Source organism: Podarcis erhardii (assembly GCF_964252035.2).
Source record: "Podarcis erhardii genome assembly, chromosome: 17".
NCBI lineage: Eukaryota > Metazoa > Chordata > Lepidosauria > Squamata > Lacertidae > Podarcis > Podarcis erhardii.
Genome location: NC_138515.1, coordinates 3,024,871 through 3,084,472, shown reverse-complemented (window position 1 = coordinate 3,084,472; position 59,602 = coordinate 3,024,871). Strand labels below are relative to the sequence as shown.

General features: G+C 47.4%; 1 protein-coding gene and 1 long non-coding RNA gene across 3 annotated transcripts; one reads left to right on the top strand and one right to left on the bottom strand.

Moving 5' to 3' along the window:
- Positions 1–18,331: 18,331 nt before the first annotated feature.
- On the top strand, positions 18,332–23,433 carry LOC309331974. The gene is made up of 2 exons (XR_014152022.1): positions 18,332–23,295; positions 23,356–23,433. It is a non-coding gene; the product is annotated as an uncharacterized lncRNA (long non-coding RNA).
- On the bottom strand, positions 21,313–58,226 carry SLC6A8 (solute carrier family 6 member 8). Of its 2 annotated transcripts, none has more exons than XM_081844537.1 (13): positions 57,878–58,226; positions 50,536–50,667; positions 49,296–49,548; positions 49,014–49,146; positions 44,620–44,754; positions 43,906–44,009; positions 40,678–40,802; positions 36,872–36,984; positions 36,566–36,703; positions 33,982–34,084; positions 30,889–30,989; positions 28,449–28,619; positions 21,313–27,139 (listed from the first exon to the last, which is right to left on the bottom strand). In XM_081844537.1, the coding sequence occupies exons 1-13, from the start codon at positions 58,152–58,154 to the stop codon at positions 26,996–26,998; spliced, it is 1,929 nt and encodes a 642-aa protein (XP_081700663.1). In that variant the 5' UTR covers positions 58,155–58,226; the 3' UTR covers positions 21,313–26,995. The 2 variants fall into 2 exon arrangements, with proteins under 2 accessions (XP_081700663.1, XP_081700662.1); XM_081844536.1 differs by having other exon boundaries at positions 50,536–50,587; positions 57,878–58,006.
- Between the last annotated feature and the right edge of the window lie 1,376 nt (positions 58,227–59,602).

The following is a 59,602-nucleotide window of genomic DNA, read 5'->3' as shown; positions in this document are numbered from 1 at the left end:
CTGAAAGAACTTAACATGAAGCAAACGTAACATGAGGTATAACTATACTGTGCTCTAATTTACCAGGAACATTCAGGGGACTAGCCTAGTCTCCATAGTCCACTGACTGCATGCCACTGCTTCCCCTCAAAACACACACACACACACACACACACACACACACACACACACACACACACACACACTTTGTTTCTAGAAGCTGGTGCTGAACAAAGTTTCTGTGTGTCTCCCTTTGATCACTGCTGTCAGGCATTTTGGGTGTATTCATTGCTCCTGTTCTTGCCCTGTTTATCTCATAACTATCATCCAAAAAACTGCCCTGTCACATCCTCCTGAAAAACCAGTGTGGCCACCATGTTAAACTTCATTTTTGCACGAGGGAAGCAGCCCAAAGGCCATGTGGATGGCGCTACAGGTCGCTGCCCAGTCTTCCAAAGCACACAGCCAAAGTGGAAAGTTTTTGCTCTCTTTCTCTCCCTCCCCCTCCCTGCCCCTAGTCTTGAGTTGGTGTTTGTGCACTGGTAGATCTGTTTTCCCAGGCCCTGCCAGGTGATTTATCATGGCGAAAGCCGGATCCTAGCCAGGAGTAACCTTTAAAACGCTCCTTGGGCAGCCTTCCTGGCAGGGCAGTTGAGAGGAGCTCTCAATCGAGGGCCTGTTCTTTCTCTCCCTGTTGAGGGTGATTCTGGCCAGGAGCCTTGGCAGGAGGGAGGGGTCCCCCTGCTTTTTTTAACGGCAGGATGTGTTTTTCCTCCCTCTCTCTGACAAAATGTGTGTTTTTAAAGAACACATTTATTGTGGACAGTGGGGAGTGGGGTTTTTTTAAACACTCTTCCCTCCACTCCCACCCCAAAAACGTTGGTTCTGAGCGCTGGCTTCCAGCCTCCCCAAACCCAACTTGTCTCTGATGATTTCTCACATTCAGACCCTGAACTCCTCTGTTTTGGAGCTGCCTCAACAGCTTCCCCAAATTCTTTGATGGCTGCCCCTGACAAGGAGGCTCAATGTGGTTTGCTGCCCAGCACATGATGACAATCCCAGGGAGGAAGCGAGCCTTGAGCCCTTCTCTTTCAGCTGGCTGTTCCTTCTCCTCCCCTATCCCTTTTCCTAGAAATGGGAGTGTAGTTGAATGACAACACACACAGCTCCCAGAAGCTGAACCTCCAGGCTACATTTTAAATTCCCCTACTTGAATCTTGCCTCATTGTGCTGGTTGAGAGAAGGATCATTTGCCCTCTTGCAACAGCTTGTTCTTGGGGGTGTGGGTGGGTCTAGGGAGCCAAAACACACCAAGGGGGCAGGTTTCTATCCCATCTCATGTTCGCTGCATCACACTTCTCAGTGCTGGCAGCTCCCTTAGACTTCAGTTGCCCAGTTTGAGCAGGCTCAAGGCCTGGGTGCAAGCGGTCCCTTATTGACATCCGCCCCTGGTGTGCATGTATGCGCCACCTCAATTTTGTGTGGTGTGTTGCTCATGATGCGCAAATGTTTGCCCTAGCTCTTATTGCCCACCTCAGTTAGGCCTGCTCTACATGCAAGCTGTTGTCTGTGTGTCTCCTGATAGTCCTGACTGAACTGGGAATGAAGGCCAATATAGTAGATGCAAGATTCAGCTTCCTGAACGTCTTTGCCCCCTCCCCACTTCTCTACGCCAAGGGTGGCCAACAAAGGTGTCCTCTAGATGTTGGACTACAACTCCTGTCATATCTGGACAATGGCTGTACTGGTTAGGGCTGAAAGGAGATGGAGTGGAAGAACATACAGTGGTACCTCGGGTTAAGTACTTAATTCGTTCCGGAGGTCCGTACTTAACCTGAAACTGTTCTTAACCTGAAGCACCACTTTAGCTAATGGGGCCTCTTGCTGCTGCCGCACCGCTGGAGCACAATTTCTGTTCTCATCCTGAAGCAAAATTCTTAACCTGAAGCACTATTTCTGGGTTAGCGGAGTCTGTAACCTGAAGCGTATGTAACCTGAAGTGTATGTAACCCGAGGTACCACGGTACATGTTTCTCCCTCCCTCCTCTTATCCTCACAGCAATCCTGTGAAGTAAGCCAGGCTGAGAGACTCCCCACAGTGAGGGGGAGGACATGCATGGCTGAGGGGACATTTAAAACCTCTCTCTCTCTCAGGTCTTAGTCTGACTGTCTAACTGGTACACTGCACTGCCTTAAGGATGAAAAACATACTTGGAGTGGTGTGGCAATTTAACACTGTCCAGCTTCTGAGCTGATATTAAATGCCAAATGGCATCCCCCCCCCCCGCCCCCGGTTATCCCTGCAGTAATGGGCTTCTGTGGAAAAAATGGGGAAATCTGGGGCTTTATTGTATTTAACAATGGGACAGTAGAGATGGGAGTTCACAGTTTTTCAGTGGGCCTCTTCTGCAGGGGAAAATGTTTTTATATATATATTTATTTAAACATTTAAAAGCACAGTGCAGTTGCATGTCATTCAGTGGACCACATGTGCCAGCATGCAATTGAGTACTACAACTAAGATTTCACGGTGGCATTTTAAGCAGAGCTGACCTTTGTTTCAAACTGAGGGCTTTGGACTGGAAATCCCACCAACCTTGGCCTCAGCTCTAGCCTGAAGTACTACAAGTGGACTGTTGCGAGGTTCTTTCAGCAGCAGCCCATGGGGAAAATTACGGCGGTTTTAGCAAGGCAGTTTTTCAAATGGGTACGAAACAAACTGCATTCTTGAGGTGAAACAGAACCTGAGTCAGAGCATGAATTCCTCTCTTTGCTGCTACCTCTTGTTTATGAGCGGCTGCACTGCTGCCTAATCACAGCTGTGCTACAATCCTGGATTCTTTTACTTCATATGATTATTATGGTGTTTTATACCTTGGAGACAGAGGAGATGGTGGCGGGAAGGTAGTCTCAGGGCCTGGTTTGACAGCATGTGATTCTAAGCAGGCCTGGGCCTGGCCAGTGTCTGCATTGGGCGACCTGCTGGGAACCACATGGAGGCCACTTGTGAGTTCCATGATGGAGGAAAGATGGGATATAAATGTATTGAAATAAAATACAGTGGTGCCTCGCAAGACGAAAAGAATCCGTTCCGCGATTCTCTTCGTCTAGCGGTTTTTTCGTCTTGCGAAGCAAGCCCATTGATGGCTTATCGGATTAGCGCTATTAGCGGCTTAGCGGCTTTTAGCGGCTTAGCGGTTCAGCTGATAAGCGGCTTAGCGGCTTAGGAAAGGGGGGGGGAAGGGGAAAAAACCCGCAGGAACTCGCAAGACATTTTCGTCTTGCAAAGCAAGCCCATAGGGAAATTCGTTTTGCGAAGCGCCTCCAAAACGGAAAACCCTTTCGTCTAGCGGGTTTTCCGTCTTGCGAGGCGTTCGTCTTGCGGGGCACCACTGTAGTGGGTTGTCACTCCAGTACGTCTTGTCTTTATGTGGAAACCCTGTTTCCCCAGAAACTATTGGAGAAGCTGGAGAAAGGAGGGGCAGAAAACGGCTTATGGTAGCCGTTTGGAATAATGGGATTAGGAAAAAGGCGTGTGCATTTAAAGTTTTGAAAAGCTGGTGGCGGCAGCCATAGCCATTGGTTCCCTCATGTCTAGTCTGGCTGTCAGAGGGCTTATCTATACCTACTGTATTTTTCGCTCTATTGGGCGCAGTTTTTCCCCTCCAAAAATTGAGGGGAAATGTGTGTGCGTCCTATGGAGCGAATGCAGGCTTCTGCCATAGCCGCGCGCAACCCCTCCGGCAGGGAGAGGCTGCACGGGGCTATGGATTCTTTAGCCCCACGCAGCCTCTCCCGGGAGGGAGAGGCTGCACGGGGCTAAAGGGGAAGGCAAAGCAGCGAGCAGGATCCATCCCGCTCGCTGTCTTGCCTTCTTCCATAGCTGCGCGCAACCCCTCTGGCAGGGAGAGGTTGTGTGCAGCCTGTACACTGCTCTTTGGGGCCGGGGGGGGGATATTTTTTTTCTTGATTCCCCCCCCTAAAAACTGGGTGCGCCCTATGGTCCGGTGCGCCCTATGGTACGAAAAATATGGTAATTTTCCTCCACGCTTTCCAGGCACTTTCCTCTCATAGCCATTTGCGCCCCCCCCCTTCCAGGCTCAGGTCTGAGCTTTAAAGCTGCGTGTCTGAGCATCCTTTTTTTGCTCTGCACTTTGCCCCATGAAAACCCTCCCTTTACTGCAGAAATAGACACGAAGCTTTGAAGCGTGAACCTGTGCCTGGAAAGAGCGGGGCAAAAAGTGTGAATAAGTCCAGAGTGAGGGCAAAGGCAGAGGTGTGCTGATGTGGAATTTCTACAATATTTATTTTTTGAAGGGCAAGCAGTTCTTATTCTCCCCACCCCACCTCCCAAAACAACCAGAAATGTCCAGTTCACATTATGAACTTCTCAGGCTGTGAAAATTCCAAGAAGCGAAGGACGCTTGCAATGATCCCTACCAGGATTCCTTTGGCACAGTCTTTCCTCAGCAAATGTTAAAGTAAGATGATCAGAATTGCAGGGCTGGCTAAGACAAGAGTCCCACTGAGACCAGTGTTAAGGATCCTCCATTTAACTACCCTCCCTACTAAATAGCCTTTGACACACCTATCCTTTATGAATTTGCCCCAAACCATTTATTTTCCTTTTAAGAAATCTGGGCTTGTGCCTATTGCCACATTGTGAGGTTTCATATGTCGGAATGGATAAATATTGCCTTTGTTGGTCCTAGGCCTGATGCCATAAACTTCACAGGGTCTTTCTGAGTTCTGGTAGTGTGAGGAGGTGGAGAAGGAACATTTCCATCACATGTTTGTTCTCTCCAAATTTTTTATCAGCCCCTGTAACATTCTCCTTCCTGATTTCTGCATACTGATAACTTAATTTCTTCAACAAAAAGCTGAAGAGTTTAGAGAAAAAATGGTCGTGGCAGTGCCCATGCCATACCTTTAAAACACATTTCAAAGACTTTTGCAAACTGTACTTTGTTGCTGGGAATTGTAACTCTGTGAGGGGAAAACTACAATGCCCACATTTATTTGAGGGAAAGGATGTGCTCGAATGTGCTTTAAAGGTATAATGTGTACGGCAGGCTGTGTTTCTAAAGGTTAGATGAATAGTCCCGATAGTGAGGGCAAATTAAGTTAAGTTGCAGGAAAGCTAGAGAAGAATAAAAACAATGTCAAGGGCAAGTGGCAGTTTCTGATAATAGTGTCAGGTGTCAGTTTTGAAGCAAATGTTGAATTCTTGGTTGCAATGGAATTTTTGCCACGCAAGGCTGATCTTACCATGAGGAAGAGTGAAGCCCAGGTAGATGTTTGAATGCTACAAAAGAAGAGTAAATGTTTCTCAGTCTGGTGCTTGTGGAGTTTTCTGACTTGGATACCAAAATATCATAGGTGCTGTCTGCTCAGAGTTGGGTGACATTTACTTTTCTACCTCAGGGAACGAAATACCTTGGCTGGCCTGATTTGCTGTAACCTCCCATTGTCCGAAGATAATGATCAAAACTAATAGAGTACAGGATGTACAGTTCCCACCTGAATGCCTGAATCATTAAGTTACACCTCAGCACAATGACAGAAATCATCCCATTGGAGCTCTGCACTGGGAAGAGAAGTTTTAAACCTCTCCTCTTAACACTGTGATGTGGAGGAAAATGGGGTTTGCCAGCCTGATCTGCACTGCTGGTTTGCTATCCTGCCTTAAAGCAACAATATAGCTTGGTTTCAGAATATCCAACAAAGGTGTGAATGAATAAATGTTTGGTAGAGGAGCTAGGGATTCCAACATCTAGGTTTGCTTGGCTTCCACTTTGCTCAAATGAGTGAATGTATCATAGTCATAGAGTTGGAAGGGATCCTGAGGGTCATCCAGTCCAACCCTATGCAATGCAGGACTCTCTCTTTTTTCTTCAAATATTTTTTATTAACAGGCCAATCAAATCACACTAATTCCAAATCACATTAATTCCAAATTACACAGCCAAATTTTTACATTTTTCTTGGGGGTACCCATGCTTCGAGTTCAGAAAGGGATCCAAACATCTCTCTTGCTGCTGCTTTAATCTTCACAGTTCTGTCCAAATAATATTCACAGTTCTATTCAATCTTCTCTTTATTATTTTCCTCATCTTCTTGTTGTTGTCATATATTCCTTTCTTTGTAACCTCTGGTAGTCTCCACAAGCGGGTTGAAAACAAATGTTGTTACTGTGTGGATTTTGCATTCTCCAAGAGCCATATCAAAACAAACAGACGCCATTTCCATACTTCCGTACAAGACATTCTTAAAGTCTGTTCCTTAATCCTTGCAGGCCTGTCAGTCCTCAATTGTTAGGGGGTTCTGCCAGGTCAAACTCACAATCCGATAATAACAAACCATGGTCCTCCTCCCCCTCGATCATCCTGAAGCCAGGCCTGCCGTAATAAATCTCTTTTTATAACTGCTTCACAAAGACCTTTCGTTCCTTTCCAAAACTTCCCACAAGCCATGTCTTTGCTTAGTAATTTATTTCCATACAGTTCTTAATCATCCTGCTTGTAATCAGTAATTGCAACGATTCTTCTTGGGGGCAGGGTTGTTAGGTACTCACATAAGATAAAAAAAAAGAAAAGTCCCCCCCCCCTTTTCAGTCCCGTTCCGACATACCGACCCTTTGAAGTATCTTCTTCTTGATTTATTGTTGAATCCAGCCCGTCGCTCCACTTCACAGAGATCACTTAAATTAGCAGTCTTCACTCCTGATCTTCACTCGAAATATGTGCATTTGCTTCTCTCTAATTGTTTATTTTGAGCTCCTGCAACCAGGCCGCGCGATCAGAGACAGCTTCAGGGAGAGCCATCTTATACGAGGGCTGTGTGCCTAGTGCCCTCACCCCCTTCTTTCGAATCCGGGGGTGATTTATGTCAACTGCAGGCAAGGCAGTGTTCCCCATTCCCTTGGGGCAACCAGAGAGGCTGCATACTCCCATATCAGCCTCTTAATTATCTTGTGTGAGGCGGAGAGATGGTATTGTCAGCCATCTTCCAATGCGCCCCTAGCAGCCCCGCAATGCAGGACTCTCAACTAAAGCATCCATGACAGATGGCCAACCAACTTCTGCTTAAAAACCTCCAAGCAAGGAGAGTCCACCACCTTCAAACAGAGACCATTCCACTGTCAAACAGCTCTTACTGTCAGGAAGTTCTTCCTGGTGTTTAGTCAGAATCTCCTTTCTTGTAATTTGAAACCACTGGTTCGAGTTCTACCCACCAGAGCAGGAGAAAACAAGTTTGTTCCATCTTTCATGTGACAGGCCTTGAGATATTTGAAGATGACCATCATATCTCCTCTCAGTCTACTCTTTTCCAGGCTAAAAATACCCCCTCAACCATTCCTCATAAGGCTTGGTCACCCTCATCTGTGCATGTTCCACCGTGTCAATATCCTTCTTTAATATCCTTAAATTGAAGCACCCAGAATTGGACACAGTATTCCAGGTGTGGTCTGACCAAGGCAGAATAGAGTGATACTATTACGGTACTTCCCTTGATCTGGACACCTAACTTCTGTTGATGCAGCCTAGAACTTCATTAGCTTTTTTTTTTTTCTGCTGCATTACACTGATTCATGTTTGGCTTGTGGTCGCCAAGACCCCTAGATCCTTTTCACATGTACTGCTAGTAAGCTAGGTGTCTCCCATCTTATATTTGTACATCTGGTTCTTCTTGCCTAGGTGCAGAACTTTGCATTTATTGCTTTTGAAATTCATTTTGTCACTTTTGTGTTTTTTTTAAAAAATATATTTATTAAGGTTTTACAGAACAAAAAAGGTTAGTAAAGAAAAATAACAAGATAAAAGAAATACAAAGATACACAGGAAAAATTTCAAAATACAAAATACAAAGGAAAAAAGAAAAAACACTTAAAAATAAATCCATCTTTTCTTCGTCTTATACTTCCTTTACTTATTTCCCTGACTCCCTCACACCTCTCTTTTCTGTATTCCAATTCACATTATTTAGTTCAGCAAATCCTTTCCCTCTTTGTTTTTAATCTTAATCCAATACCTTAACACCTTATAACTTTATATTTTCATCTGTTATCAATCTATTTTTACAAATTCATTTTAACCTTGTTACTAAAACCGCTTCGTTTCAGTCCAACATCATTTTAACTTTCAATAATTTTACAATATTTCTGCAGATAATCTTTAAATTTCTTCCAGTCTTCTTCCACCGACTCTTCTCCCTGGTCCCGGATTCTGCCAGTCATTTCTGCCAACTCCATATAGTCTATTACTTTCATCTGCCATTCTTCCAGAGTGGGTAGATCTTGTGTCTTCCAATACTTTGCGATAAGTATTCTTGCTGCTGTTGTGGCGTACATAAAGAAAGTTCTATCCTTTTTTGACACCAATTGGCCGACCATGCCCAGGAGAAAGGCCTCTGGTTTCTTCAGAAAGGTATACTTAAATATCTTTTTCATTTCATTATATATCATTTCCCAGAAAGCCTTAATCCTTGGGCACGTCCACCAAAGGTGAAAAAATGTACCTTCATTTTCTTTACATTTCCAACACTTATTATCGGACACATGATATATTTTTGCAAGCTTGACTAGTGTCATGTACCACCTGTGTATCATTTTCATAATATTCTCTCTTAAGGCACTACATGCCATAAACTTCATACCTCTGGTCCATAACTGTTCCCAGTCAGCAAACATAATGTTATGTCCAACATTTTGTGCCCATTTAATCATAGCAGATTTAACCGTTTCATCCTGAGTATTCCATTTCAACAGCAAGTTATACATTCTTCATAATATCTTAGTTTTGGGTTCTAACAGTTTCCAATTTTGATTTTTCCACCTGGAAGCCAATTTTCTTGTCCAAGTTATAAGCCTCCCTTATTTGAAAATAATGAAGCCAATCTCGCACTTTATCTTTTAGAATCATAGAATCATAGAATCATAGAGTTGGAAGAGACCACAAGGGCCATCGAGTCCAACCCCCTGCCAAGCAGGAAACACCATCAGAGCACTCCTGACATATGGTTGTCAAGCCTCTGCTTAAAGACCTCCAAAGAAGGAGACTCCACCACACTCCTTGGCAGCAAATTCCACTGTCGAACAGCTCTTACTGTCAGGAAGTTCTTCCTAATGTTTAGGTGGAATCTTCTTTCTTGTAGTTTGGAACCATTGCTCCGTGTCCGCTTCTCTGGAGCAGCAGAAAACAACCTTTCTCCCTCCTCTATGTGACATCCTTTTATATATTTGAACATGGCTATCATATCACCCCTTAACCTCCTCTTCTCCAGACTAAACATGCCCAGCTCCCTTAGCCGTTCCTCATAAGGCATCGTTTCCAGGCCTTTGACCATTTTGGTTGCCCTCCTCTGGACACGTTCCAGTTTGTCAGTGTCCTTCTTGAACTGTGGTGCCCAGAACTGGACACAGTACTCCAGGTGAGGTCTGACCAGAGCAGAATACAGTGGCACTATTACTTCCCTTGATCTAGATGCTATACTCCTATTGATGCAGCCCAGAATTGCATTGGCAAAACTCTCAAAACTCTGCAATTTCAATTTATCACCCTCCTGTTCCAAAATCTCCCAATATTTCGGCCATTTAGCCTCCATATTGAGCTTTTTCAGAGCCTTCGCTTCCATTGGTGATAACCACCTTGGGGTTTTAGTTTCAAGTAAGTCTTTATACCTTATCCAGACGTTAAACAATGCTCTTCTAACAATATGGTTTTTAAATGCTTTGTGTGCTTTGACCTTGTCGTACCACAAATATGCATGCCACCCAAATACATTATTGAACCCTTCTAAATCCAAAATGTCTGTATTTTCAAGAAGTAGCCATTCCTTCAGCCAGCAAAATGCAGCTGATTCATAATAAAGTTTAAGGTCTGGCAGGGCAAATCCACCTCTTTCTTTTGCATCAGTTAGTATTTTGAATTTTATTCTGGGCTTCTTGCCATGCCAGACAAATCTAGAAATACAGTGGTGCCCCGCAAGACGAATGCCTCGCAAGACGGAAAACCCGCTAGACGAAAGGGTTTTCCGTTTTGGAGGTGCTTCGCAAAACGAATTTCCTATGGGCGGGCTTCACAAGACGAAAATGTCTTGCGAGTACCTGCGGGTTTTTTTTCCCTCCCCCCCTTTTCTAAGCCGCTAAGCCGCTTATCAGCTGATCCACTAAGCCGCTTAACAGCTGATCTGCTAAGCCACTTAACAGCTGATCCGCTAAGCCGCTTATCAGCTGATCCGCTAAGCCGCTTAACAGCTGATCCGCTAAGCCGCTTATCAGCTGATCCGCTAAGCCGCTTATCAGCTGATCCGCTAAGCCGCTTATCAGCTGATCCGCTAAGTCGCTTATCAGCTGATCCGCTAAGCCGCTAATAGCGCTAAGCCGCTAAGCTGCTAATGGGCTTGCTTCGCAAGACGAAAAAACCGCAAGACGAAGAGACTTGCGGAACTGATTCTTTTCGTCTTGCGAGGCACCACTGTATCTCTTTGCCACTTCTTGAAACAGTCCATCTTATCCAAAATTTGCAATGATTGAAACAAAAATAACATTCTTGGCAACACATTCATCTTTATAACAGCAATTCGTCCCAACAAGGAAAGCTTCAAGTTTGACCATATTTCCAAATCCTTTTTCACTTCTGACCAGCATTTCTCATAATTATCTTTAAATAGATTTAAGTTCTTAGCGGTCATGTTAACCCCCAGGTATTTTACTTTCTTTTCCAATGTTAAACCTGTCTCCTTCTGAAACCTCTCTTTCTCAATCAATGTTAAGTTTTTCTCAAGAACCTTAGTTTTTAACTTGTTCAATTTAAATCCTGCCAGTTGACCAAATTCTTGAATCAGTTCCAGTACTCTTTTGGTGCTAGATTCTGGCTCCTGTAATGTCAATACTAAATCATCTGCAAAAGCTTTCAATTTGTACTGTTTGGCTCCGACCTGTACCCCTTTAATCAAATGGTCCCTTCTAATCATGTTTAGCAAAACCTCCAGGACTGAAATAAAAAGCAGTGGGGAAATTGGGCAGCCTTGTCGTGTCCCTTTCTCTATCTTAAATTCTTCTGTCACCACATTATTAACTATTAGTTTAGCCTTTTGTTCTGAATAAATTACATCTATACCATTTTCAAAACCCTGACCAACCCCCATCCCCTGAAGATTTTTCATCATAAAATTCCAAGAAATATTATCAAAGGCTTTCTCCGCATCTACAAAGATTAAAACTGCTTTGGTATTAATGTTCACTTGCAGCTTCTCCAGAATATTAATTATATTCCTCGTATTGTCAGACAAGTGTCTACCCGGGAGAAAGCCAGCTTGATCTTTATGTATCTTCTCGACTAAAACTTTTTAAAATCTTTTTGCCAAAATATCTGCAAAAATTTTATAATCCACGTTAAGCAAGGATATGGGGCGGTAGTTCTTAAGTTGGGTCTTTTCTGACTCAGTTTTCGGTATAAGTGTAATAAATGCTTTCTTCCACGACTCTGGCGCTTTTTCCCCCTCCAAAATTTCATTGCAAACCTCCTTTAGTGGTTGAATTATCCAATCTTTCAAAGATCTATAATATTTTGAGGTTAACCCATCCGGCCCTGGAGATTTGCCCAACTGCATGTTCTGGATGGCACCTTCTATCTCCTGTTCTGTTATTTTATAGTTCAGCATTAACTTGTTTTCTTGAGAGATTTTTTGTAATCCATTTGTTTTTAAAAATCGGTCTATATCAGTCTCTTTCTGTGGCCCTTGTGTATATAACTGTTTAAAATATCTCTGGAAACATTTCCTAATTTCCACTGGGTTCTGTACAATCTTTCCTTCCACTTCCAAATTAGTAATGGTATTGAGTTTTTGTCTTTTTTTCATTTGCCAGGCTAACAATTTCCCACATTTATTAGCGGATTCAAATGTCCTTTGTCTCATCTGTTTTATTTTCCATTCTATTTCCTGGTTCATCATTTTCATATATTGAACTTGATGTAACTTTATTTCTCTCAAAATCTCTTGTGACTTTGGTTTCACTCTGTTTCTTCTCACCTTCTCTTATTTTCTCCAATTTTTTTTCTTTTTTCTCATTTTGAAGTCTCTTCTTTATTGCATTCTGTTGGATTAGAAACCCCCTCATGACCGCTTTACTTGCATCCCAGATTACTCTTTTTTCAGTAGTAGTGTTCATATTTATCTCAAAATAGTCTCTCAAGGTTTTTTGGGCCTTCTTGGTAACCTCTGCATCTCTAAACAAGGCGTCATTCATCCTCCATCTGAAGGAGCCAATTGGTGTTAATTTCATCTCCATTCTCATGGCATTATGGTCGGAGCAGGTTTTAGGGCATATTTCCACTTTTCAAATTTTAGGAGCCGGTCCTCTAGTTATCCAAATTTGGTCAATTCTTGTCCATGTCATTTTGGCTTCAGAAAAGAAGGTTCCCTCTCTACCCAAGGGATTCTTTGTTCTCCAAGTGTCTATCAAGTCCATATTGTCAGTCACCTCGAAAAAAGTTTTTGGTAGTCTGCCATCCTTAGTGACTACCTGTCGTTGTGACTTGTCCATATGTGTAGATACCACTCCATTCATATCTCCCATCATAACGATGTTATAGTCCATGTAGTCCAACAATGTCTCATGCAACATCTTAAAAAAATCAGATTTCCCCTCATTTGGCGCATAAACTCCTACTATCAGAAATTTCTTTCCTTGTGATTGAATTTCAATTGCCACAAATCTTCCTTGGTCATCTTTAAAAATAAATTTCGGTGATAGGCTCTCTTTTGCATAAATCACGACTCCTCTTTTTTTAACCTTGTCCGATGAAATAAACTCTTGACCCAATCTTTTATTGATTAATACTTTCCTTTGTAGCCTTATCACATGTGTTTCTTGTAAGCAAATCAAGTCCAATTGGTCCTTTTTCAATAAATGAAAAACTTTTTTCCTTTTCTCTGGGGAATTAAGACCATGAATATTCCAACTTAGTAGTTGCAGAGACATGGTGTAATTACAGTGGTGCCTCGCAAGACGAAATTAATCCGTTCCGTGAGGCTCTTCGTATAGCGGTTTTTTCGTCTTGCGAAGCAAGCCCATTGACAGTTTAGCGGATTAGCGCTATTAGCGGTTTAGCGGCTTTTAGCGGATCAGCTGATAAGCGGCTTATCAGCAGATCAGCTGATAAGCGGTTTAGCGGCTTAGGAAAAGGGGGGAAAGGGGGGGGAAACCCACAGGAACCTGGAAGAACAAAAACCACTATTCATCTATTCTTAACACCAGTTGGGAGCCTATACCATTTTGTCAGATCAGATGGTAGTAAAAACATGACTTTGGCTAGGGCCCTGGTGTCATAAGAACATAAGAAGAGACCTGCTAGGTCAACAGCCCATCTACTGCAGCATCCTGTTCTCCCAGGGGCCAACCAGAGGCCTCTGGGAAACTCTAGCAGGATCCAAGTACAAGAACGCTCCCCCTTCCTGTGGTTTCCAGCAACTGGTATTCAGAATCATTAAAGCTGTGCTGGGCCCGGGGGTAACCCGAGTAACACGGTCCAGGTCCGGTCCCGAATCCAAGGGTTCCATGAGGAGACAGTCTGACAGGACCAAGGCAGGACATCTGACAGGGCCAAGGCAGGACACGAGGCAGGAAACCAGGCAAGGTCAGGCACAAGATCACAGGCAGGTTCTGGCAAACAGCAATGTTGCTCCCGCAACCTAGGGCGGGTTCCAGCAGCCTTTTATCTCTGTCGGGGTAACGGCCGGTCCTGATTCCCTGGTGACTCACCTCCCTGTCTTGCCCGAAGGCGAGCACTCCTCCTGCGAGTACTCAGGTCTCTCCTTCTCAGACCTGAGTCCCTGCAGCTCAGGAGACGTCGGTGGGTTACTAGACCCAGAGGCTGCCTCAGCCTCTCCTGACCCAACTAGTAGTGGAACAGCTGTGAGTGATTGCCCAGCTGGAGGCAACAAGGTAATCCCCACATCTTGAGCCAGGGCAGGTTCAGGCCCCTGACTCAGCCCAGCTGGTGCTTGTTGCAGGGGAACCTGTGCAGACTGGGGCTCTTCAGAATCAGGCCCCAGCCTAGGTTCAGCTGCCACCTGAGGCAAAGGATCTGGTGTGGACTGAGACTCTTCTGGCTCCGAGTCCGAGCCTGAGTCCCAGGCCATCACAAAGGCCTCTCAATCTTGAATCTTATTCTTCTCAGCTTATTAGTCTCCTTGGAGCAAAAGTAGTTCAACAGGAGGCTTCAGCTGGCCACAGATTCTTACTGTATTCTTAATTGTCTCTTTCTTTCTTTGACAATCACTCGTAGCTGAGTAACATTGTCTTCCATAAACACGGTTTTAACAATTAGTCTGTAGGTGACTGTGGAGGCCAATTCTGGATCCACACGTCCTTCCACTGTGGGGATATTGGTTTCCAGGCGGGAGTTGATCACGGTGTGGATTTGCCAAGCATGCCTTTCTCTTAGCACGTTTCCCCCTTGCGTCCTGAGTTCGAGTGTTTTCAAAGCCCATGACACCTTTGGTAAAGGCTGTTCTCCAACTGGAGCGCTCGCAGGCCAGTGTTTCCCAGTTGTCAGTTTTTCTACTACATTTTTTTTTAGATTTGCCTTGAGACAGTCTTTAAACCTCTTTTGTTGACCACCAGCATTATGCTTTCCATTTTTAAGTTTGGAATAGAGTAGTTGCTTTGGAAGACGATCATCAGGCATCCACACAACATGACCAGTCCAACGAAGTTGATGTTGAAGAATCATTGCTTCAACACCGGGGATCTTTGCTTCTTCCAGTACACTGATCTTCCCAAGTGATGTGTAAAATTTTTCGGAGACACCATTGATGAAATCTTTTGAGGAATTGGAGATGGCATTTATAAGTGTTCGGTGTTTCACAAACATATAGTGAGGTTGGTAGTACAATAGCTTTGTAAACAAGCATTTTGGTTTCCCTGCAAATGTCCCAGTCCTCAAACACTCTGCACTTCAATTGGGAGAAAGCCACACTCGCAGAGCTCAGGTGATGCTGGATTTCTGCATCAATGTTGGCCCCTGTAGAAAGATAACTGCCTAGTTAGGAGAAGTGATTGACATTTTCCAACGTTACACCATTGAGTTGGATTGGATTTGTGGTGCTGCAGAGGGGTTATTTTGTACTTGTTGGTGCAGCACTTTGGTTTTTTGGATGTTGAGTGATAGGCCAAGCTTTTCGTAAGCTTCTGCAAGGATATTTAGGGTGGTTTCTTAATTGTATTTGCATTTACACTTAGCAAGACAAACACCCACAGATGGGCATGCTATGATTAACACATGCTGTTTAAAGCTTTTCTGCCTGGGAAGTAGTAGGCCTAAGGATCTCTGTCTTAAAACTAGTATGTAGCCTGTGCTACCTAGAGTGTGTCCTGAAATTTTAAAATGTGGGATATTTACAGTTTTAAGACATTTTGTAACCATGAAGGCTAGTAACTTGAGTTTTGGAGCAAGAAACAAAATTCCATGCCCTGCCTTTGTCTAGGGATGCAGGGAGAGGCATGAGGAAGTGCTTATAGTCTGGCAGCTCTTGATTTATATGCCTTGTGCTGGGAGTTGATCAAGTAGAGCAAATGCCAGAGTCCTGGAGGCCTGTAACTATGCAGCTATTTCAGCGTTGAACTCAGCACAAAGTGATAATGCTTCCCTGTTCCCCCCTCTTTTATGTAGAGTAAGCAAACTAGATTGGGAGGCAGGGCTGGAGAACCTGTGGTACCCTTGAGATGTCATTGGATTTCAGATTCCATCAGCCCCTATTCCCAGTGCAGGCAATAGTCAAGGATGATGGGGCTTGTAGCCCATCAATGACTGGAGATGGCAGTTTCCCCAATCCACAAGTAGGGATGAGGAAGTGAGAGAGGTCCATAAAAGTGTCTGAGTGGCCCATAAAGCATCATTTAGTTGGTGCCCACTGTTTCTCCCCTGCCCCCTCACCAGTTAAGGATCTCTACCTGTGGGTCTTGCCCATGCCAAGAGCCTTGCAATCCCTCACTCTTTTAAATTAAAGTTTACATCTTAATAAAACAGGATAAAAATTGAGCCACTGGTACAGAGTAGGGAAAGTATACATAAAGAGCACACAGATAATAGGGGATCCATCAGAGAGCTGTTAAAGGGGTGGAAGCGAGAGAACAGCATACAAAAACCTCAAAATAACAGGATGAGCACCTAGGTCAAGAAAATATTTCCAAGTGAACTCAGGGCTAGGAGAGAGAAAGTTCTTTTCCTGATGATTATTCAAATAAGTGATAAAAGCCAGCTGCAGAATCTTCAGCTCTGCACCCCTCGAAGCACTTTCAGGTGATAGCAAGTGAGATTTGTGACAGAGCTCTGCATACAGCTTTCTTAAACCAAATTGTCAATGGTGGTGCACCAAGTGCTTGCTTCTAAATCCTTTATCCAGCTCTGTCTTGACTCCAGAGTCAAGGGATGCCTCCAGCCTGTCACTATTTTGTGTGAGCCATTTAAACACATACTGGAAATTAAGGTTTGTGAAATTAAGGTGAATAACGCACTCTTGGTGCCAAAGGCACAACAATTATTCTTTAAAACGACAACAGGCCTTTTGCAGTCAGAAATGTGCTGGGGACATGCAGTGAAAAGTGTGTGGTAAATGAATGTTTAATGGGAAGACATATAAATACCCCACAAACAAATTGGGATGAATGCTCATTGTTATAAAACAGCCCTGCATATGAATCAGAATAAATGTTCAATACAGAGCACACATTGTCTAATCTCTGCATAAGCTTTGTGCAAGTGAATCAGGATGAATGCTTGATAGACCTGTCACCTGGAAGAGCTCCAAGGATACTTTTGGAATACATCCCTAATTATAAAAGTATACTTCAGGAAATGCACATATTTTGCTTCTGCAGAAGCTTGAAAGGTTTGGAGTAATAAGAGTTTTTGGTCTTTCGTGGCTACAGAAACCTCCATCGCATCCAGACATGTTCCTTGCCCATAGGAAGCCACCACCCTCTGCATGTTTGGGTTGAATCTCAAGGTACGCAGAATAACAAAACATTAAGAACAACAACCTGAATGGGGCAAACAAAAACCCCCACAAAACAATAATTTGTAAGAAATCCAGGACTGAGCATGCTCCACTGCCTGTACCAGTTACACAGTGTTAACTGTCAGCAGGAAAAGGAAAAGGGGCTGAGAAGAGACGTTGGTGGCCTCCAGTCCTTTGTGGCTTGGAAGGGCATTGCTGGCTGCCTGGAACCCTGAACATCAGCCTTCCGGTTGGCAGACGGTGTGGATCCATGGCAGCACTTTGTTTCAGGTCACACTTGTACTGACGCGTTGAAATCCAGCCTGGAAACCACTTTTGTGCCAGTCTATATGCTAATCTTATTTTACTTCCTTATGCTGCTTTCCCACCCCCATATTCTCCTGATCTTTGGAGGAGTGCCATTCCTCATAGTTCTCCCCCCCCCCCCAAAACAATCCCAGCACAGAATGCAACAGGTATGGGCAGGTTTACCTCTTGAACTCCTGTTTGGCATGGGGATTTTAAAGCCAAGGAATCCTTGCCAAAAAGATGGGCCAGTGGCTGTGATATAGGCCTCAGTGAGAATTGGGGGGCAGGCCTGAGCAGTTGGCCTTTTGGCTGCTCTTTCTGAGCCAGCCTTTCCCTTGGCCTGCCTCTCTTCATCCTGCTGCCGCGGCGTCTGTTTCATCTGCCAATCTTGGCCGTGGGGAAGCTGAGGCAGAGTGGAGACAGAGCTTTGGCTGCCGGAGCAGGATGTCTTCCTGAGCGCCAAGCTACTCTCTTTTCTCTCTCGCACTCCCTGGCTTCATGGAGAAACAGAATAAGCATCCCCAATCTGTTTATGGTTTCAAGAATTCCAGCCCTGGAGGTGGTGGGGACAAAGGGTGGGGTGTCAGTTTGAGAGCCAAAGAGGCCTTAGCTACGAAACTTGGTATCTGTGTCTTTAAAAGAAGAATAAATAAATTAGTAGAACTTGCTCAGTGCAGCCCAAGAGGCTGATGGTTCTTTGCCATTGACAACATCCCTGCACAATAATCAATAGGCTCTGCCCTTGCTAAACTCCACACTGCCTTGGCCAAGTATTTTGACTCGTGTGTAGGGCCCAGTTGATCTTGCCAGACATAGGAGCCAGCTCCCAGGGGCCGAGGTCCCATCACAGAATTGTAGGGTTGCAAGGGTCATCTAGTCCAACCCCCTGCAATGCAAGAATCTCAACTAAAGCATTCATGACAGGAGGCCACCCAACCTCTGCTTGAAAACCTCCAAGGAAAGAGGCCCCACCAATCAAATATTTGAGGAAGCCGTCCCATCCCCCCTGTTGATGGGCATTGCCATTCAAATGGTGGGTGTGCGCTGCGTCATGTGATCAGTTATGTGGGACAGGGCTTACCTGGGCCCCTCCAATATTTTATTCAAGTCGGCACCCCGTTGCCAGGCTTTGCTCCCTGAGGACTTACTGTTCTGTGTAAGAAGAAAGGGACCCATTTTTAATCACACACAAATTTCCATGGCAATAATTTCCCCTCTTTCTTTCCCTGAGCTCTATTCCTTCCATGTAGGGGTACAATCCACTAGGAAACTTCCTTTGAACTTACCCTCCCCATAGTCTGCTTTTAATGGTGCTGGAGTTTTTTCAGTAATTTCTCATGGATTTGTAGTTTGGCAGTTTAAATCACCTGCTCTGAAAGCTCTTGCATGTGTGAAATATGGAAGGTGCTAGTCCTCATGATTTATGCAAATATATTCAAACAGGTGCCAGATGTCATGGGCTGTTTGGATGCAGAGGAATGGTGGGAGGCACCAGCTTGGGAACCCCCAGGGGTCATCATCATGATTTATTACGGTCAAAGACCAGCTCGAAAAGCACAACTGGGACAGCTTCCACAAGAATAAAATATACATTTTAAGCAGTGTACAATAACAGCTTAAAGATTAAAATCTAAGGTAAGCGCATAAACACATAAGACCTAAAGATTTGGGCTACCATACAAATTGGCCCTGACACCCTGGAGGCCGAGGATGAGTGGACAGAGGGAGAAGATTGGGAGGAGGAGGTGGCAGAAGCTGAAGAGGCAACAGGGCTTAGTGAGAAGGGAGAGATTGTGGCAGAGAGAAGCCCAGGTGCAGAAGCAGAAGCTGGAGCAGGAGGGGGGGGGACAAGAGAGATCAAGAGGCAAAGATGAGTTAGGCTGGTGCAGAAGCATGGGTGCGTCCCCCTCCCAATGGTGTGCAGTGAAACTTTTTCACAGAGGAACAATGAGGCCCAGTGGCACCAACTTGAGGGGGTGATGTCGCATGTGTGATGTCCCGTGTGTATGCATTGCACCTCCCTCTCTAAGTTGAGCAGAAGCTTCCAGGGCTTTGGGAAGGAGGCACCCGGCCTCTGACAGGATGCTGCAGCCCTCCTGCCAGGTGGGCTTTGGGAAGGTTGTGGAAGAGCTCTTGGATCCCGTTGGAGCATTGCACCTCCCTCTCTAAACCGGGCAGAAGATTCCCAGACTTTGTGAAGGAGGCACCAGGCTTTAATACTGTAATACTCTAATTTACTGGGAACATTTTGGGGGCAAGCCTAGACCCCTCGTCCACTGCTCCCTCCTACTGCAACACGCTCCCCTCCCCACTGGTCTCCCAGGGCTAGGGAAGGGCATGAAGCGGGAGGAGCAAAGTCAGGCGTCTCAAAATGTGGGAGGGGAGGAGACTTAGGCATCTGTGGAAAAGCAGGCAACCTTCCAAAGAAGAGTGGTTGTGCTCATTAGCCTGGCACTCCTGAGCAGATCCTGTTTCTTCTGATAAAGAGTTAACTTCACTTGCTCTGTGTGATTTATTGCTGGCTCACTTCTGACACCAGCAGCCCTTGTCCTTTTCTAAAGTGAAAAGTTCCAGATCTAAGCCTACCTGGCAGCAACTGGCCCAAATCCTGTATGTGAGAGAGAGCTGGGCTAGTCAATAAAAGTACAGGTAATGGTGTTCTGGTCCTGCTGAGACCTTGGGTTGACTCCAGTTGTGTAGTACTTCTGGGCCTTTCTTTGTAGGATTTCCAGGGCTTCTGGGGCTCATGGCCTACTTCAAAAAATAAAGCACACACACACTTTAATGTGTCTCCTAACTGATCTTCCTTGTAGGATTCGTCTTCCAAAACAACTACTCTATTCCGAACTTAAAAATGGAAAGCATAATGCTGGTGGTCAACAAAAGAGATTTGAAGACTGTCTCAAGGCAAATCTTAAAATATGTAGTATAAACACTGACAACTGGGAAACACTGGCCTGTGAACGCTCCAGTTGGAGAACAGCCTTTACCAAAGGCGTCCTGGGCTTTGAAGACACTCAAACTCGGGACGCAAGGGAGAAACGTGCTAAGAGGAAGGCATGCTTGGCAAATCCACACCATGATCAACTCCTGCCCAGAAACCAATGTCCCCACCATGGAAGGACATGTGGATCCAGAATTGGCCTCCACAGTCACTTATGTACTCATTGTTAAAACCGTGTTTATGGAAGACAATCTTACTCGGCTATGAGTGATCACCAAAGAAGAAGAGACTACTTCTACCTACATTGGCGATGGCTTCTGACTCACTCTCTATCAGAGAGAGAGACTGCAACAGGTAGGGAAAGTTGGGTTGTTTCAAACTTTCCAAAGAAGAGAAGGCCAGGGATGGGCCCTGAGGCAAACAGCCAAGCTTTCCCTTTGCTTCCAACACCCTGGAGACCTTGACATACAATGTGGCATAATGGTTATAGAGTGCCGGACTGGAACCTGGAGTACCAGGGTTCAAATCCACACTGAGCCATGAAGGTGACTGGGTGACATTGAGCCAGTCACTCTCTCTTGGTCTAACCTACCCCTCGTGGCTATTGTGAGAACTAAAAAACAAAACAAAGAGCTGATGGGGGAAAGAGCTATGTACTGTATATGCCTCAAACTCCTTGGAGAAAAGGTGGTGCAAATATCTGGGGTCCAAGGTTCAGAGCCAGAGTCCTCATAGTCCTGCTTCTTGACCACTCCTTTATGCTTCCCAAGTGATCTTCCCTGGCGTGGCCATCACCTGCTCTCCCTTCCTCACACCTTCCCTGTTACTACAAATCTCTCTCTCCAAAGCTTTGTCTTGAAGTGGTGAAAACTGTATCTCATGTTATAGATATCTATAGCCTCCATTTTGAGCAGCCTTTTGAGTTCCCTGCATGCAGAATTTTGATTGGCTGGGTGCTGTGTGTGTGTGAAAAATTCTGTTCATAACTCAACAAGGGAACTGGTGGGTTTATGAGCAGAATTCCTCCCTCTTTCCCCCAACCCGAGCTCCCCACAATAAACAAAGACACATTCAGCTGGAAGATCAGGGTGGTTCCTTTTATTGCTATGTTCCATGATAAAGTTAGCACAAAAAAATCACAGACAGTATATAACCTGCACTGGGCAGGACTTGAGGGGTAGGAAGCGAAGGAGAAGGTCTGAGACAACACTGGCATTGAGACAACACTGGTGGACTTAAAGCTGAAACCCTGGAAGACTGTGTTTGGGTTCTCCCACGGCTCTGGCAATGCAGGCGTGAGTGTGCATGCAAGAAGATGGAACAGTTGCTCTCCCAGTGAAACCTGGCCCTGAGCAGATGAGACTTCTGATAGCCACTCGCCCCTCAATTTGCAGGAGGATGCTGGGCAGACACTTGGCACGTTCACAGATCTGGAACATCTTAATGATGGCAGCAGCAGCAGGAAGAGGTGGTGGTGTTTGGAAAATCCCTAATTTTGGGCCCAGTTGCAAGGGAAATAACTCTCACAGTTATTATGGAAACTGGAACTGGTGGAACTGGTTGGCATTCTCAGGCTTAAAGAGCACAGCAGTTATTTCATCCTCAGAACTAACCATTGTTAGCAAAACAACTTCTCACCTCCTAAACCATGTTGACATTCCCCATCCCCAGCCATTCAAGAGTTGAAAACACTGGGTTCTTGGGCCCTATTGCCTTTGCTCTGGCTTGCAAATTTGTAAGGGAAACACAAAGGAGTGTAAAAATACTGTGCAATAGCTCAGAATGTCAGAAAAAGTGGTCTGTAGTCTTGCGATCAAAAGCAAAAAGAGACTATTTAGATCATTAGCATAGGCCAGCAAATTCCTCTCCAATCATTACATGAGTAAGGCAGTTGCATTTATCATCACTTAGGAAAGGTGGTTTGTTTTGGTCTGGGACAGACAGGAAATCAATGGCCCCACTTTGGCAATCTGTGCCAGAAGCTAATGGCCTTTGAAAAATGAAGAAAAATCTGGCCAGATTTCAGCCCTTCCATCCATCAGGAATCCCAGGACTTCCATCTGCTTTATCAAAGGGTTAGTTGTTACTTGCAGCGTGGGGTGGGGCAGAGGTTGTTTTCAGGAGATGAACAGGAGAGGCTGTGTTACATAGCTAAGCAGTAACAGGGGAGAGATGAAGAACCGACAAGAGCCGTTACAAGGGGGAGGGGTGTTTGGCAAAGGATATGCAGCTCCTAGGTCAGGTGAAAAGCTCAGCCCCAACCAAAAACCAGTACATAGCCCAGAGCTGTACAAACCTACAATTTGGTGCCTCTTCCAGCTGGGAAAAGAAGTTGTCCCTGATCCCCTTACCCAAAGTGCAATGTACATAGGCAGGAGGTAGGGACCAGGAAGGATGGACCATAGCATGGAGCATGACCCAATCTTCAGCTGGCCCAAACTGATTAAGAATGATAACTCCCATCTATTGATTATTTCCCAATGTCCTATGCTAGGAACCTTGGTCATTAGCAGCAGAATATGACTCAGAAAGCACAAGGTGTCTACAGAGTCCCAGCAACTGTTGGGTTAACACCCAGAGCAATCTGTGGCAAGATGTTTTAACACCTGCAGAGAGAGTAGGGCTGGACCAGGGGGCATGCAAGATTCCTCAGAAAGAAATAATCAACAGTCTTGCTGGTAGGACAGTGGGGTGGGCGGAGAGAATCTGAAGTATCTCCTGGAAATGTCCAAACAACTCTCGAGATCCAACCAGTTCTGCACCAGCACCTAGTTCCATTCCAAGGTGGTGTTCACTGCTGAGTGAGCCCCTTTGTTATTTAAATTTGTGTTTCTTAATACAATATTCCCTCTTCTTCCCATACAGAGTGTTTTGAAAGATTTGCATTTTGTAGCCAGTTAGCAATGCATGAAGGCTTCCTCTTCCAATAATTACTGGGGAATGGGGGCAGGGAGAGAAGCTATTGTTTCCATTTGAGGAGTGGTGGTAGAATAATTAAAAAAAACCAAAAACAAATTCTACCCCACTTATACAGTGCTCAGACTAAAGTTTATGTGGTTGTGTGTGCATGCAAAAACATTTAAAATATTGAAAAGATGCTGTTGTAAGAATTCATATAGGCAAGTGTGTGCAAAATGCAGAATGGGAGTCCATGTTAATAAAGGTTGTTGAACCTGAGCAGCCATAAGCATAAGAAATAGGATTGTAAGGTTTAATTTTAGGTGCTGAGGGCAGATTTTGGTTGCTGGGACTGAGAACAAACAGCACATGTCTTTTGAGGCTATTTTGGCTCTGATGCTGTGCCATAATAGGAAATGATAGAGGAAAGCATTAAAATATGAGCTTTCATTAGAACAGGGAGTCACAGATCTTATACTTACAATGCAATACACATCTCAAAAAGGCACCTATATTGAGATTTTGGTAACATGCAAATATATTTAAAACGAATCATTCAAAAGGCATGTGATTAAACAACTGAGAATTCCATAATCAGCAGAAGTTTAAAAGCAAACAACTTGATAGAGGAGGAGGTGGAGAAGGTTTTCCAAAGCGCTTGCCCAAATAAAATTTGCTGGTGTTAAAGAGCATTTTGTTAAGAATTGGCAAATTTGTTATGTTGGCAAATCTCCTGCACATTTCAGGAAAGAAATTGTAAGCAACTTGCATGTAGAATGTCATGTGTAACAACTGGTACTGTATTCTGCTGTGAACCCAGCAAGATGAAACACGTGTAATCAGAGGCGTTCCGAGGCTCCCTTGCACCCTTGGCAAAGAGGTCCACCGAGCCACCCTGAGGAGTCGACATGCCATGGCCGGCTGCCCAGAGTAATGAAGGGGTGGCCCAGGGAGTGGGCAGATGGGCAGGGGGGCTCCTAGGCACTCTGAGGCAGAGTCAACAGGTGTGAATTTTGCCCCCCTGGGCAAGGGCCAATTTAAGTGACCTGTAGGTATGTCTCTGCGTGTGACTTGTCAGATGTGGTCCACAAGAACATTGCATGCTTTTTCTTGCTTGAAAGAAAGCATAACCACTTGAGTTCTGCTGGATTGGACCTCAGGTCCACCTTAGTCCAGCATTCTGTTTTCAACAGATGGCAGGCAGATGCCCTTGAGATGCTCACAGGCTGCTCATGAAGACAACATCCCTCCTCTGTTCCTCAGAGTGTGCAACTTAAAGGTATACAGCATGTGACCATGGAGGCTCTGTTTAGCTTTCTGTGCAGGAATTTTGTCATGCTAGGAGGTGGTACCTATTCTGTGAAGTATCAGTTAACACATTAAGTGCACGTTATACATTAGGAGTGTAGACAAAGCAAGCTACACGCAGCAGAGAATGGAACAAATCACTCAAGTCTTGGCTAGTGCAGCGAACACAGTGTAACCCTCATAATCCTGGCCACATTTCCTCCCCCACTGTTATTTGCTACACTGACATCCCTCCCCCACCCACTCCACACAACCCCCCCCCCCCGCTACAATTTCCAAACACCCCAATCCCCTGTAGCATGAGGTTGGCTTGTTATGCAATTTAATCTCATTATATATATATATATATATTTATATGTATGTATTTATGAAACAAATATAGACATAATATTTATAATTTTGTCACAAAATAAAATTCTGTGATTTCTCTCTCTTTGTCTCTGCTTATTTTTACAACCTGCAGAAATATTAAGAAAATTAGATATTTCTCTTTCTTTTATAAGTGCTTCCATTAAAAATATACACGCGAGAAGCTTTTTGTACTGTTACAGTTATGCTTGTTTGAGATATATGTATAAGTATGTGAGTTTATCACTCTCTCACACACACATATACTATCTCTTACTCTGTCATAGAAAATGTGCAAATTAAAAGCGTAGCAAACATATTTTTTTTGAGGGAGTGTGGGAGGAGAAGCTAAGCATAGAGGGATACCAGCTACTTGTTTCAGAGACAGGAAACTGGTCAGATCCTGTCAGGCAGGGTTAAGGGATTTTGAGTATAATCTTGACTTGGACACACAGGACACCTGGGTTCCTTATCTAAGTTAAGGGAGAATTCCACATGTTGTCCCACCCCACCCCACTCCAGCAATCAGGAAGACAATTCCCACAAATCATTTCACAAGTTGGATTTCAGAGTCTTGACTGCCCCAGCACTCCTTAAGATACACTGGCGCAAGGGGTGGGGCACCTGCACAAATGTTGGCCATCGAGAACCTCTGCCTCCCACGGTCGACATGCTGTTCCCGCCAATCAGCTGTGTGGGCACCAATGAACGTGGGTTTCCACTATTTGAGAGCACATCTGAACCTCAAAAAGGGACCCCCCTAGTTGTCACATGAATGACCCAAACAGTGAACCTGGAGCAGCCAGCAAGTGTACGCAGCCAATCCCAGTGCCTTGACCATTGTACCTAAATGGTACCCAAGTTTGCAAACACCTGTCTGTCAGGTTCAGACTTTACATTTTTAGGTGTATGCCCCAGAAATGTAGCACGTGAGGGAGTCTAGAGGCTGAGGCCTGCTGCACTTTCCCCTTGATCAGTCTGCCATGTCAGAATAATAGAGTGACTTAACAGCAGGGAGCTTTAGGAGGTGTTGGGAACCTGCAGAAGGCCAGAAATTTAGGAAAGGGGTTTGTTCTTTGCAGGGGAAGACAGAGGGGTTGGCAATACCTCAGAGTGAGTTTGAGGAAACTTTCTAATGCTATTAAACACAGTTTCCCACAAAGCGCTCCAAAGATTTATGCCATCCTGTGGCAGAGATTATGCCTGGGTTTGCTTCTGAATCAGATGCTGGTATATCTGAGAGCAGTTCTGTGCACCTGGGCTTAATGCATGGGAGAAGTCAGGGGCATAAAAGAGTTCCTTTGTGCACTGTAAACCTCAGCCCAAGGGCCTGGTTGCAGCTGGCTGCTTTACAAAACGCTTCTGTTGGGGCAGAGGAATGGGCTTCCCGTAACACTGTGACTGGTCAAGGAAGTGGGCTCAAGGAGGGCAGACATTATGCCTTGCCTCCCTGTGGGGACAGCAGGGCTATTCCACACAGGCCATTGGAGGCAGGGAGGGGTACGTTTCCCACCTCAACGCAACAGGGACCCAGCTGCTCACCCCAAGCTGCTGGATATGGCTCCCCCACTTGCCACTGTGGGTCGCACCCAAGTGTCCTGGTCCACAGCACCCCTTTTTAACCCCTTCCTGCTTCTTTTGACTGTCTCCTCTCACAGAGCAGGAGTGGAACCCAGGCGTCCTGCATCTAACCCGTTAAGATCCCAGAGAGCTCTGGGAATAAAATTCCAGGACTTCTGGATCCCTTTGGGTGGGAGGGAATTCTCCCTCCTGTGTGTTTGGCTAAATATAGATAGGTAAGAGATATATAATGCATATATAGAAATTTAAAATATTTTATCTTTAAAAAATAACTTTTCTTTTTTTAAAAAATGTAAATCTAAGGCTCTCTCTCCCCCCCACTTCCCTCCCCCACCCCCCACCCCTATGGCCTTTAGGACCCCCACCCTCCACTCAGAGATCTGAGGGGCTGGCTCTCCCTCTCGCCCAGTCGGGCTTCATTCTGGCCCCTGAGAGGAGGAGGTGGGAAGTGAATAAAGAACCAGCAATACCTTTCCCCCCAACAAGCAGGGAGTGCCGCCCCCCATTCCACACATGGCAGGTGAACTGTATCCCTCCCTCCCCTCCCCTCCAATGGCAGCCAGGGGTTGAGTGGCACAAAGAAAGGGCGTCTCTTGTTGTGGGAGAAGAGTGGGCGAGCATTGGTCACATGACGCTCTCCAGGATGACTGCCTTGCTGCCCCCATCGGAGGCAGGAGTCAAGGTGGTCAGAACGCCAAATTCTGATTCAGGCACCTTGTATTCCAGATGGTGCAACCCCCAGATCGGCTGGGTGAGGTGGTGCCAGCGCTGTTGAGTGGAGAGAAACAGACAGTGAAGACCTGTATAAACTCAACAAATGCATGCTTTTTTGCACATAATACATTCTCTGTGCCCTTTACTACTAGAGACATTGACAGCCTCATAGCCAATGCCCCCAGCAGAACACTAACCTGACATGGCATTCACGTACACTCTGTCATCTCAAAGGATGGCCAAGGCTTCAGCAGTGCTGCTCTCTTCTTTGGCCCTTCCCACCACCAACACCTAACCTTAAACACACTGTGCTTACATTTTCTCTTAACTTTGCAGAAGTTGGAAGTTTTCTGTACTTTCCCTATCATGTCAGCAGAAGAGTGAACAGCTACAGAAGACTCAAAGTAACTTCAACTCAAGCCAGAGCTCTCAGAGCAAATTGTTACAGTGGCAGCAATCCCTGCAGTATCCCTTCTCAGTATTTTTCTTTTTTTGGTTGAGTTTTTTTTTGAGCCATTCAATGTCAAAACTACTACTTTTCTGTTTATATGCTTTAATTTGATATTTGTCTCTCTACAGCCTTAAGACGATTCTCCAGATCTGCCTTTGACAAAATGGACGGGCAGGCAGGCAAGTGGGTGGCAATGGGATGTTTTTCCAAGCTTACACTTCCCTTCTATTTTTGCATCTTACAGCTATTGTGCTAAAAATGGCAGAAGCACCGAAAAATAAAACTAGCCTGGCTAGATCTGGGTGAAAGGGCAATGCACTAAGTGAACTGAGAAGGCTCCATGTGCCTAAGAAGTGCCTCAAATTCTCTAAACGAAACAAGCACCAGCATGTCTGTAGGACTCTCACTGACGGTATCAGATCAGCAAGCAGCCCAGGCAGCACGGCACGTCTAAGCCACGGCTGCTGAGAAGCATCTCAGGAGGGAGGAGCTGGGGGGGGGGGCACCAAAGGAGGAAAGGAGAGGGCTGGCTGCAGGCTGTGGCCATAGTAGCCTCTGCAAACTGATCAGATCACTGACCTAGACAAGTCACTATAGGAGCAGGGGAGCAGCGACCCAAAGAAATCAGGAGCCCTCCACAGTCAGCGCTCAACAGGGTCTGCTGGCAAGGGGCAGGGGCCCTTCTGGCACAACTCATGGCTGCTGCACACTGGGGCAGGTGGGCGTTGAAGCATGCATGGCTTCAGCACATGTCTGCAATCCTCATGGGCTAGAGTGCTTCAGCATGCATTGCCCCCTGGCACACCCCTGGTCATGGTGTGGGATGTTCACCCTCCAGGCTCACCCCCCCCCCCATTTGAACCTGGGAATCCTGGGTCTCTTCCATTCTGGAGATCTGGGAAGGAGCCTCACCTCAGCCAGTGTCCCCTTGGCACGGATGAGCTTGTAGAGAGCAGTAAGAGGGACACACAGCATGGAGGATAGTGCGAAGCACCAGCCGATGGCTTCTCCCCACCAGGGGTAGACGTAGCTGTTGTTGTAGATCAATGGCTTGTAGTAGGCAACATTGAAGAGAAAGACGCCCTGGAAAAGTGGGGGGAAGGGGGGTTTGAGAGGTATCAAGTGGTTGTCTGGTGCAGTCAGGTTTGTAACCCCACCTCCCCTCCAAACCTTTCAGTTTTCCTTTCTTTTCTTGCTTAGAATGAAAATGTTGGTATCCCTCTTTAACATTTTGACCATGTTCTGGTGAATGGATCTATCTCTAGGGAGCATTCAAGTTGTTCTCTAAGGTGTCCACACATGGGGTTTTTGCCATCATGGCTCACACAGCTCTACATACCCAATCAGACACACGGGAGGCACCCAAGATTGCAGCCACTTCCTTTGGGTGACCTTACTTTGTGGACAGTGGCTGCTTGCTGTCACAACTGTTGATATAAGCAGGTTTTCCAGCTGCAAAAAGCTGCTCACAACAGCAGCAGCACCTGAGTATGGAAAGCGATTGGGAGCATTCAATGTGATCCTTTGAGAGTGCACTATATAAGTGTGGATGCCTGAGTGTGCAGACCTATGTTTACCACTTGCAGGAGGCAAAGTGTATTGGGACAGATTTAATATTCCCGTTTCGCAGGCATGAAGGAAGGCCAAGAGCCACAGCTGAGCTGGAATTTGAACCCAGTTCTCTGCTAGGTTCCAGGGCACCTCTACAGATGTTGCTTGTCAGATCTGTCATGATGTCTGCCCAGCCTCTGTGAACAAGAACTCACACCTCGCCTCTCTGTCAATGTTACATTTGTATGGAATCTGTTTGGAATCTGTAGAAGTCTAGCAGCCATTACCTCACCGGTAAGGGTTCTTAGATTTCAGGTGTGAAGCATCAATATTTTGATGAGATGAGAACTTTGGTTCTCCCACCCTCATGTGAGGCTGCAGTCCTGACCCACTGGGCACAGCCAGGCACTGCCTTATGACCCACTAGGTGTCATTACCCACCCTCACCAGGCTGTACCTCATTCCACCAGGCCTCACCTCTTGGCACCACCCTTTAGCTCCTAAGCTCCATAACCTGACAACCCAAATCAGCAGTGGCACCAGGTGGGGGAAACATCTGAAGTGGTGGTGTTGGTGGGGCAGAGAAAGAGAGCAAGAATTGGGCACATGTGGTTCTATGGGGACAGATTCTGAGAGGAGAATGCAGAGCACTCTCCTGCTTGAAAACAGCTGTAGCTCTACATTTAGCTGCCAATGGGACTACGGAGAAGATGCAAATATTTTTTGTCTGGAGTTGGCTTCCCCATGACCTAGGAAGGTGAGGCAACCACCTCCAACAGAAGACTTTGGGTGCAATTAGGGGCAGCAGAGGGGGAGGCAGGCAAAGCAGGCCAAATGCGTCATGCAGTTGTCATTCCATGACATGTGAATGCCAGAGAGAGAAGATCCAAAATGGTGCATTCACCTTCTCCCTCCTTAGCAATCCCTTGGGAAGTTTGAGTGCACCAGTCTCTGTCTGTTGAAAAGGAGTGGCAGAAGATCACAGTAATTCCTGGTAATGTCAGTGAGTTTTCTGCAGGTGAACTTCCCCAGGGGATTTTGCAGCAGCTTAATTAATAGGAAGGAAAATGTGTCATTTTGGGTTTTCTGCTTCAGGCATCAAAATGTTTTTGCCCAGTCTTGCATCCCTGAAGCACCATTTGTGTGTGTCATGCCACACACATCTTTTTTGCCTCCTCAGCTTTGCCCATTTTCCTACCACTTATCGTTATGCCTGGAAAAGTTTGAGCCACTAAACCTCTCTCTGTGTGTGCCTGGCTGCTGCTAAAAATGTGAGCAGGGTTAGCAAAAAAAGGCAGCGACTCTGCTCTGAGCTGCAAAAGTGTCACCTGTTGCATTTCTCCCCTAATGATTCAGTGCTTTTGCTCAGGAACAGGACGGCCACCTGACTTGCAGGCAGACTGTAGTTCAGGGACAGAGCATTTGATTTCCATGCAGAAGATCTCAGGTTCAATCTCCAGCATCTCCTGGTAGGGCTGAGAATGTTCCTTGTCTGAAACCCTGGAAAGCTGCTGCCTGTCAGTGCAGACAAGCTGAGCTACATGGACCAATGGACCTGAGTACGAGGCAGCTCCCGATATGTCCCTTCCTGTGTGTCTTTAGTGGCAGCCAGATTCACACACAGGTGAATCTTTTCCTGCTGGATTTCTGCCTGTCACCCACCAGTTTAAGGCCCAGAAATCCTACTGGGGAACAGTTGAGCTAGGAACATGAAGAGCTTTTATACTGGCGCCCAAGAGATGTCCTTGTATCCACGGCCCACACCACTCTCCCCCCTTAGAATCCCACCCTGGAGTATTACCAGGCAGATGAGAGGAGTCAGGAACATCCAGCACCACTTCATCCACAGGGAGGGCCGGTAGCCAATCATGCAGGCAATGTCATCCATGAAACGATCGGCACCTGGCGGAAGTTGGGAGAGCGCATGAGAGCATAGCAAGAGCCCTGCTGGCTCAGAACAAAGGACTGTCCAGGCCAGCATCTTGCTTCCCACAGCAGCTGGTCAGGGGTCGATGGGAGAGCAGGAGGGAATAGCCCTCTCCTGCTGTAGCTCCTCAGCCAACCTCCTCAACCTCTTGCAGCGGTTCTCAACTTGTGGGTCCCCAGATGTTGTTGGACTACAACTCCCATCATCCCTGAGCTCTGTCCTTGCTAGCTAGGGGTGATGGGAGTTGTAGTTCAACAACATCTGGGGACCCACAGGTTGCGAAAGGCTGTCTTAAGGGAAATGCTGCCTCTTTGAGATGGAGCAAAGGTTTATGATTCTTTGTTCCAACCCCTCCTGGAGCCTCTTGGAAAGCCCTTGGCCCCACGTAGGCAGCCCTGCTCGCCTGCTCCTCCCTCCTCCCTCTCCTAGTTGCTACAGATAAAACAGGAACCTTTCAAGGGCACAGCTCTGCCCAGGAGCCCAGAGAGGAAAGGGAAGTAGAGACACCTATGACTGGGGATGGGGCAGAACAAAACATGCCAGTTTCAACTTTTGCCCACATTTGCTGCACACACAAGGTCACACCTCGTTTTGCTCCCGACCCATTAAGCCAGAACAATGCTAACCCTGACCTTGAACACACAATCACTAAGTGAGCATGTTCATGTGGAATAGTTACCATTCAGCCCCTTTTAACTGCCCCACTGTGCTTCTAACTATGATGGCTGAAGTGTGCAGCTTGGCCCCACGACTGTGGGTGCCCTGCAGCGTGCATGGCCCTGGCACCAAAAATTGTGGGTGCCCAGCCCTTTCATGGGGAATTCTGTGGGTACTTGGGCACCCAGGGCCCCAGAGAGTTGACACCTATGGCATGAGGTATTGTTTATGTGGGGGAAAGGTGCTTAGTGTTTTCCCTTTGCACTGGAGTGTGAAGTGGGCCTTTTGTGAAATCCACTCTTTTGTTGCTTTTCAGCCACTCAGACTGTGAAATATGTAAGGGAGTTTAGGTGTGTGTTAGCCAGAGGTGGAGCTAGCTGCTCCGGCACCTGGATCGGTACACATGCTGTGCACTTGGGGGTGGGGTGGTGATGTTACCCCCCTCAGGGATGACATCTGGGGCAGACCGCACCCCCCACACCCCCTTCCTCTGCCAGTGGTTAAAGCCAGCCCAAATGAGCAGCAGAACATGCGGGGAAACGGTTCCTGGGTTGTTTTAGGCTCCAGATGTGGGTGGGGTTGATGATGAAATGCTCCCTCATATATTTTACAAAGGAGTAAACACACTTGCAAGGAGAAGAATGGTAGTCTGCCCTTTTCTTTGCCAAGCTAGCTATCCGTGGGTATTTCCCCACACGCATCCAGCCATGGGACCTTCCGCTTGCCCCACTGGCAGTCTAAAGTCCAGGAACAGTTCTAGCATGAGACCAACCCTTAGAGCAGGAGTAGGGATGCGGGTGGCACTGTGGGTTAAACCACAGAGCCTAGGGCTTGCTGATCAGGAGGTCAGTGGTTTGAATCCCCGCACTGGGGTGAGCTCCCATTGCTCGGTCCCAGCTCCTGCCAACCTAGCAGTTCGAAAGCACGTCAAAGTGCAAGTAGATAAATAGGTACCGCTCCGGCGGGAAGGTAAACGGTGTTTCCGTGCACTGCTCTGGTTCGCCAGAAGCGGCTTAGTCATGCTGGCCACATGACCCGGAAGCTGTACACCGGCTCCCTGGCCAATAAAGCGAGATGAGCACCGCAACCCCAGAGTTGCCTGCGACTGGACCTAACGGTCAGGGGTCCCTTTACCTTTTAGCTAACATGGCACCTTGCAGACATTGTTGGACATCAGCTCCAGCCAGACGGGAGCCAAAGATCACCTGGAGGACACAGCATTGGCTGCCCTTGCTTTAAATCTGTGGCAAGTGACCTTGTGCCATATATTTGCTAGACTGACATTTTGCCTGCTGTTTCAAACCAAGGCTGTCATAGTGTTGACCATGTAAACAAATTACACCACTCCATGGTTGTTGGCTCCCTTGGTGCAAATTGAAAGGGCATTTTCACACATCAGTCCTAAATCCCTTTGTGTCTCTTGCACACTGCAGGCAAAAGCTCCCTGGAGGAAAGGTGCCATATAAATGCAATAAATAAAATGAAATACAAGACAGAAAGCTGAAGAGAATAATTTGTAATACAAATGAGCATTCTGGCCAACAGTGTTTTTTGTTTTTGTTTTAAAATCAGATTAAAACATCCTCCTTTCACTTGCAAAGTATGTTGGGCGTCTGTGACTTCCAACACCCAAGCAGTGCTGAGTCTCACTCCTGATCTGGCCCTCATATCCCTGCAGTTTATTCCCCAGAGGTTCTTTCCCTCTCCCCATCTGGAAAACAGTGCCAGGTGGGGATAAGGCAGGTGGAAAGGCTCAGTGACACACAGACTCAATTCCCCACAAGCCAACAGAAAACATTTATGTTTAAAAACATGAGTCTGCCCTGGCCACATGCAGTTTGAGGTCCCGTCTACACTGTGCATTTAAAGCAGCATTGTGTCACTAGGAACAGAATCCTGGGAACTGTAGTTTGTTAAGGGTGCCGAGTGTAGTTAGGAGACCCCTATTCCCCTCTCAGAGCTACAATTCTCAGAGTTCTCTGGGGAAAATAATAGAGTGTTAAATCACTCTGGGAATTCTGTGAAGGTAGCAGGTTGTGTTCTGTATGCTGCCCGGTGTTTGCTACAAATAGTAATTGAGCCACTCTCCAAAGGTGGCACCCATCTTAAACGCAACAGTGGTCTCCCTCTTCACCCAAGAAGACTAGAAACATTTTCTCCAATTTATCCAGAGTGCAGCCTGTACACATCTGTGACGACCAGCTGGCATTCTGGGGGACCAGCATGCAGTGTCAACATTTGCGACTGCTTCTCTGTTTAGCCAATTGAGTTCCCCCCACTCTTCCAAACAGGGACACAACTTGATCTTACCGTAAACCCAGCCGACTGCTATGCACTCCCAGAAGGCCTGCCAGAGAAGGGTCGTGCCACTTGCCGAGTAGTAATCAAATAGCTGGAAGACATACATACCCCCCTGTGTGGAGGGCCTGGGTGTGAGGTTCACAGGGCACCACAAAATGCTTATCCAATGGCTTCTTGTTCCCAGCACCTGGCTCCTACCATCCCACACCTCCCTTCAACATTCCTGAAGCACCTCCATTCTTCTAACTAGGGGGTCAGCCTTACTTCTTAGCAGTGGTTCAGGGCAGCTTATTTCTCCAGAGCAGGAGCAGCGCTTCTTTTCCTGGCACTGCTTTTGGGAACCCCCTTCTCCTGCTTAGGGACAGCAAGGAGTGGAGAAAGGAAGAACAGCAGTGTGGGGAGGCAGATGCTGAAGAGGATGGCTGGCCCACAGGCAAAGGGGTCTGTGGCAAGAGAAGGTAGGCCTGTCAGAGGCCTGAGGTGGTGAATATAAATTGTGCACCCTCCCGCCATGTGCGCACATCCTGTGGCACCAGTGGTGCTTCTGGGATTCCCCTGCACCTGTCAGGGGCTGCAGGACGGCTGCATCTGGGAATCCCAGCTTGTCCTTACTCCTTTCTTCAGGGTGATGTCACTGCCCAAATACGGGCACCAAGGGAAGACTGTCAATAAAGGACTCCCTGCCCACATGATCACAGGGTGCTTGTTGCAGCTGACCTGATGGCTTAGTCTTTCGAGCCTCACCTCACCCGCAGTCATGTGCTCTGATTACAATTAATGTGCTCTGGCACACAGTTCAGGAATCTCATAGCAGAGGGTTTGTGCCTAAAAATAGGAGCGGCCACCTTCTTGCTGCACTTAACAGACATAACTGCCTCTGCTTCAAACACCGAATTGCAGTGCAACCCATACCATGTCTTTCAGAAGTATGTCCTACTGAATTTAACAGGGCTTGCTCCAAGGTAAGCAGGTTAGGACTGCAGCCTTATTGCCAATGGTTCAGGTGGGCTGTCCACCATTTATTAATTTTTTTAAATTAAGCATAACCTGTATATATTTGAAATTAAATGTTTGTGCAGCACTCTGCTTTAATATTTATTTTTTTAAAGCTCAGATCAGTTTTTTTTAAGTTCAAAAATTGCCCAGGTGAGAGGGAAGTGGTATTGCGATGTCTAAGACACCAGACAATCAGTACTGTGCACAGCCAGTTGCTCCCAACTCACTGAACAGTTTTCCTTGGGCCTGGTTCTGAAAAGAAATAGGTACACCCAACAGCCACCAGAAGTGGTGAGTGCACTTCTAGAGCACAGCGGCCATTGATTCTAAGCCCATCTGTTTGCACACTTAAGCAAAGGACAGCTGGCAGGTGCAGTTGTGGCAACAAAGGCATAGCAGAGGCCCTTGATAAGCTACTTAATCAGGCAGGGGCGTGAAGAGGGAGCATGAGGCCCTGGGCAGCTCCAGGATCTTGTGTCAATTTTTTTCTGACCTCAGCTGACAGCTATTCACTGCCAGATCTGCCTGTACTCTCTGACCGTAAAGCCAACCCCTTTCCTGCTTTGCAATGAGATCTCTTTGTCAGGTCACTTATACTTTCGCGTAGCTCCCCATTAGTCTATTTTGGACAATGGCACACAAGGTGAGCCAGCCTTAATAGATCAAGGTAAAGTCACCTCAGCTGCTGTGTACAGTCATCAAAACAATAACTGAGAAACACCTAGACTGAGTGGAGCCCCTATAGATCCCTTTTTGGAAATTAAGGCCTTGCAGAACATGCTCTGTTAGGTTAAGCCGGGCTTCTTACGAGACTTCAGCAACAATTGGATTCCACGTAAGTCCTGAGATGCATTGCAAAATAAGCTTCACTAAACCTGAACTGTTACATAACTCAGATCTAAAGTCTTGTAGGCAGATTGCAGCCACTCTGCCAGCAAGTAGAACAACAGAGACTCAAATCTTTCTAGCCTGAAAGCCATATCAATGCATCTTTTTGCTTTGTTCTGTTCTAGCATGTGTGTAGGAATAATTGGCAATTAAAATTTTACTACACTTTTTTTTGCTTTGCTTGTATTCTAGATCTGACTGTGACAGCAGCAGGAGGAGCCCAAATTTACTAGCAACAATATTAGCAGCCTTGGACCACAGATTTTGGGTGCCATTAAGGGATGATGGAATACAATCTACTGAGCACTTGAGACCAAGGGCAACTAGGAAGCTGCATTCTCTGCTCCCCTGGAAGAACACCAGGGCAAAGGAAACATCAGCACCACACATCAGCCAGAGAGGGAGAAGCAGCAGGGAGCTTCTTTCCTCCTATCCTTCCAGAAAGGAACACTCTGTTCCAGCTGCCCTGGGAGAGCAGAGCAAAGGAAAGCTCAGGACTGCCAGGGCTATGTAGATTTTAGGAGATATGTGTGTGTGCACAAATCTTATTGCAATGGATTGTAAATCGCCTTGAGGATCTTTGATAGAAAGGTGGGGTATAAATCTTCTACATAAACAAAATCTCCTGCACCAAGTCCTCCTCATTCATTCCAGTGATGCTTGTGCAGGGAGAAGGTCACAGTGAGGGAGGTCCTCTGTTGTATTATACCTCGGTCACCATGGACAGCTCAAGGAAGAAGCAGACAGCACAGGAGACAGCCACAATGACCTCTCGCTGGAATCGGAAGGTGTAGGCGGCTGGGAAGAAATCCAGGATACCAGTGATAAAGCCTTCAACGCCCACGAACTGTGAAGGTGGGGAGTGAGATATAAAAGCAAGGCGATTGGAGAAAGAAGGAAGGAAAATAGTAAGATGTCGGGCAATGTGCTTGCTTTGCCCTCCCCTCCTCCTTCATGAAAACACTCTGCTTCTTGGCTACTTCCCGCCTTGCCCTCCCCGCCCCCAAACTCTCACCTGGCTATCCAAGCCCAAGAGCAGCAGCATGAAGAAAAAGAGGGCAGCCCAGAGTGGAGCGACAGGCATCAGAGTGACAGCTCGTGGGTACGCGATGAATGCCAGGCCAGGCCCTGGGAAGAGGGGAGGAAGGAAGAGACAATCTTAGAATGCTGGAACATGTGGACCCATTAAGGGATGTTGGGGCTGTATTCAACCAAGAGTGGACACAGTGACATTAAGGAACCTTAGTTAGTGATGCCCATTAACTTCAATGGGTTTACTCTGAGTAGAACTAGTGTTGACTACCAGCCTCAGTCACACATACCCCATGCAAGCACTGATGTTGGCACCTAGGGCAGAAGTCCATCTCTATAAATGTCTGGCACACATTTAGTAACAATAAAGCAAGCCTCTAGTTACCAGGGCTGCAGAAATGAGGTGGCCACTCCAGCTGCCAAGGGCTCAGAGCTCTACACGGCTTTCTGGTTCTCCTCTGGTTTGATGTGGAGCAAATTATGCATGATTGACTTGAATAATTTATTGGACCTACTACATTGGCATCAAACCAGAATTCGATGGCTGCTGAGTTCAGGCAGTCTTGGTTATTCCTACACAGTTTTATTGTTGTGCAATGCAAGTGCTGGAGTGGGCTTTGGCTTTCACATTCAGCATCCAAAGGATCTCAGCATTCATCTTCCTCCCTCAAAACAAAACCAGTTTCAAGCCCTTATGGGCTTTGAAGGATGTGGGCAGCACATACTAAGATACTGCGAACTAGAAAGAGGGAAGGGTGGAGGAAAAGTACCATTATTCAGATTGCTATGTAGCTTTTTGCCCTTCTCATGACAAGCAGGGTCTAACCATCCGTTATGCAAAATAAGCCAATATAAATCTGCAGAAGTCCCAGAATTTTGCTTTTCTTGGAACACAGTATCAATCAATCAATCAATCTATCAATCAATCAATCAATCAATCAATCATAAATTTACCAAATTGGACTATCAAAGCGTGAAATGGCATTCAACTATGGTTTACTCAGAGGAGACACAATGAAATGAATGAACATGACTAAGTTAGGTCCATTAATTTCAACATGCCTGGTCTGAGCAAAACTTAGTTGAATACCAAGCATGGTGTTTTATCACTGATAAGACAAAAGAAATACTCACAAACAGCATCTTTAAAAGCAACACAAATAAGTGTATATAAAATGATGGGTGGGGGGGGGAGAGATATCAAATTAACCAAAACACTTAAATTCCTACTTTTGTAATTGGCCATGAAGAAAAATGATATACAGTAAATCCATACCTAGATTTAACAGCAGCAAAGCCAAAACAACAAGAGTACTTTATACATGGACAAAATATTAATCCCATTCACAACATAAATAAATTCAAACCTAAGTTGGACAGGTCATATGCAACAAACCCTTTTTGTTATTATTTCTGCATCAGATCATAAACTGGATAAATAAAGAGATATGAAGAAGATCCTCTAACTCATTTCCTCCAGTTTAAAAGAATCTCTGCTCTTTTGGTATCTTCATATAATTAAGTGCATTTCCATCTCCAGTAGCCACAAATCAAAGGAATCTAAAGGGGTTTCCTGTGATTGGTGTCCTAGAACTCTATCGAGTAACATTCAGGTTGAAATGTTTTCTTAGCGGAGGAAAAAAAACACACGAGAAGGTGAAGACTTCTAAACTATGTGCTAACTAAAACCAGCAGCAGTGCAGAATATAAGCTACCTTTTACTAGAGGTTAGTTGTTGTTCAGAGTTTACACAGCACTAGCTCTCCAAACATGTTTTAATACAGGCATGGGAGACCAGTGGCTCTCCAAACATTGGTAGACTCCAATTTCCATCATCCCTGACCATTGGCAATGCTAGATGGGCATGATGAGAGCTGGAGTCCAGCCAAAGAGAGAAGGCAAAACTGCTCAACACCTACTTTGCCTCTGTCTTCACCCAAAAGGAAAGCAGTGCCCAACTTGGTGATAACAGAATAAACGACACAAGAAGGAAGCTGCAGCCCAAGATAGGAAAAGAGGTGCTAAGGGAACACCTTGCTACTTTGAACGAATTCAGATCTCCAGGGCCTGATGAGCTGCACCCAAGGGCACTAAAAGAGCTTGTAATCTCAGAGGCTCTGTCTATAATCTTTGAGAATTCCTGGAGAACAGGTGAGGTCCCTGCAGATTAGAGGAGGGGTGTGAGCACTTAGAAAAGGATGCTGTGATTAGTAAAATCCAGCACAGGTTTCTTGAAAACAAGTCATGCCGGACAAATCTCATTTCTTTTTTAAAAAATAGATTTACAAGCTAGGTGTATCAGGGGAATGCTGTGGATGCAGTGTATCTTGATTTCAGTAACAATTTTGACAAAGTCCCCCAGAATACTCTTGTGGAAAAGCTAGTAAAATGCGGGCTAGACGAGGTAACTGTTAGGTGGATTCATTGCTGGGAGACTGATAAAACCCAAATAGTACTCATTAATGCCTCCTCATCATCCTGGAAAAAAGTGACAAGTGAGGTGCCACAGGGTTCTGTCCTGAGCTGGTTGTTGTTCAATGTCTTTATAAATGACTTGGATAATGGAACTGAGGGGATGCTCATCAAATTTGCAGATGACCCCCAAACTAGCAGGTAGCTAATGCCAAAGAAGACAGAATGAGGATTCAATGCGACCTTAACAGATTGAAGAACTGGGCCAAAAGTAACAAAATGAATTTCAGTAGGGCCAAATGTAAGGTTGTGCACTTAGGCAGGAATAACCGGGTGCACAAATGTAATATGGGGGGCACCTGGCTTGCTAATAGTACACGTGAAAAGGATCTGGGGGTCTTAGTAGACCACAAGCTTAACGTGAGTCAACAGTGTGATGCAGCAGTGCAAAAAAGAAAAGAAAAGAAAAAAGCTGATATTTTAGGTTGCATCAACAGAATTATAGTGTCTCAATCATGAGAAGTAATAGTCCTGCTGTATTCTGCCTTGGTCAGACCACACCTGGAGTCTGGTGTCCAGTTGTGGGCACCACAATTTAAGGATATTGACAAGCTGGAACATGTGCCAAGGAGGGTAACCAAGATGATTAAGGGTCTGTAAACTAAGCCTTATGAGGAACGGTGGAGGGAGTTGGGCGTGTTTAGCCCGGAAAAGAGTAGATTGAGAGGCGATGTGATAGCCATCTTCAAATATCTAAAGAGCTGTGATGTGGAAGATGGAGCAAGCTTGCTTTCTCCTGCTCTGGTGGGTAGGACTCGAATTAATGGTTTCAAGTTACAAGAAACAACATTCTGACTAAACACCAGGAAGAACTTCTTGACAGTAAGAATTGTGGAATGGTCTCCCTTGGAAGGTGGTGGACTCTCCTTCCTTCGGGGTGGAGGCTTTTAAGCAGAAGTTGGATGGTCATCTGTCATGGATGCTTTAGTTGAGATTCCTGCATTGCAGGTGGTTGAACTCTATGATCCTCGGGGTCCCTTCCAGCTCTATGGTTCTGTAGCATATGACAGGCCACAGTTTCCCCTTTCCTGCTCTGAATCAATTACCTTTTTTAGTAAAATATTAGCCTTCCCTGTACCCTTTGTCAGGCCCACTTGAACTGCCTTGTGGCTTACAGCACAGTGGCTGTTCTCTCGCCAGATGGGAAGGGAATGAATGCCAAGTTCCAGTTATGGAGAGATTTAAATGACTGATAGCCAACCCAACATGAGGAGAACCACGGGGTTCCCCATCCCATGACTACCTCTTGCAGAGCAGTAGTCAACCCAGCATCTCAGTCCCCGAGGAGTCTCTGTGACAGGTGGTCTGAGCACTCACCAGATTCAGCTACCTTGGAGATATCAACTCCTTGTTCTGCTGCCATGAAGCCCAGAATGGAGAAGACCACAAAGCCAGAGAAGAAGCTGGTCCCACTATTGATCAGAGCCAGGATGATGGCATCTCTGGGGAGGGAAGGCAAAGAGTAATAGCTATCAAATGGGGCTGCAGGCCAGCATGGAAGAGAAGAGAGGAGAGAGAAGAGAAAAGGGCTTTGTGCTGCCTGAGGACCTGGAGAACGGTTGCCAATCAGTGGTGAGACAGATGGACCGTTGCTCTGGCTCTCGACAAGGCAGCTTCCTTTCCAATCAAAAGCAGACACAAAAGAGAGACTTCCTTAGCAATGCAATGAAAAGCCCAAAGGACTTTCATCAACAAATGCATTCACCATCTCGTCAGCTGCAAATATCCATTTTACACTGGTGGGCAACATTCAAGGAGCAGATAATACTCTACTGTGAAGCATGTAACTCCATCTTATGTCAAATGAGGCACCTGAACACACATGTTTTTCAATGGGTTTAGGCGTGTCTAATCAGGCTACGAATGGAGTAGCAGCAGGTGGGAGGCCTTTTGACATGACATGCCTGCATACATGTGCATATGGCATGCTGGTGGGAGGGAGCCTATGGCTGGGAGCCTAGAACCAGGAGGAAGCATGGAGATAGAGGCAAGTGGGAGTGGGGTTTCAGAGTCTGCTTGTGGGATTGGGAGTTGGGTTGGGAGGGAGGCTGTATCTCTAAGCCCAGCACAATCAGCAGCGGGAGGCGTAGAGGCAGGAAGACTCACTGAGTGTTTGGAAGCACATGCATGTGATGGAGGTCACGTCTGGAGGAGTCTATGCGCTGGCAGCAGGAGGCAACACAGAGATGGGGATCAGGCAGGGAGACCTTAAGAGTGTCCAGCCATGAACATGTGGCAGGAAGTTGGATTGTGCTGCTGTCTAGGGATGGGGAAACAGTGGTCCTCCATATACTGTGGATTACCATTCCCATCATGCCTCACCACTGGCCATGCTGGCTTGTTGGGGGGCGGGGGGAGATTGACAAAATCTGGAAGACACCAGGTCCCCATCTCTGGCTTTAACCCAACACCAGCAAGAGGAGGGAGTGCAGAGTGGAAGGAACTTTCAGAACTGAAAGGCTTGCCTGCCCATCATTCTCCTCCATAAGGGCTCCCCACCCACAGAGCTCAGCTTGAGGGAACATCCAGAAACCTGTCACAGGACCTACAGCTTCTCCTAGTTGTTGTATCCTTAATGCACTTGGTGAGACTTGCATGTGTGCATATGAGGCAATGATTAAATACAGGTGCGCAGCAAAAATATTCAGTTTGGTGGCTTCCCTGTCTCCTTTTGTGATCCTCTACGCTGTCTACTCAGGAGTAAGTCCCAGTGACTTCATTGGGACTTATTCCCAGGTAAGTGTGCACTCCTAGAAATGCTTCCTGGGAGTAAGCTCCAAAAAAACCAGTGGGATTTCTGAGTAGACACATACCTGGGATTGTGCTGGAAATCTTCCAGGAGCAGAAATGTTTGGCAGCAGTGGGTGATTTGGAAGGTATCTGCAATTGAGAACATTTCCCGCACTGTTTCATTTTCAGTAGACCCAGTATTGCAATCAGTGAGTGTTCCCTATAATCAGTCCTAGGCAAAATGAAATTGATTCAGAGAACCATCTTGGATTTAGGGGGGGCGGGGGCAGTTTAAAACAGTTGCCAGTGGTCTGACTGTCAGTAGAATGGCTATAAAGAAATGAAGGCAGAGCTGTTCCTGCTGCACCATTCATAGTTGCGTAGAAGAGGGAATTCCAGTGAGGCTTGTCATTTGCTTCTATACACCTGTTAAAGGTGTGTTTGAATTACAACTCCAAGCCAGCCCCAGCCAGTACATGCTAGCTGGGGCTGATGGGAGTGCTAGTCGGAAATATCTGCAAGGCTCCTGGTTGGCAAAGTCTGGTGTAGAAAGAGGAACCCTGCCCTCTCTGGCACCTGTCCACCTCTATTGTCAACTAGTCTCCTCCAGCACCACAACCAAGTGACGCCCCACTGTGTCAAGCCTTCTGAAGAGTTTTGATGATCCTGCATAGAATTTGGTTGTGCCTAATAACTTGTCCCATTTCAGTTTACAGAAATAACATTTTATAATTGCTTTGATGACACATTGTTGTTGTTGGCATCCATCTGTCTCGAGAAACAATGGAGTGGACCTCCAGGTGTGAAGTCAAATTGCTGCATTTGCTGCACTGAAGCGCAAGCCTGGGCTGTGTGTATGGAAGTCCTGGACTGCCCAGAAAACTAAACCCTGCTCTTGGCCTCGCTGATGTAGTCAAATGACACATCATTTCCCTGCCCTGCCCTGATGCCATCATACATAATAACTTCCATTCTGCATAGGAGAAAAGGGAGAGTGCTCACCAGCCACAAAATTATTATCTACTATTTTATTACTGGGTGATTGCTGTTTTATTACTGGATGGAAGTCGTTCTGCACACTGGGCAAGTCAGTCAAGTAGGGTAGACATCTAGCATTGCCAAACTAGCCAGAAAAACCAGCAAATGGCATGGCTGTCTCTTGCATGTTGCAAAACTCCCTGTTTGAGATGCAGAAATCAACAGGTGATGCATTTTGTGGGATGGAGATAAACAGACACAACTTGCTAATAGATGAAGATCAAGCTATGATTGGCTACAGCTGAAGGCTGAAAAAATAAGTTTTTATGAGTTGCCTACACATCAAGTCATTTTTATGGGGCAAAGGTGTTGAACAATGGATAAGACTGTGTGGGGAGGGGTGACATTCTCTTTTGCTGGAGGATTTTAAGCCGGGGGGGGGGGCCCTCCAGATGTTGTTGGTCTCCAACTCCCATGAGCCCCAGCCAGCATGGCCACAAGTTCCCCACCCCAGATTTAAGCAGAGGCAAGATTGCCATCTGTCAGGATGCTGGGATTGCCCCTGGCCTTGCTGATCCCTCCCGTGTCAAGCAGGGTGTTGGATTTTATGTCCTCTAAGCAGCCTTCCAACTATGAATTTATGATATCCACAATTCAACCGGTCCAGGTTTTTCATGCCTGGAGATAATGTGTTTTGTCTGTTGAATTTCCACCTGCCATGCAGCTGTTAAAGGGACAGGAGCCCAGCTAGCAGAGGTGGGGAAATGATGGCAACCCTACAGGGCATAGCATATTTTTCCTATGCCCTGCCTGGTTGCATAGGAAATGGGCTCTCACTTATAGCAATTGTTGTTGAACCGGTTATAGCTGCCCAGGGCAGTGAGTGCCCCCAGTCCTATGGCATACGAGAAAAAGATTTGGGTCCCAGCATCGATCCACACCTGGGAGAGAAAAAGAAAGAGAGAGAGAGAGATTGAGGTATGACAGGGAAGAGCCCAGGAGTCTTGGCTCCAACCCCTTCTCAAGAGAGTTGCCAACTTTTCAACCAGCCATGGCTATTGTGCCCTTAACAGCAGCTTGATCTGTATTACCTGACAGGCAATACATTTGTATTTATGTTGTGAAATACTTCAGTTACAGCTGCAGCCCTCTGTAGGCTAGTGGCTACTTTTGGAGTAAGTTGCCTAACAAATCACTGACACAGAGCTATTTGGTTGCAATGCATTGGGATTTGTATAACTGGCGCCCATACATTTATCTCCTGCACCTGCTGGACTTTTGCTTGTTTTCTGTTCTGTGGTGCTGCGCTTGTGGTGTGTTCAGGGTTGAGGAACCTGAGAGCCTCTAAATGTTGCTGGATTCCAACAGCATCATCCCCCACCATTGGCCACGCTGGCTGGGGACGAAGGGAGTTGGGAGCCCAACCACACCCAAAGGGTCTTGCCCACTTCTGTGCTGCTTCCTGCATTCTAAGTTGCTCTTAATGCTACAGAAGCTGGCTAACAAGTTGGCAACCCTACTGCTGCCCTCACAACCGCGCTTCCCACTTACCTGAGGGGAGGCCAGTTTGGACCAGTCGGGTTTGAGATAGTAGATTATCCCATCCTGAGCTCCAGGCAGCATCACCCCTCGGATTAGCAGTATAATGAGCACCACGTAAGGGAATGTAGCAGTGAAGTAGACAATCTGTGTTGAAAAAGGAGACGAGGGGCAGGAGAGTGTTATGCCTGAAAAGAAAAGGCTTTGCTTTTCAGCTCTCTGCTCAGTATTGGGAAGGCAATGGGGCAGGAGGTGGGGGGAACATGTGCAAGAAGACTTGGGAAAAGCATTGGATTTTTGGCAAAGGAATAGCTTAAGTACCTCCTTGGAGCACCTCCTTGGAGTAACATTGCCAAGGGGCACAAATTATTGATATTTTACAGTGGCTACTTTTTAAACTGGCCATCCTCCTGCACTTTTAGCAGCAGTGTGACATGGAGTCAGGTGGCCAGTGAAGCTTCCCCACTGGGTAAGATGCCCCAAATCCTTTGAAACACTTCATTGTAAACTACAATGCCCATAATTCTTTGAGGGAAAGGATGTGCTTTGAGTGTGCTTTAAACGTAGAGTTTGCATGCAGCATCTATGTATGTGCTGTGACGTGGGGAATGGCTCACCATCTGCGCTTCTGCCTCAGGTGGCAAAATAGCTTGTGTGTCAGCCCTGGACTGAAGACCTTCGCACATATGGATTGCCCAGGCCCAGGTGTCACACATACGCACCCCTAAACTGTGGGAGACCAGGAAGCTATGGCACTCCTGCCCCCCACTCCCCTGCCTTCCACAGTCACCATCAGGCTTCCCCTTCCCCACACCTGCTGCATAACACAGATGGAGTTGTGCCTGTTATAGCAGGCAGGGTGGAGGTGGAGGCAGGGCAATAGCTGGTGTGTGTGTGTGAGCTGGGCCCCCGCCAGGGGTGCAAGTGATGGGGCTCCCCCGCAAAGTCGGCTAAAAATATGTCCATAAATATAAATATTGGCACTGTTATACAGTGGTTTCGCTCCTTCCTCCTGGGCCGTGTTCAGAAAGTGGTGTGGGGGATGAGTGTTCAGACCCCTGGGCCCTCACTTGTGGGGTGCCTCAGGGTTCCGTCCTCTCCCCCATGCTTTTTAACATCTATATGAAGCCGCTGGGAGAGATCATCAGGGGGTTTGGACTGGGTGTCCATCAATATGCAGATGATACCTAGCTCTACCTCTCTTTCAAATCAGAACCAGTGAAGGCGGTAAAGGTCCTGTGTGAGTGCCTGGAGGCGGTTGGAGGATGGATGGCGGCTAATGGATTGAGGTTGAATCCTGACAAGATGGAAGTACTGTTTTGGGGGGACAGGGGGCGGGCTGGTGTAGAGGACTCCCTGGTCCTGAATGGGTTAACTGTGCCCCTGAAGGACCAGGTGCGCAGCCTGGGAGTCATTTTGGACTCACAGCTGTCCATGGAGGCGCAGGTCAATTCTGTATTCAGGGAGCTGTCTACCAACTCCACCTGGTATGCAGGCTGAGACCCTACCTGCCCACAGACTGTCTCGCCAGAGTGGTGCTTGCTCTGGTTATCTCCCGCTTGGACTACTGCAATGCGCTCTACGTGGGGCTACCTTTGAAGGTGACCCGGAAACTACAACTAATCCAGAATGCGGCAGCTAGACTGGTGACTGGGGGCGGCCGTTGAGACCACATAACACTGGTCTTGAAAGACCTACATTGGCTCCCAGTACGTTTCTGAGCACAATTCAAAGTGCTGGTGTTGACCTTTAAAGCCCTAAACGGCCTCGGCCCAGTATACCTGAAGAAGCGTCTCCACCCCATCGTTCTGCCCAGACACTGAGGTCCAGCGCCGAGGGCCTTCTGGCGGTTCCCTCATTGCGAGAAGCAAAGCTACAGGGAACCAGGCAGAGGGCCTTCTTGGTAGTGGCGCCCGCCCTGTGGAACGCCCTCCCAACAGATGTCAAAGCGATAAACAACTACCTGACATTCAGAAGACATCTTAAGGCAGCCCTGTTCAGGGAAGTTTTTAATGTGTGATATTTTAGTGTATTTTGGTTTCTGTGGAAGCCGCCCAGAGTGGCTGGGGAAACCCAGCCAGATGGGCAGGGTACAAATAAATTATTATTATTATTATTATTATTATTATTATTATTATTATTATTATTTATTGCCTCTTAATAAATTATTTTAAATAGAGGGTGAATTGAATGGGTAGATGGGGGGCGGGTTGGAGGAGAGGCGGAAAGGAGAGCTAATTTATCCATGGCTAGGGGGTGCAATCTGGGTGCAAGATCACCTAGTTACGGCTCTGTGTGGAGGTCGGGTGGGGGGACAGACACATATGATTCATCTCCTGCTGCATTCAGGAATTTCAAGCCACAGATGTATTCTCCTGAGTCACTGACTTGGCAGTCCTAAGCACTCATGACCCCAGACATTTGCTCTGTTGAGATGCTCAATGCAATCAGGATTACAAAGCATTCTTTGTTGCAGGATAGAAATGGATATGGATATGGACACACACACACACACACACACACGGAACTGGCTTTCATCTTGCTTCCTTCTGATGGGAATTTACTAAGCCTGTGGGTGATCAACAGTTTCTCCACTGCAAAGCTGCTTTGGCATCACTCCTTAACAACTTTCTTCAGACTGGCATTCTTAGAAACATAAAGGCCTAACTCTGAATGCTTCCCCTTCACTCCCACCCTTCCTCTGGATCTCTGGGGACTTCTCGTTGTCCACTACTACTGGGGAGAGCATGTGGGCCTGGGCAGGCAGCTGCCAAGGTCTCTCCTCAGCCAGGCCTTGTGAACACAACAGTGGCCTACTGTGGGAGGCCAAGCCACATGTGTGCCTGTCTCGCTGAGGCCTCAAGGCGGCTGCCCCCACCTCCAGCTGCCGTCTGGTGAAAAATGTCAGGCTCTCTCAGGCATGGAACTTGCTGACGGGTGGGATTTCAAATGCACTGGCCATGCACAGGAAAAGGAGGAACAAGCGAGGGGGTCTGAGAAGGAGAGGAACGTGTGTGTGCGCATGCGCACTACAGAGAAAGAGAGATTGTGTATGCATACCGCATGGCAAATGGAGAACTGTGACTTTCTTTTTTGTGTACAGAAAGGAATGGGCCATAGGTCATCAGCAGAGCACAGGGATTCCAAATACATATGTCCCAAATTCAATCCCTGGCATTTCCCTTTTTAAGAGGGTCTCAGGTGGCAGGGCTAAGAAAGGAAAGCCTGACATAGGCAGCCACAATGTCATTTTTCTCCCTTGGGGTTTGGGAAAGCAGCTGCTACTCAGGCTAGACAGCCTAATGGTGGGACTCACTATAAAGCAGTTTTCATATGTCCGGCCTGCGCTCCACGTGACCACTCTCCGAAACACAAGTGCTAACTCAGGGATAGGGGTGTAGGCATGGAGCCCCACTGAGAAAGGTTTTCAGCTTTGTCAAAACCCTTTTCTGCTTTCCTCAGGTGCTTGTGCATCAAAATGTCACTTTAGGTGAAATAAAGAGGCCTCTGTTTTGGCCCAGGTACCAGATCTCAAGAACATAAGAAGAGGCCTGTAGGATCAGGCCAAAGGCCCATCTAGTCCAGCATCCTGTTCACAGGGGCCAACCAGATGCCTGTGGGAAGCATGCAAGCAAGACCTGAGCACAGCAGCTCTTCCCAGCAACTGACTGTCTCTGAAAGTGGTGGGAGAATGTATTGTGTAGAAAGCTGTCTCAACTGCCCCAGACTCCTAGCGGACATCAAGCAGTATCTCTGTGTGTGAAACAGAAATGACATCCACAAAACTGTTTGACTAAGAACATTCCATCCCCCAGGAATTCCTAATAATCTTATTGGAACTGGTTTCAAAATTCCTCAGGTGATTCATTTGAGTGAGAACGTCCAACTTTTCCTCACACAAAATTTATTATTTGCTTACTTATTTAGATAATGTTTACCCTGCTGTCCAACCAGGTATATCTTTGCCATCAGGACAAGACAGAGGAAGGGAGTGTTTGGCTGCGGCTGTCAAAAATTGTTCCTGTTTCAGTCCATTGGCAAATGGCAGAAAAGATGCAAACTTATGCTATGGGGGCAGGACATCTCTAGAGGAAGCCGCAGTTGACATGATATGAGGTGGTCTCCTCAAGTAGTGGATCTGGGGCTCTTTTGGACAGATAGGTCTGTCACACAGGACAGAAACTGGGGGGGAAACAGAGCCCTCCAGACACTGCTGGACTGCAACTCTCATCACCCTTGACCACTGGCTATGCTGGCTGGGGCTGAAGGGAGTCTAGAAATCTGTGGGGGGCACCATGTTGGCTATTCCTAAAGGAGGACAATTGCTTATCCTGCCAAGAGTTGACCTACATGTTTCTCCCCTTGCTCCTGCCCCTGGAGTCGTGCCACCTCCCCAAGCCCCCTACCTTTCCTGTGGACTTGACACCCTTCCAGACACAGAAGTAAACAAGGACCCAGCAGGCTAGCAGACAGAGTGTCACCTCCCAGTTGATCTCACCAGGGAGCTCCAGGCCTCCTGACAGACGCAGCACCTTGTTCCTGCAATCAGGGAGAGAAAAAGTGAGCACTGGCTAGGATGTGGCAGGCGAGGAGAGGGGCTTGGCAGTCTTTTTGGATCAGTGGGTTTTGCCCAAGCCAACCCAGTTCATCCCAGGAGTAAAGACTAGCCAGTGTATGCCAGCACTCACTCCCAAAACTCGATGACAGGCGACCTCTTGTCGGAGAGCTCGTCACAGGTAAGGTTGCCTGTGGCGGTGCCATTGGCGCAGTCCTCATGCCGGAAGATCTCCACACATTCATCAGAGTTCCAGGGGTTCCCGCAGGTCGCCCAGGGCAAGGTGGCCGCAAAAGATTTCACCAGGTAATAGAAACCCCAGGCAAGCACCATGATGTAGTAGGTGTTGCAATAGAAGACGATCACCATAGAGGCAAAGCCCAGTCCTGTGGAAGAGAGGAGCTGCGTGAAAAGAGGAGCCCGGGGCAATGAGGCGCCACTTCTTCAGGCGGCTCAAAAGCGTCAGTGCCACGCCTGCCTCCTGCAATCGTACTGGGTGGTGTACGTTTAACTGGGTGGTGTGCATGCACCGTGAAAACTTGGATTCTGAAACTTGTATAGATTGTGCAAATTAAGCACCCCTGCACAACAGTTTATTCTGCTTCTGCTTCTTATGGGAAGGAATGGGGAACAAGGGAAGGACTGAAGCCCCATCTCCAGAATAAGGTGGGCATCTTATTCTGCCACCTCTCTGGCCTCTGAGATTTCAATAGACCTTCACAGCCATAAGGGCTAGAAACTTTTCTTTTTAAATGAAAGCCAAGATTCTTAATATGATTCCTGCAGGCAACTCAACACTGTGAGCTCCTGAAGAATCATGAAGTCTCCTGCAGCCTCTTCCTTTTTATTATTTTTTATTACTTTAGGACACTCCATCTTGCTTTCTTATTTTCCTGCCACCTGCTAACATAGATGACTCTCAGTTCCTGACCTCACTCCCCCACTCATCTGATGTAGACTGCAGGGACTACACTCACACCTCTGCTTCATATATGGAGCATCATGTATGAATGAAATTTACATAGTAATAGGTGGGGCTCTCTGCTCAAAACCAGATACAGATCAGCAAAACTGGCTTGGTTAGAGAGGCTGGCTACAGCCTAAATGGTGGCTTATAGCACTGCTTAAGTGTTGTTCCCTGCTGTTCCCAGGTAAGCCCCAGAGGCCTGCGTGGGGCAAGGGGCACCAAAGGCCCCTTTGGTGGCAGGAGGAGGTGGAGATTAGGTGGAGGTGGAGACGGGCATACACTCCAAAACGGTTGAGGTGCCAGACCTTCCATTGCAACAAGAACCTGTTGTGAACCAGCCCCAGATTTGGAGTGGGGAGGGGGAGGAGGAGAGGCAAGTAAGGCTCCAGGGGAAGGAGTCTCTTACCTTTGAACAGTGGTGCGATGTTCCATACGTTGATGCTCCCGGCCTTCATGAACTGCCCCAAGGAAATTTCCAGGAAGAAGATGGGAATCCCGCCAATGAGGGCAATAAGAAGGTAAGGGATGAGGAAAACACCTGTGGCCAGGTGAGCAGCACAAAGTAAGCAACAGCTCCCTCATTCTTCAATCCCAGCCCCCTTCAATCCCAGCCCCCCCCCAAGCTATGGGCTGGCCTATGTGTTCTAAAATAATCATAAAAATCTGTAGCAAGGTAACCCAAATTCTGTGCTGAAAAACCTTATTTATGTGCCATGTATAAAGTACAGAAATTTGCATGACTTCTCATGCTTTGCACATTTTGTTCTCCTTCTAACTGACGACACTGGAAGGCAAACCGTTAGAAATCCTATTCAGCCTTTTGATTTCTGACATCACCAGCACACCCTGAAGCATATTGTTTGCTGTCATAAAGGAGTAGAAGCACATATATAAAACTGCCACTCTTAGGAAGCTGAACCTTTGCTTCCAGAACCATAACTGTTGCTTTCTGTGATTCCATGGAATTGCAGCTTGAACCAATGCTTCTTGATGCCACTGCCTCCCCTCATTTTAACTGTAACATAACCTTCCAGCTTCATTCAGAGATATTTTGTTTGCAGCACAAAAGTCAGTATGTACAAATGACTGCAGAATATACAGAGGAACAGATTCCTGAGATAGCTGCTAGGGAGCGGCAAAGAGAATAGTTACACTACAGAATATCTCGTTCCTGTTTCTCCCCACTGCAGCTTTTATCCTCCTAGCTCTTCCATCTTAGCTTGGGTTGGCTTCAAAGTGTGCTGTTCCGCCTGTCTACTGCTGCTTCTGCTTCTCAGCCTTCCTTCCCCAAACAGCCCACGTCTTTCCTGCCATCACTAAGGCACTTGGCAGGCCAGCCCTGTGGCTGTGACTGACAGCCCTGTGTGCTTCCCGGTGCACGTGGGTCTCAGTGTGAACCACTCCGGGGGATGCTATTTATATCCCAGATCCCTGGGCTATGGGAAGGCCCAAGCCTTGCTCTTCTTCCTGCAAATCCCTGGCTAAGAGGATAATCTTGGAGATGTAAGATCTTTCCCATGGGGATTAGCAGGGCAGTGGTCAGCGAACCCATTCATCACTGTATGCTTGAAAGGGCATCCGTGGTCCAGAGACTGCAGACACTCGTCTGTGCATACATGTGCTCATAGGGTGGAAGGAGCCTGGCTCTGGCAGTGTATGTAATTGAGTAAGATATGCTGGAGTGTGCCTCATTCTGTGTGTGCACCTAATGCTCACTGAGGGGGTAAACCTGTACCATTTCTTAGTGTAGGTATAAGCTCACATGAATGAATAATGCTCCGCAAATAAATAAATATCTGCACAGAGAAAATTAGCATGCCAGGGGGAAGCAAATCTAGCCTCACCTTCTCCCTGACATACTAGTTTTAAAAAAAACAAAACAATAGCAGGGTGTTGTTTTAAATGGAGCAGACACATTCAATCATGTGAAGTCTCAACTGCAGTCAGAAGACATCCATTCAAGACAATAGTTTTCTATCTCTTCAAGAGTTAGTCCTGATATACAGGACCAACCCTCCCTGGAATCTGTTTTTCAAGGCCCAAAACATTTGGGTCCTGAGAGGCAGAAAAATGAGCAGGCGCTGCGCAGGAGCAGGATTGTGCCCCATGTATCTGTTCAAGCTGCCTCCCACTTTGCTTCAGAATCTATTGTCTCTCATTTAACTCATCTTGGTTTCAAAGCCAGAATCAATTGCTGAGATATGTGAAGTAATAAAAGAAAAATCTGCCTCTGAGAACATGCAAAGTGTGTATTTCACACAACAGAGTAACAGTAGTTAACTCCTGTGCATCTGGCCATCCAGGACAGAGAATGTAGCTTCTAGACAAATTTAATCTTCAGCATCCTTAAAAAATGTAATGTATGTAGTGTGCATCTACACTACAGACAGTAGTATTAAGCAGGAGTTCCCTCTCTGCAAAGAACTCTGGGAACCCATGGACCTCAATGGAATTCTCAGCACAGTTCCCAGGATTCTGTGAGGAAAGGCATGACAATTACACACTTATGATAGCAATAAACGTGTAGCGTAAACATGCCTCATGTGTTGCCTTTATATACGAGATCAGTGACTCATTAAAGGCAGGAATTAGAGAAAGAAACTACAAATGCAACCTACTGATTATTTTCACTAAACAATGGCTATTTGTATGGGGACAACTGAGAACTTTTGCTGCCATTTGAAAAGGATTCCATAGACCTCTTTCTGACTCAGGGGAATTCATACCCAGAAAACATGAGCCAGAGAGATGCAACTGATCAAAATGGAAAAATGAATCCCTGGAAGCAGAAGAGATCCCCGTTCTGTGGAGACTTGCAGTCACATATGAGAGAAACCAGTGACATCTTAACACATTCTTGCCCTGAGCACACAGTTGACTGGTGGCCCAGCCGACCTCATTGGAGAGGGAAGTTCTTTGCCATTGAGGACACAGAACCAGGGAGTTGCCAGTTTCCTCTGGAGGAATAAAGCCTCGTGGCAGACTAGCTAGCAAAACTAGCCTGGCCCTCAAGGTAACATGTCTGTTTAATGCTTGATGACCAAAAATTAGGCAAAAGATTGTGCATGTGAATGAGCCAACACAGATGCAATGCTGCAAACAGAACTTTCCTGCCATACCTCCTCTTGATGCAACACATGTTTGTCAGCTGAGGCAGTTCACACATTCACCTGTACGGCACCGAGCAACACGCTTGTGTCCCTGACTCCTGCAGAAGCCGTTTGTACTCAAGCCGCCCTATGCCCTTCTGTGGTTTCTATACAAATGAAGCTGCCGTCAGCTGCCTGCAGATTAAAAAGGGGAGGATGCCTGCATCACTCTCACTCAGAGGGGTGGCAGTGGATTATCCCAGTCTCAGCCCAAGCCAGCACCCGTCCTGCCACTTTCCCTAGAAAGCACCCAGCAAGCAGGGCGGGGGGTGTCATCCCAGGCCAGCAAGGTTGTCCAGTGACAGCCTCTCTTATCTGCTACTTTAGCCCTGGCCTGCCCACCCCAGCCAACTCTGATGATACATATCAGTCCAAAATATTCTTTCTCCATGTTTTGTTCACCTCCGCATCACACTCCCATGTAGTTTCCTTCCTGACCCCTTTAACGCTCTGGCACACAGCACTGCCTGAATCATCTCCCGCACCGACTCCGAGCTTCGATGAGCCTCAAAATGTTAATAGAACAGTTTAAACTTTTATTCTGTCAGGGTTGAGAGTCAAGAGTGATGAACTGCCTACGCTGGGGGTGGATTTTGCCATGCCCCTCTCTTTTGCTGGCCAGACAAAAAAAAAAAAAAAATCCTTTTCTCAGAACCCGGGACAGAAGCTGGATAAAAGCGGAACCCTGCACTCTAATGGCATAATAAGTCATGTGCCTTTCTCTCACACAAAGACATACAAACACACACCATCTCTAGGCCACTTGCCAATTTCAAGATTTTGGCAATCCCTTGGGTGTTAGCTCAGTTACTCCATTCAGTGAGGCTCTATTAGCATAACAAGATATACAAGTAGTGTCAAAACATCTAGGAAGGACAGATCCCAGATCTTTCCAGTGGAAAGGGGAAATAATTCATTCCACCTAAGAGGTGCCTGGGTAACATATCTGGGGCTGTATCCATTTCTTTTCCAGTTTCATTAACCAGTTCCAGTAGCAGGTGTCTGCAGACCACAATGCTGCTGCTTCTCACCTGAGACTGAGCAATTTTTCTCCTTGTTTCTCTCTTTAATATGAGGAAAACAAGGGTTGGCATCTGTGGGTTCTGTCTAAATACGTCATCTGCAAGTAATAGATATAGACTGGCTCCAGGGACGCAACTTGAAGAGCTGACTTTCTGCCAAAGCATAAGTTGCACCCCCTCACCACCATACACAGCATCCTTAATATAAAAAATGGCAATATTTTATTCAGAAGTGTCTAGTCCTCAGTTAAGGGACGCGGGTGGTGCTGTGGGTTAAACCACAGAGCCTAGGGCTTGCCGATCAGAAGGTCAGTGGTTCAAATCCCCTTGACGGGGTGAGCTCCCATTGCTCGGTCCCTGCTCCTGCCCACCTAGCAGTTCGAAAGCACGTCAAAGTGCAAGTAGATAAATAGGTACTGCTCCGGTGGGAAGGTAAACGGCGTTTCCGTGCGCTGTTCTGGTTCGCCAGAAGCCGCTTAGTCATGCTGGCCACATGACCCAGCATAAAGCGAGATGAGTGCCGCAACCCCAGAGTCATCCACGACTGGACCTAACGGTCAGGGGTCCCTTTTACCTTTACCTTAGTCCTCAGTTAATGCAGGAAGCAAAATGCAAGAGTAAGACCACTGGAGGGAGGAACAGCTGAGATGTGGTTTGCAGGCAATCTTGTTAGTAGTACCCTGGCACTATGCTAGCTAAGCTGACAACACACTTGCATTGGGCTTCCAGAGCTAATTTATCTGCACTGAATTTATTTTATGTATTTTTTTACCCTCCTCTTCCTCCAAAGAGCCGAGTTACCCCACTTCTCCACACCCACAACCGTCACAATTCTGTGAGGTAGATTAGGCCAAGAAATAGTGACTAGGCCTAAAGTTACCAGGTGAGCTTCACAACTTGAGTGAGGTTTGATTCCGGGTCTGCCCTGTCCAAGCCCAGCACCATGTTGGTGCTGCACAAAGGCACACCCATCACAGAGAGCACTTGGCAGGGGGACATCTCTGCAGACCTGTCAGCTGGGCCAGGTCATTTTACCAGGGAGCAACTGGCTTGTGTGTGTGTGTGACTTGATACATGTCACATCACCCAAGCTGTGATTTCATCACCCCATTTTCTCCCCGGCCAGCACAAGGAATGCTTTCCCTTGCAGAATAACTTCTGACTTTCTGTTTTTGTTTCCTTGCTTTCAAAAGGCAATGAGGGGGAAAAACCCCAGCCTGGGGGTGAATGAGATGGCAGACTTGGCATCATGCCCTATAGTCACATGACACTTGATCAGGAATGGAGCAATGCTGAGGTCATGTGCCAATGGCATGGTGAGATTCAGACCTCCAGGCTGGATTGATCCCCACCACCAGCAGCCCCTACACTTAATTTCTTTTCTTTCTTTTCAATTAATTTTTAAACTGATAGGCATCAGGAAAGAATGCAGGCTGGCCTGAAAATCTGTGACCTCTGGCATGTAAGCCAAGGTGTATGGGAGCTGGCTGAGGCAACCTTTAGAGTGTGGGGCTTTCATCTGAGCATGTACAGAGCATACTCCGGACCTTCCTGTGTTTCATGTTTTGGAAACAGGTCCTGGAGCTTAGCTAAAATGCCCTGGCAGTGCCCACCCGCCTGCCTCTTTCCCATCTCTCCCTGGCAGATTTGTCCTTCCATTGTAGTTTGACAACACTTGCTTCCTGCACCATGTTGTGCCAATTAAACACACCTGTGTGGAAACAAATTGATCCTCGCTTCCCATTGACTTCCTCCTCCACATCCATCCCCTGCTTCATCAGTTAAAAATGGACCAATCGTGAGGCGGTTGGTGCTGACGGTGGCCTGATGTGTCATCCTTGACCTTAACGGTCTGGCGCCCTATTGAGATTTAATGAGTGCAAGCAGATCTGCCCAAGAGCTCTTGTCTGTTCAGGTTCTCTGCAGATTCAGGCAGCAGTCACTGCGCCCAGTACACCCTTGGCTGATGCCAGGGGACGTTTGCTTCACGTTTATGTTATTTTATTACTTACTGAGACATGGTTTGCCTCAAGAGGACATTTGGGCCCCACGGAAACTAAGAAACAACAGGCCCACTTGTTTTGAGAGAACCTGAAGAAGGCAGTGCTTAGAGCATCAGATGGCAAGGACCTGAGGGGTTCAAATCCTCACTCAGCCACAGAACTCTTTGGGTGACCTTGAGCCTGTCGCTCCCTCTCAGCCTAGCCTCCCTGACAGTGTTGTAGTGGGGCTAAAATCGGGCAGGGGGGCAACCATGTGTGCCACCTCCTTGGAGAAAAGAGAAGATCTAAATGGGATAGACTGAAAAATAAAATATCTCCCCCCCACCTGTGTGCTCCCTCACATACAAAGCATCAAGCTAGACATTACCTCAGTGAAGATGTGTTCCCTGCCACATTTGCCAATGGGGACAGGAGAATGGGGTGCCTAATCTCTCATATGTATACAAAACTCTCCCTTAAACAAATGCCTCCTCTGAGGCCGGGTCCCCCTGCAACTAACTAGGCTCAAGTCCACTTTCAAAATTTACCTGAGAGGAAAAAAACACTTTGCAATAATAATGAGGGAGGGGAGGCAGGATTTTCCACATAAATCAGCAGGCAGGGGGGGGGTCAAGGTGTCCCCCTCACTTCCCTAGTTTGGTCCACAATTGTAGGCTGAAGTAGCCCGACTGTGAAGGAAGGCGAGTGACTGGATACTGGAGGCTACTAAGGGTGACAGGGCAGGGCTTACCTGCCCCACCCAAAAATATTTTATTCAAATGGGCACCTCTGGTCAATAACCAGGACCCCCCACCCTCTGATCTTCCCTCCCAGCATCTCACCTCCGGATTCTATCTGTTGCCTCCAGAATTACAACCTGGCAAGATTCCTTATGTCAAGTGATGCCATGACTCATTTTTCGAGGGAGGGTGCTTCAGTTCTAAAATGTGAGGTCCTTCTGGAGCCGAAGATTACCCAGCACTGTAGTCACCCAGGAGCTTGATCCCAGATGCCCGAAGGTTGGCTGTGGTCATTCATTAGGAAGGGAAAGACATTCTAGACATGCCAAGAGACATGTTCTTTACACGTGTGCCTGGACTTTTGAAACGGCGTCTGGGGCCAAAAGCAGACGTGCCCTAATTCAACCCTGCAGCCTCCTTTTTGTAGGAAAGGGGTCCTCTCTCTCTTCTCCCAATGAATCCCAAGTTATCTTTTTTTCCTTTTTTGCTCTTGCCGCCGTGAGTCCGTGAATGGAACACAGCAGCCCTTTTGTTCAGGGAATAGCAAGGGACGCCTGGAGATCCCGGTCTCCGTTTCCAGGCTGGACGCCTGTCGACGCTCCCCACGGCTGGACTACCTTGGATCTCGTACCTACTTCTACGGGGAGGGGGGGCTGCCTCTCGCCTTTTGCGAAATGCTCCCCTGTCCAGATTCCCCGGCTAGAGGTTCGCCTCTCGGAGCCCGATCCCCGCCTGCTGAGGAATTGCTCGCTCCCCCCTAAGCGGCAGCACCCGCCCCCCTCGGTGGGCGCCCTTCCGACGGGACCCCCCCCCCCGTTGCACCCCGCCCCCCGGCACGTGCCCGCAGCTGCTCACCTCCCCCGTTCTTGTAGCACAGGTACGGGAAGCGCCACACGTTGCCCAGCCCCACGGCGAAGCCCACGCAGGACATGATAAAATCCATCTGCCGGGTCCACGTCTCCCTCTCGGGGGGCGGCAGGGCCAGGCTCGGCCCAGGAGGGTCCGCGGCCTCCCCTTTGCCCGCAGCGGGGACTCCCGGGCACATGGCGGCCTTTTTGTCCTGCTGCTCCACCGAGACGCTGTAGATGCCGCCGCCGCAGCCGCTGCTGTCCGACGAAGCCCCCTTGGCCATGGCGCCGGGGGGGGACCCCGAGTCCCTGCCGCCCCCCTCCAGGCGAATCGGGCGATGCTCCGAGGAAGGCGGGCGGGCGGGCGGGGGGGGCGCGTGGGGGGTCTCGGCGGCGCCGGCAGAGAGGGGGTCTCGCGGGGTGGGGGCTCGGCGGGGGGAGCGCGGGGGCGAGTCCGGGGGACTCAGAAACAATCCACGAAGCACTTGAAGGTCAACCTGAAAAACCTCATGTGTTCAGTGGACGCGGGAAGGGAGTTGCTGGAGGGCGAAGGTTGGCGAGGGCAGCCGAGCGGGGGACACCCCCGCAGTGGCCGGCCCGGAGGCTCAGCGGGGCCGCGGGCGGAGCGGGGTCGGTCAGCCCTTCCCTTCTGCTGCGCGCCCGTCCGCCTCGGCTCCCTTTGCGCTTCTGCTGCCGCCGCCGCCGCTCACTCGCCTCCCTCGAAGGCAGCTGGAGGGAGCGCGCGTGACGTCACGCCCCGTCAGGATCCCTCCTCCCCGCCCCCCGCCGGCTCCTCCTCCCGCCTCCTCCGCGCCGGCCGCCAGGAGGGAGAGACGGGCAGCCGCTCGCTGGGTCGGTGGGTGTTGGGGGGGGGTCTGTCCTCCTCTGCCCAGAGGAAGAGCTGTTTCCCCCCCCCCCCAGCCCAGCCCAGCCCAGCCCAGCCCAGCCCGGCCCCGTTGCACCTGCGCGCAGGAGGCTGTAGCCGCGCAGCCCGTCGCCTATAGGGCGCTGAATATGCCTGCTGGGATCCATCCAGCTGTAAATGTCCCCAAAGAAATCAGCCCAATACTCTTCCGCACACGCGCCCGGAGCCTGGGAGTTAAGGCTTGGTGCCTCGTCCCTTGCGGCGCCGGCCTCGCGGGCCGATTCCGCCTCCTTGAATAAAAGTGGACGTACTTCGTGGTTTAGCAGGCTTAGGATCGCTGCCTGTTAGTCTGTGACAGCACACGCTCCCCCCCCCCCGCGAGTCCCGTCCCCCCCCCCTCCCGCGCGGCACTTTCCTAGCTGAGCTTTAACGCAAGACTCTCTTCTCTTTGTTGTGGTTGCCTTCCCTAGCAGTTACGGATCAAACCTCTGAAGTATGCCGCCTTCTGCTCATTGTTGTAAATAACCCTGTAATGTGCGCCGGATAATTTCAAAACCTGCTCCCACCCGCTTTATGCATCTATCTTCCCACCTCCCGTTGGAGCTGGGCGGTGGGGAGTCGCTTCCTTGGTGATTAAATGACAATAAGGAAATGTTAAATTTCACCACGGGCTGGATACTACTAGACTCTGTCTGAACTGTGCCTCCAGATGTTTTGGACTACAACTCCCATCAGCCTGGGATCGAGGGTAGTTTTAGTCTAAAAGAGAGAGGTCCGGCTCTTCATTCCAAGTGGGCCCCAGCAATACTTTGACAGGGTCCTGGAGCCCCACGACTCTAGGAGGGGTGAGGGGGGTGTCAAATGTTG

Bases quoted from the DNA above. Each gene is read 5' to 3' on its own strand.
- SLC6A8 (XM_081844537.1), bottom strand. From the start codon at position 58,154: ATGGCCAAGGGGGCTTCGTCGGACAGCAGCGGCTGCGGCGGCGGCATC. The intron at 36,985-40,677 runs GTGAGTGCTCAG...CCCTCTTCCCAG, and splicing joins CTCCAAGGTAGCTGAATCTG to GGCCTGGCCTGGCATTCATC. The intron at 30,990-33,981 runs GTAAGATCAAGT...AACTTCCGCCAG, and splicing joins AGCAGTCGGCTGGGTTTACG to GTGCCGATCGTTTCATGGAT.